This window comes from Pagrus pagrus (genome assembly GCF_965226575.1).
Source record: "Pagrus pagrus genome assembly, chromosome: 3".
NCBI classification, from domain to species: domain Eukaryota; kingdom Metazoa; phylum Chordata; class Actinopteri; order Spariformes; family Sparidae; genus Pagrus; species Pagrus pagrus.
This window is the reverse complement of record NC_140187.1, coordinates 36254027-36314974: the sequence shown is the minus strand read 5'-3', so window position 1 is coordinate 36314974 and position 60948 is coordinate 36254027. Positions and strand designations below refer to the sequence as shown.

The following is a 60948-nucleotide window of genomic DNA, read 5'->3' as shown; positions in this document are numbered from 1 at the left end:
GTGAAAAGACATCCTTGAGTACTTATGAGCACTTTACATTAACACATTTTTAGTGGTGTTAACTTTGGCTTGTTTTAATTAATGACTTGGCAAAAGCAGCTGCTAAATCTCTGTGAGGCGAGACCCTAAACTGAGTCAAGAGCTGAAAGCTCAGGCTGATTTGTTGTATAAAAAAAAAACTGAGCAAGATCAGTTTGTGATCAGTGTGAAACCAGACTTGATGCAACTATGAGGCATGACAATGTGAAGCAGAAAAAACATGTTTAGTCGTCACCACAGAATCCATCACATTGCAAAGTGGGAGAGGAACACATTACAAAGTAGGTTTTCCACAGTAACTGTATTGCAAAAGTAAACAAGGCTGACAATCATATCATTCAGCAATAATATGTTTGTTCCTCGGAATTTGCCGTCGTCTTTAAAAAAGTGAGCCATGATCTCAAACAGAATCATCTAAATACAGAAAAATATAGATTCAGGTCAAAAAGGATTGTAAATACTTACTAGTACTGTAAATAACAGTAAGGGAAGACAGCTACAACAGGTATCATTCACTGTCCTGGCACAGTGGATGCATTTAATTGGTCGGACATACAAAAATAAACCACAACAAAGCAACACATATATTGTACAAATAAAAACCTGAAAATATGTCCCACTGTCTTTGATCGGAGCGCATGTCATACTCTATCTGAGAAGTGGACACATGGTGACTAAAACATGGTCGCTGTGGAGTAAAGGACATTAAACTGTGTTCAAAACATCCTGACCAAAGTAAAACTATGTGATGGAGGCGTGAACGCAGCTGCGTACAGCTTTAATATTAACAATAATAATATTAATAATGATAATAATAATAATGGTGATAATAATTATAATAATAATAATAACGTGTCACATTGGAAATGTTGACCATGATGACATTGATATTGAGTGAAGACAGGATGGAGATAAAAAAAAATGCTAATGCATAAAATGTCTGTCATGCCCTCCAAACACACACACACATCCAGAAAAAAAAACAAGGTAGAAACAATTGTCTGCTAAGGGTAATTTCACAATTATTCAAAAACAAAAAAACTCTTTAAGAATTTTACAAGTATAAAAAAGCTACAAACATTAATAAATTACATCACTGACACATAAACACTTCACAAGGTGCTAGTAAAATAATTCCGAAACCCTTCAGGATACTAGAACTCGGACAAGAGGCTGGTCATAGAAACTTTAAGTCTTTTTTTTTTGTTCTTTTTATAGAATTTTTTCCTCAAAGCTTCGTCTCTTGTTCAAACAGAATCACAATACAACTAGCTTTGTGTATGTAAGGCCATATGACAATAAAATGTTTTATTTCTTCAGTTGTTTTCCAGGCAACACCTTTAAATCGACCACAACAAAGAAAGTTAAAAATGAATCTCTGCTATTAAAAAACAAAACAAAATAAAAGTTCAAAAATTAGGACTATATTGTATATCCATATATATATTTTTATTCATTTATTCATAATTAGCAAAACCAGTAAAAATTTAGAATTAAGCCTTAAGGGGAAAGGATACAAAAAGTAGGAATTTAAAAGGCTATGTACAAGCTACATTCTATATACTGTGTGAAGCTGTAAAAATGCAGAGATGAGTTGTCGGTGCTGCCTGTGAAAGCAAGAGAAGAGAGAAAGTATCCCCATGTAACTGCAGACCTGACATGGATGAGGCTTATCATTGGCGACAGGTCCCACGTAGTGTCAGAAATCCTATGCACACCAAATCCTGTTCAGCAGGCCTCCGTTAGTCCTATGTTTGCCTTAAAACATCCTGACACTGCTGCTGTTTTATACACTTTGTGCTTTAAAATTGTTCCATGACGTTTCCGATCTATGACTCCACACAATTAAATAAATATCATGGCTGATAGTGCTCTGCAAAAATAAGTGTTAACAGAAAGGGATAAATGCTCGAGTTGACCTAAATCAAAACAAGCAGAATCTCGGCCGGGAAAGAGAAAAAGGATTCCATTTCAACCCATCGATCATCAGTGTGGCAATGATAAGCTGCATCCATATAGTAGGAATTAATGTGTAAAATCCCCAAACCCTGACCCAAGCGCACATGCAACTGAATACATGCAAGGGATACTTTCAAAAATCTTGGAATGACTGCAATGTACTTCTACTTCATGTTTTAGCAACCCCTGATAAACTGACAGCTGTAGTAAAATGAGACATGTTCTCTTAAAAAATATTTATAGTAGGTTCTGTACACTTTAATATCTGAAAGTTATAAAGTATGAGTAGAGGCAAAAACCTATTTGAGTGATGTTCTTAGAAATTGAAAAATGCATGATTTTCTTTTTTTTCATTGTTGGCTTTAATTAGTGAACAGGGGGTGAGGTTGGGATGGGACCCAGCTCATGAATTCCCAGTCCGACAGCAATCTGCTGCATGCTACAGGAGGAGCTTTCCATTTCGATGGATCTTTAAAATCTTTCCAAGTCTCTGTTTGGCTGTTGCCATGCCTTTCTTTAGCCGCTTTGCTGTGAAAAGAACAAGAAAAGACAGAACATAGAGAGTGTTAGTGCTCCGACTGCAGTTATAACTTATATCTGAATTTTTTTCATAGATAAAATCTGTACTCCCTTATGAAACAAAAAAATGATACAAATGCCTGTGTGTCATAAACTTGTGCTTTTAAAGGAACTTATTTTTTGCAATAATCCAAAATCCATTGCCAATGGAAAAATCCATCCACAAAGGGTGATGCTCACTTCCAGTTAAGCCAACAAAATTACCACATCAGTGCAGCATTCTATTTGCTAGCTAGAAGTCTCCTTTTCCCTGCCTTCATGTAGGAGCATTGGTCCATTATTGCCACCAACTGTTGATAAGTGGGATAACGTCAAACTATAGTGTGCTGCAGGGATATTTTTGTTGGCTATTGCTCTGGTTCCCTTGCCTTAGTTTTTATTGCAGAAAATAACTTGGTGGCAAACACAAGTTTATGATATTCACATGTTTTGTTCAGCTAGATCATCGTCACTTTTATGATTTTGAAGCATAAATTGAAATTGCCAGAAGTAAAAAGCTAAAGTTAGGCTGTAAACAAACTTCACTGAAGTCACATGACTTCAACGTCATCAAAGCCTCCTACGACACTATACTATACACACTTAAGTATACATTGATTTATCTTCAAGTTAGAGTTAGAATAGTTTGAAATGAAAGTCTGCCTATAAAGATGCATAGTGAGTAAATGAGGTGTGATTGTCCCAGACAACCTCTGTAGTCTCATTTAGCAACTTGTTAGCGACTGCCTATTTTAACACACAAACATATTTTATAATTCAATCATGACACAAATTACTGATATTTTTTTGTCGTAGAACAAAACCTGAAAATCTCTTATCTTAAAGCCAAAAAATTATAATAGCAATTTGTATTGTAGTTTGTCTCAGTTGCCAATAGAGGTTGATCATTCTCACAGATATGTTAATGTTCCTTTTAATAGAATTGTCAGTCATTTTAGGTCATGTCATTTTTGATGAGAGAAACTGATCTTGATCATCACTGTTTTATGAAAATGCCTATATTAAAACAAAAAAGTCATTAACTACAGTAGGCACACAACCTGGTCGTCCCATGCACACTTAGTTCAGGTTCAAAAACCTTATCAGAGGCTTTCTCAGACTACCTTGAAAACAAGGTGAGGGAGTTCCACTGCATTTATCTGAAGAGTTGCCTTGACTGCATCCATCTGCATCACCAATCATTTACACATGACACACAAATCTACAATTCATGAAACTGTCTGACAAGATTGATACACTTAGTTCACATCAGCTGCCACACCAAACTGTTTATTGCTAATAATTACTAATTAATCATGACATATTCCAGGAGCACTTTATGATCTATGCTTTGTAATTGTGATTCCTCTAGAACTGTGTCATAAAAGAACTGTGTCATATTGTACCAATTATAGGAAAATATGACTTTCCTTGAAAAAACTGCTCCAATTAAACCCAAATAAATATTAATTCAAAATTGAACTGTGATCTGAAACTTTATCCTCCGTGTATATATACTGTATATATTTAAATGTATGCTTGCCTGTACACAAGTTTCCACGGACCTGCTCTGCACTGACTTAAAGACTATACTGCTTGAGGATGTGCAAGCAGTTATTTAGAATCAATTAATAGTAAGCGTACCAATTCAACACAATTCTTTCCAAGAAACTTACTGAGAAATTAGCTCTACTACTTTTTAAAATGTTCAATTATATTTTAAAGATGCTTTATCAGATAACAAAACTAATGCTTCCAGCCATGCTATTGTCTGTGAGGCTGTACTTAGGCACAGTGGTGCTTTGAGCTAAAAGCTAATGTCAGCATGCTAATATTTGCTAATTAGTACTAAACACAAAGTGCAACTGAGGCTAATGGGGATGCCATTATTTTGCAGGTATTTGGTGATAAACAAAGTAAGAAATTTCAACGAGATGACAATTCAGGGGATCACCAAAGTGATAACAATTCAGCAGCATGGCTAGAACTTCTATACATCAGGGCTTTAAAATTCATGCTGTTTAGCATAGAGCTAACAGGTCTCCAGCTAAATTGATGTTGCTTTTCTGATATTTCTTACACCTAAAAAAGAAGCAGTCCAACCGGCCTAACATTGCTCACCTTTGGCATCTGCTGACCCCCCGCGATCCCCTTTCGCCATGCTGCTGCTGTTGGTGCTCGTGGAGTTGGTGCTGTTATTTGGGGAGGACATGGATGGTCGCCTCTGGCTGAGAAAAACTCCCGGTGCCATGGGTTGGGGCCCTGCCGGCGACTTCACTGTTCCAGTGTTGAACTCGTGGTCTGTCAGGCTGCCATCTTGGGGGTCCAGATTGTGTTCCGGCGAGCTGCTGTCCTGAGAGATTTTCAGGGGCTCCTCCATTACTATTGGCTTCTTTTTGGTGCTTTTCTTCTTCTTCTTGGTTTTCTGCTGCTCCTCCTATTGGCACATTATTTTTTGTTAAGCAATACTTACAGGAATAGCTACATGTATTAGTTACTATTACTGTATAAAAATATCCACATACCTGATGAGAAAGCTTTGCTGCGGCTGCTGCCAGTCCCGTTTCTATGGAGGCCACTCGGGCTCCGTCTCTCGCCGGCCGCTCCTGTCGAGGAACTGACGGTCCTACACGAGCTGTAATGACATCAATATAACGTTTTACAACAATTTAACTTCATAAAACTGTAAAGTGCTGAACTTCCATTAGTAATTACCTGTCGGGCTGTAAGGAGTGTCGTCACTGCTTTTCCGTTTTTTCGATCTGGATTTGAAAACAGGATTATCCTCTTCTGACTCCAACGAGGGGTAAACTAAAATCAAAAGATGTAACAGATTAAAATTACTAACATGGCATGCATGTAGGAAAATTAAACCGTACCAGCCATTATTATCACATATTGAAGCTACAATGTGACTTGAGTGCACTTTTTTTTACTTCCCGTGCATCTAAAATGGTCGAAATTTCCAGAGACAGCATGCCAGACAGCTGTGAGACAGCTGTTTTGTCCCGCCTTCTCTCTGCCTGCTCACAGCACAACCATTCCAATCTAGACATTTTAATATCTGATAATTGGATGATCAAGATCAAAAATGCCCTGTTTACAGAAAAGGAAGAGTGCCAATGTGTGAGAAAAGCTTCAGGCAAGCCTGAAGATTTCCAAATGAGAATGTTCGTGCTACAAACAACTAAGTAGACATTAATTAGAAGTACAAAAAGCATGTCAAATAACAATTCGGAACTAGTGTTAATGGCTTATTAACAAGCTGGGAGGGGCCAGACAGCTGTGTTTGGATGGGGGTCACAAGGAAAACATTTCAGTGGAAAAAGATCACAAAATGGAGGAACACGAAAGGGCAGCTTTGGAGAGGAAGCATGAAAAATAAACATAAACCCTATCATCTACTCCTAATGAAATGTCCCAGGCCACTTTTAGAATTAGGGACCCCTATGTCGATCCATTAGGGGTCAATCTTTTTTTAACCGCACCTGTTAGCAGTAGGGAGAATCAGGAATGGCAGATAATTATTCTCCCATTTGTTTGCTCAAAAATAACCCTGAAACATTGGGCTGTTCCCAATGAGTCCCAGTCATCTTTTTTAAAATTAAAATAAAGCAGGAACAAGAAGAATGTGTAGGCTTACCATAATCTGAGTCCTTGAAACATGCGTCCATGTGATCCTGTTCGTCATCATAGTCCAGACTCTCAATACTGCTGCTTTTCCTGGGTTTCTTCGGGAGCCGCTTGGTTGGCCGCTTGCTGTTGTTGTTGCCGCTGCCGCCGGCTCCTCCACTGGCCTTCTTGCCTGCCTGCGTGCTGTGCGAGTTGCTCTTCGACTGGCTATTGTTTTTGGACTGGCTGTTGCTCCACGGCTGCTGCAAGCTGTCTGAAGACGACAGGTTGGCCATGGACAGCATGCCCTGAATGGCCTCCTGTGTGCTGGGAGATGCAGGTGGCTGACTGTAAGTACGTCAATAAAAAATACACAACAACACAGCCATTACACAGCAGTCGACATGCTGGCAGGAGTGAAGAGAGACTGAGAGAAATAATTGAAAAAGACTTTAAAGTCTATGTAAATATCACTAGTTGTGCTATTAAGCCTCATTATCATTTGACATTTGACTACAAAATATTAAACACTGAATCTGGAGGATCAAAGTAAAACTATCCAAACTAAATATGCTCCTAGGATCTGTGATTACTTTAGAAGCAGGTAAGAAAATACATATACTCCTTTTAATTTTTTAACTGCTGAGCTGCAACAAAGTGACTATCAAACACTGCTACGAGCGAACAAATCGTTCTTCAAAGCACCAGAACAATTAGAGAAATTAAGATATTCCAGCCAATGTTTCCTTCTTTCTTTCACTGCTTGTTTGTAGCTTTCAGTGAGGTGGAAACAGACCATCAAGAGTTGAACTAAACAGTAAACAGTACGAGGCAAAAGGAAGAGCCTGGAGCCACGCAGCATTTGATCGATTAAGGTGGAATGAAACAAACATTGACTTAACACAAACTGCTGACAGAATCTGCATAAATTGTTGCTCCAGTCACTAGTTGATTTTTCAGCTCGAAGCAAAGTTATAGAATTCAACTTTTTCATCCAATTATCTCATCGTTGAGCAGACCATTTGTTTGTCAGTGGCTTGCCTCATTAAGGAAACCTCAAATGAATTTACAGAAAGGACAAAAGGTCCCGTGGGAGCCATTAAGAGAGTAATGCTGATCATGTAGTCTAACCTGAGTGTGTTTAGATGTAAAGGTTCCACTGGTGTTGAAGAAAATAGAGTGAAGAAACAGAACGTAATGACATCGGGAGGGTGAGTCTACCTGTTGGTGCTGTAGTCGATCCCACCCACTTGCTTGCTGGCCTGCAGCAGGTCAAGAATCCCTGCAGCGGTGCCGCTCTTTTTCTTCACCTTGGAGTTGCGGCTTTTGACCTCAGGCTTGGCCTCTGTGTCTATGTGCAGAGTCTCGTCATCTGATGAGTCAACACTCTGATTTAAGTAGAGAAAGAGAAAGAGACATGAGAGGCACAGTGACGAAGGAATACGGTGCTGCCTCAATGTTGAGACATTTGCAGTCAATTTTCTTGTTCTGAATGCGACAACATTTTCATTAATTTCTCAGGTAATGCATGGATGTTGATGAAAAGAATCAGGCATATTTAGGCTGGTATCTGTGATGCATATGCATACATATGGGTGGTTTAACATTTAGAGTGATACAGGGCTATTGAGTCTGATATTGGATTAGGCTTGATTGTATCAAAAGGGACTGTTGGGCTCCTTGAATACAATCAGTAATGCTCTACTGAGTGCTATTCTGATGTCTAATGACTCTTTTCCTCCAGGTTCATTGTCTATTGTGTGCCTTTGGTCAGAATGACCCAATAGGGGCTATATTTCCTGAAGTCAACAACTTGTACTCATGCATCAATACCATAAACCACTTTGTAGCCATTTTCCTGTTGCCATTTTTTTCATGTCTGTAGCTAGCTAGCAATGTACAGTAGGAAGATGATATCTCAGTTCTTAATCCAAATATTTAATTGGTCACTTGGTTTTCCAACCATGGAAATTGGTTGTCAATGAGCACAACAGCAGACCTAATTAAAACCCTGAATAAATCAGAGATGTGCTTCATGGGTCAGCAACAAGGCTGGTTTTACAATTGCAGCCACCTCGATTTTCCCCTGTCAACAAAAGGCCTTTTGGCTGCCAGCCGACTTCCAGCCGGTTCCCAATCGATTCCCCGCCACAGATTTTTGGTGTATATTTTTTTAGCCATGCCAAGTTTAGACAGTTTGATCTGGGTGTGGCAAGATGCCCCTTGTGCGACTCAAGAGAGAGCACGCGCAACGGTTCTACCTCTTGAGATCTGTCTATGCTCTTTGTGTCTATGGATGCATGCTTACAGTAGGAATTGCTGGACAAAAATATCCGTAGTTGATACAAAAGCCCTGTAGGCCACCAGGTGACATGCTCTGGTGGACTTTTACCGACATAAAAGTAGGGGTCTATGGGTGCAGGCAACATGGAGAGAACATTGTTTATTTGCATATGCTAACACAATTGTAGTGATACCTATGGAATTAGATATATGCCAGAAAGAATGAAATAAAATGTATTCAATATCAGATAAAAATAAGAATTTGAGAGAAAATAAATCTCAAAGCAAAAAAAAGTCATCTCAAAAGAAAAAGCTTGGAAACAAATAATTTGCATAATTTTAAAACTATTGCTCTTTGATAGCATGTCCTTTTGTTGACTCTGCATCTTTCTCGATTATCAGACCTATGTTCTCATTTGCAGCTTTGTGGTTGCGCAGCTTTCTGCTTTGCACTCCCTGACTCTTTGCTTGCCATTCTGGCACAAACCTCTCATGTGGGTGTGGTTTTTCAGGCGTGTGTCCCAATTGGCTAATGGTTGTTTAAGTGACAGCTTTACTAATTTAACAGCATAAAATAAGGTACTTTTTAAGATAATAGGATCCAAAATACTATGGCCAGTCAGGCAAGTAATTGTATCATGTGGTTGCTGATCAACGACCGGCGTTGTTACATAGAAAAAATTACAGAAATGGGGGTTGATGTGTGTCCTTTCAGTCTACCATCAAAGTGGACGAACAACCCCACCAAGTGGCCGGAGGTATCATATCCTGACATATACAACTATGTAACTGAATCGCCAGGTATATATATTTCTGACATGTCACCTTTTCTGTCTTGTGACACATTATGGTTGTTGTTTTTGTAGTCTGTCCATTGTGATGTTACTGATAAAGAAATTACATCATTAACATTAACACGCTTACAGTAACAGGGGTTAAGCATGCTTGCATCCTGCTGGTCGGCACTCATAGACGGTAATAATTCCATCCTCATCCGAGTCTATTCTGTATTGTATCGATTCTGCTTCAGTCGATATTTGTTGGCATTTAGCCTTTCAAAAACAACATTTTCACTGAGGCAAAAAAAGTTGCACCTGGTGGGGTGGTCTAACAGTAATCTAACAGCATCAGAAATTACATCTATATAACTACAATAACAAACAAAAAAAACCCAACTTTTTCAGCTCTTGTTGTTTTGTCTGCAGATGAAGTCAGCCGCTCAGACGAGTGTCAATAATAGTATAATTAATTTCCCAGCCATGTTACTTTCACTTTCATGCAGAATTGTTAACAATGCATAACATTTATGACCTCATGATATGGTATCCTAATAATCATTAATATGCTCTGTGTGGGAATCACACTCTCTCACACACGTCAAATACTGCCTATGCCTATGATACATTAAGAACAGCTGATTTCATGCTGAAGTAATGCTTCAGCTTCCATCAACACTGCTCCTCCTGGTGGATAGATAAAACATTGCAACTGGTTTCCACACATGGCCAAGGGGCATTACGATTCGCCCCCGCATTCACTACGTCATCATTGGGTATCTCATCCCCATTCACACTGCCCTTTCAGTGCGGGAATCATGCACTGATTCTCCTCATCGCTGTCTTTAGCCCTTTTCACACAGAGACTCTGCATTATCTCCGCATTTGTATGTTCACACAGAACCAAGCAGCTCCGGCGTAAAGCCGCACCAGTGTGTCAATTGATACAGCACACCGGCGCTGCGGATCCAAAAGAGGCGTGACGGTACACATCATGATGTTGACATCTGTGTGGTTTTTTCAACGTTTTTCCCCCGGTCTCCACCTGTTAATCTACCTGCCAACTGTTTATAATCATATGGCTGCAGTTATAATGTGTTGTGATTGAGATCCTGATCCACCATGCATCCTGGAAAGTGACAAAGTTACATTTTTCGCTCTAAATTACATAATTACATAATCACCATCAGTAAACAGCAGACAAAGTAACTACAACAACACAATAGTGGAAGGAGACAAACACATGGTGAGTTTAAGTTTTTTGCCGGAGACAGACGCTGTTTTTCGGACAGAAATGTGATGAAGAGTCGGTAGGACAGACAGGTACCACGTTTCCACGTATTGATGCAGTATTTTTTTCCTCATATAAGTTGCAGAGTCTCCGTGTGAAAAGGGCTAAGGACCTCAGGTTCCCGCAGGGACCCTTCACAGATCAGTTAGGGCCCCCTCACGGAGGAATGGGAAGTTTTAGGGGGCTGCATCTGTAGCCCCTTGTTGTGTACCCAAATATGCCAAACTGCTTAATGCATCAGTATTATAAATGAACTTTACCTAAATAAAATATACACTGAAGTTAAAATAAGTTCCCTGGTTTAGTCCAGGAAATATTGGATAAAAAAAGAGAGTAAAAACGAAAATACTCCAATCAAACATCTAATGGCAATATTCTATTACATAACTTAAAGAATAACCCACTAAGGGGGCTTCAGGAAAAATTAGCTGTGGACCCCTGATGATCCTTTCTTTGCTGTTATGTAGTTGTTTAGAGATATGAAACGTGAATTTTAACACATGTAACTCCTGTGTATAATACAGACCTGCTTTATAGCCTTGGATGTTTCACTTGTTATTTTTAAACTCTCTTGCATTTAATAAAATTACCACCAAACTAGAGACACACGATAAATCCCAGAGGACCTGAATCCACGGAGCAGTTGCCTGACTGTTAACTACAAGACTATGTGATAAAATGGTTTCCAGTGACTTCTCATCAGTTAATACAACAGCATCTGGTATAAGTTTCCTTCATTGTCTGCCTTTGTCTGCCTTTTTTCAGTGACAGGATTTTTTATGATGTCAGTATTTTTACAGTGTCACTGATTTTTTCATGTCAACTTTTGTGACTGTATTGGAGTGGAGAGGAGTGGTCTGATAGGAGGGGCAAGGAGAGTATGATTTGCATATCTGCATACTAATGAGGAAATGTCACTCATGTGGACTAGGGGTCCGCCCTGACCTATGAAACTCCCAACAGCAAGTATCTGCTGTTGTTTTATCACTTAAAACAAACTTGTTATTCCTGTCTGCCAGAGCTCTGCTGGAACAAAGTTTGACGTCAGCTAATGTCAGCCATCTATGAGCTATCACAGCTGACGTTAGCTATTGTCAACTACAATAGCTAATGTCAGCATCATTCTGGATCCTACTCATGTTCTCTCAGCCTCTCCCGGCCTTCTGCTGCCCCTGTCGGGAACACTCATCCTCTGGAGCTTCTCTTCAGAGTGTCTCTGTGCTTGGGCTACCCTGCGGTAGCTCCACCACTCGGCCTGTTCGCTCTACCCAACGAGCCCAGGGACACTGCAGCTGCAACAGCCATGTTTACTGGGGTAACTTCACAGTCCGCTACATCAGCTGGCTGCTTGTTTTAAACAACCATGAGAAAGCACAAGCACAACCAACTAACACCAGACAGCCACTGAACATAGAGTTAGGAAATGATAACATGTCGGATACACTGCCAGAGATTTTCGTGGCCATGGTAGTCCATTGGACGAGAGGGAGGGAGATCAGTGGGACCCACATCCCCGACTGAGTGCCTGTTCTTGGCTGTTCTCCTGTGTCCACACCCCCTGGGGGACCTGGTAGTCCATTGTACAGTACAACCAGAGACAGTGAGCCGCAATGAATTGACTGTTTAGTCAGACTACAAAAAGAGACAAGAATTGGCTATCTATTTCCTAACTGTATGTTCAGAGGCGCACCAGGCATCTGGTGTTAATGGGTTGTGCTTGTGTTTTTCTCACGGTTGTTTAGATGGTTGTTTAAAACAAACAACCAGCAGTGGAGCCGATGCAGCGCACTGTGAGCCTAAACATGCCCCTCCAATGTGGCTATCGCAGCTGCAGTGTCTCTGGGCTCGTTAGGTAGATAGGTGGACTGCTGTCTAGCTGCCCTGTCGCTGGTCCACCATCCCGGCCAGTGGGCTCTACCTAACGAGCCCAGAGATACTCTGATGGTGAAGAGTATCTCTGTGTGTTTACCCGCAAAACTAAAGCTCAAAAAATGCCGAAAACTGACATTACCAGAGATAACAGTTGACAGTTTTAGTCTCATGTCAGGGCCTAGCTTTGAGATAAAAACTGTGGGTGCTAGTTAGTTTCAGATGTATTCATGAAAGCCATCGGTGTGCAATCAGTGTGATTGTGGTACCACAGACTCACTGCATTTTCTTTAATGTCCTGAAGATAACAGTCAAAGTCGTCATCAGTATGTATACATTAAGTCTGTTTCTTTCTGCCGTTGTTTATCACATATATCCTGAAGTTAGCTATGCTATGTTAGCAGTCATTAGCAAAAGTTAGCTGTGATAGCTGACACTAGAACAGAACTTGGACCAGCAGGACCGCCTGACTAGAATAACGTCAATTAAAAATTAACTTTTGTGAAAAAATAACAGCAGAGAGAAATAGACTTAACATACCTGTGGTTTGGAAATTTAAGGTAAACTCGTGGAAACTGTGTGCTAGGTGTGTGCTCATGTCAGAACTGTGTCGGCTCCGTAACTGTAAAACTCAGTCGGAGGAGTTGGCCTCATTAGTGTGCAGGTATGCAAAGCACACTGTTCTTGCCCCTCTCATCAGAACCCTCCTCTCTACACCAAAACAGCAACAGAAAGTTGACACTGAAAATCAGTGACACTGAAAAAAGACAGACATGAAGGAAAGATTGGAAGATTGTCATTGAAAAACACATCAATATCCAAATATCCAAATAAAATGAGAATAATAGTTTCACTTTTTACTGTAATTTTTTTCAGTGCCAAAAATTTGCTTCACTGCTAATACAACTTTTTCAGATACAAATGTTTCAAATGCCAGTGTTTCTTTGGTAGTTCATGTTTTGTTTTAATTGTAACTTATTTTTTTATGCCTAAATTCACTGTCACTGTTCTGGGTCCGTGTATCATCTGATCATTCAATTATTCCATTTAATGTGGCAAACGAAAAATGAAAAAACGAGTCAATATTTCGTTTTTCTGTATGCACCAAACATTGAAAACTGGTGTTTGTTTTGCTATTTTCAGCTGTTGGGACCCACAGATGAAGTCATTCATTGTGGATTTCAAAATGGACTCTGAACTGAACTCAGTGTCTCAGAATTCCCCTTTCTTCACACCTAGGTGCAAAATTCAGCTTTGAGCTACTATTGGTCAGGGTGACAGACCCCCCTCTGATCAGAGAGTCAAAACTCCAGCGCCTTCCTTTGTTCTCTCTCTTCTCCTCAAGCCTCTCTTATCCTCAAGGGCTCCTCTACATCTCCCCCCAACGGGGCTGCCTGCCCTCAAGATTTTTTCTTCTGGGCCTAACAGCTGTGGAGAGCTGCAAGCTGCATTTGCAGCAGGGCAAAAGAACTTCTCCTCACTGCAGCGACACGAGGTCCTGCCAGTATTTCTGATCAGTTAGCACCAGCAGCTGCAACGCAAAGCTTACCAGCTAACTTCACAATCTGAGGAACACCAAGCAAGTTAGCACTGAGCTGCTATCCTTGCAAAGGAAAGGAGCGAACCGTTTCCTCCTCTGCCGACTTTCATCAGTCCTTGCACAGCAAGAACAGCATTCAACACTGGAATCCCAACGTTCTCCTGCAACCACCAGCACCTTTTCTTCAAAGACTGGTAACTTTGAACTGGGCTTAGATAGCATAGCATAGCACGGCTAAGCACAGGACTTTAAACTCTGGTTGATGTAATGCATATGTGTTCAAGTTATGTGTGTCCACTGTTTGAGTGTTATTGTGATCTCAGGTCAGGTAATTGGTAGTTTGCTTTCCTAGATGGCTAATTCGCTGTTAGTCGAATGATGCTTCACACAGACTCAGGGTCTTTGCATGCAACTAACCATCTTCTATAGCCTGGCATCCCATCACACACACACACACACACACACACACACACACACACACACACACACAAACACACACACACACACATTTCTTGAGCCTGGAGCATATCACACCCACATGTGATATCAGTGACCACCATTGTTTCTTTGTTCTGCCAGACACACACTCACACACACACACATACACATACACACACACACACACCTGTATATAGTACATGTTAGTTAGTGTGTTTTCGTCTTTGTGTTGAATAAAAGACTTTTTAACCCACATGTTGTCTATTTAATATTGTACAAGAGTGAATGTTGCCAACCTCTACTCTGTCAAGAGCTCCAAAATCCTTCGACCATTACTAGCTGTTATGGTAATATTGGTAGTAGTTATCAAGTTAATTATTAATCAGAGTTACAAACAGTTTAGTACCTTTTCTGAGACTGATTTGGTGAATTGGCTATATTTTCCCTTCTTCAAGGGTGGTGCCCCAAGGTGATCTAATGTAAATTGGATCTTATTAGTAATCAGAATTAATAATTATCCCTGATAATCATTAATTATTATTGATAGCCAAATTTAACCCAAAACTCCCTATTACTGTTGCATGAAGCACTACATTATGGTGCCTCCTGTGATTTAATATTGTACAAGAGTGAATGTTGCCAACCTCTACTCTGTCAAGAGCTCCAAAATCCTTTGACCATTACTAGCTGTTATGGTAATATTGGTTGTAGTTATCACGGTAAATTTTTGCTGTGTGGCCACGCTTTGCGCATGCACAATGTATAGTCGCTCGGTATCCATGGTGAGTAACAACACACCAGTCTGAGCGCCAAAAGTCCCACGGTCCAGTCCATTGACTATATACAGTCTATGGTCCAGTCCCAGTAGACCACTGGAGTCCCACGTTCTAATGGCCTCACTCGAGCCATACGTGTCTCTAATTAATGACATGTTTATGAATGGAGTGAAATATCATGAGATCTCAGAAAAGTTGCGAGAAATGGGTGTCCAGCGGGGAAGCTCTGAAATCATGCAGAGACGCTGCATTATCGTCGCAGCGGTGGTTCGCCAATTCTCTGCCGTTGGTTGTTCACACAGAACCGAGCAGCTTCGGCGTAATTGACGAACCAGAGTGTCATTCACACAGAAAGCCGTCACTGCGGCTTCAAAGGAGGCGTGACGGTACACGTCATGATGATGACGTATCTGTTTTTTTCAAGGTGTTTTCCTGGTGTCCTCCTAATAATCTAAACATGTACCTGCTGACTGTTTATAATCATATGGATGCCGTTATAATGTGTTGTGATTGGAGTCACGTGGGACCGCTGAGGGTGATGGTTGCCTAGAGCTTTCCTCCCGACAAAATCTCCTAATTTTCATGCTTATTCGATAGTTTTAGCCCACATTTTGTGTTAAAACGACGTGTAAAGTATAGCAAAGTTCGAGTGCTTAGGCGTGTCTATTTCGCGTTTATTTTATCCCCTCATGGCATCTTCTACGAAGAATAGAACAGTTAAGCAAGGGATAAACTATGCTAGCATGGCTAGTGGCGCTACACCCAAGACGGGATCCAACACGGCCGGCGTCCCCAGCCCTACAACAGATGCTCTAACAGGACTTCAGGCAACTTTGGAAAAAACAATGCTAGAGATGGCTCAGGTGAGCAGTATACTTAAGGGGCTACAAGAGGATGTTTCCAGCGTTAAGACAGCACAAGCTAAAACTAGCCAGGACATCTCAGCCATATATGAAAGACAGGATGAGGCAGATGGCCGAATTATGGACTTGGAAACTGAGAATGCCAGGCTGGTCTCTGAACTACAGAAAAGAGCAAAGCATTGTGAGGAGATGGAAAGAGTCATCCAAAATGCAGAGAACAGGGATAGACAACTGAACTTGCGGCTGGTTGGATTAAAAGAAAGTGAGGGTGAAAACTTGAGGGAGCTAACTAAGCAGCTCATAAATGACGCTCTGGGAGTGAAGCTAGCTGACAACGAGCTACAGCGGGTTTATCGACCAGGGCCACCATTGACGGAGAAGGATTCCCCTCCGCGACCGGCCGTTATCAGATTTCATTCTCTATTGGAGAGGGACCGAGTGATGACCGCTGTTAAGGGGAAATACAAGAGCAAGACATCGCTGGAATGGAAAGGCTCCAAGATCTCATTCTTTCCAGACGCGACAAAAGCTGTTGCCGAGAAGAGGAGGAAATTCACTGACGTTCGCAAGAAACTTCACGCGATGGACATCCGATTTACACTGGCCTACCCAGCAAAACTTTTCTTTACTTGGAAGGGAAAGAAAATGACTTTTGAAGACCACAAGATGGCGCTGCAGTTCCTTAACAAGGAGATGGAAGACTCTGAATGACTGTGGGTAGGCTGCTTGTCTTAATACAGATGCAGATGTTGGAGATGACAGGTATTTCAGTAGCCTACTAGGGCTAATACTTACTGCATCAGGGCTAGCTGTTCATTGTGGGAGACAATTTGGCTTGAGAACAAACCTCTTTCTGTTTCTTTCTTTTTTTTAAACTCAAGCTATGTTCAGAATAATTACCAAATATAGGCTGCAATTATCATTTGTAATTAATCACCTGAATAACAAGAATACAGCCAACTAATGATAGGGCCTGTGCTAGCCTATTAAGGAGATAATATCTGGTTTTGCTTTACATGTGTGGAACACCTATGTTAATATAGGGCTTAAAATGTTATATGGGGAGTAGGAGGATTGAATGGTGGCCATTGAAGAAGCGCCTCATGGACCGGATCAAGGGAGGGGTTTCCCCCATGAAGCTGTATGGACAGATTTTGTCGGGGAATGTGGGCAAAGATGGGGTGTTGGTTATGTCATTTCCCCTAGGTTCGAGGGGTTGTTCATGTTTAAGTGTGCAGGTGTTTGACCCTGACAGTGTGTGGGCGTTCTTTGCTATTTTTGAATATAGGTTATTATTATTATTTTCCTTTTTTTATCCTTTCCTTGTCCTTACTTGTGGGTGGGGGCAACATGCCATGATGGAGCATAATGTCTGTGAATATACAGGGGAACAGTAATGGTCATATTAGAGTTATTTCCTGGAATATAAATGGGACACAGAATCCCACTAAGTTGAAAAAGTGTCTGCTCTACCTGAAATCAAGACAGGCAGATGTAGTGCTTCTACAAGAGACTCATATGAAGAACTCAGAGGCAATGAAACTCAAGAAGGGCTGGGTGGGTCATGTCTACCATAGTTCATTTGATAGTAAGAAAAGAGGTGTTGCTATACTTGTGCATAAGAAATTGAAGTTTGTTTTACTAAAAGAACACAGGGATGAAGAAGGGAGGGTTGTCTGTATTGAATCACTAATTAATGGAAAGAAAATTAACCTATGCAATATCTATGCCCCTAATGAGGATGATCCTGATTTTTTTCACAAAATAAATAGGCTTCTGGGGACACTTGAAGATGGATATACAATACTTGGAGGTGATTTTAATCAGACTCCAGACCCTGTATTGGATAGATCTAAGTATTCTCTTGCACCATCTAAGGGTCGAGTAGCATTAGGCCATCTACAGGAAGACATTGGGTTGGTTGACATCTGGAGATTGATGAATCCTAGTAAGAGGGAATATACCTTTTACTCACATAATCATAAGTCACACAGTAGAATTGATTATTTCTTTATTTCTAAAGACCTGATTGAATCAGTAATGGATAGTACAATAGGTGTCATAGCATTAACTGACCATGCAGCTGTAGAACTGTGTCTCAATTTGCGTGGAAAAAATCAAGAGTAATAGGTGGAGACTTAATACATCTCTTCTACAAAATGCTGTGTTTAAACAGACAATCTCAGAAGATCTCACAAATTTCTTTCAGATTAATATTGGTTCTACCCCAAAAATGGGCACAGTATGGGAGGCTTCAAAGGCATATATCAGGGGCAAAATCATTGCTGAAGCATCAAAAAAGAAGAAACAAGATAGGGAGACAATCAGTAAGCTGGAGAATGAGATAAAACAAAAAGAGAGAGAAATGTCAGAAAATTTTAGTGAAGACTTGCTGAAACAGGTGTGTGAATTAAAGTATAGCCTAAATTGTATATACAGCAAGAAGGCTGAGTATGCTATGTTTAGGCTTAAGGCCAGCTTCTACGAAAGTGGAGAGAAGGCTGGCAAACTTTTGGCTAGACAACTGAAAAAGCAGGAGACTGCAAGCGGAATTCCTGGTATTAAAACTAGTAATGGAAAGATAGTTACTTCGGCCAAGGAAATTAACCAGGTGTTTATGGTGTTTTACAATAATCTGTATACATCTGATACAGTTTTTAGCCCTGAAAAATTTAAAACATGGTTTTCCAAGATCCAGTTTCCGAGTTTGTCGCCAGAGCAGGTACAGCAATTGGAAGCTCCAATCAGAGAGGAGGAGGTTAGGAAAGCCATTAAGTCAATGCAGTCGGGCAAGGCTCCAGGATTAGATGGTTTTCCTGTTGAGTATTACAAGCTGTACATTGATATCTTAGCGCCTGTCTTGACAAAAGTGTACTCAGAGTCATTATCACTTGGTCAGCTGCCGAACACTCTGAATGAATCAGTAATTTCTATTATTCTTAAGAAGGACAGGGACTCTCTGGATCCAGCTAGTTACCGGCCCATTAGTCTGGCTAATGTAGACTATAAAATTCTCACTAAAGTTCTGGCTATGCGGCTTGAAAATGTTGTTCCTTGTATTATAGACACTGACCAGGTGGGATTTGTAAAGGGCAGATCATCTTCTGACAATTTGAGACGCCTACTCCACCTCATGTGGCAAAACAGAGAGTCTGATGAACCTATTGCAGCCTTCTCTTTAGATGCAGAGAAGGCCTTCGATCGGGTCGAGTGGCGGTTTCTGATCCATGTTCTGGAGAGCTTCGGGTTTGGACAGGGATTCATTAAATGGATTCAGCTGATATATGCAGAACCAAAGGCAGCAGTGTTGACCAATGGGGTAGTTTCACCTTTTTTTCAATATATCTAGAGGCGCAAAACAAGGAGACCCCCTCTCTCCATTATTGTTTATTATGTTTCTTGAGCCACTTGCAATGGCAATTAGATCAGACACAAGCATACAGGGGGTAAGATCAGGAGGAAGGGAGCATAAACTGTTCCTCTATGCGGACGACATCCTTTGGCTGTCTGTGAATCCTGTGTCCTCAGCTCCCAGACTCTTGGAGATTATGGAATTTTTTTCTGAAATATCAGGCTACAAGATTAATTGGCATAAGTCTGAAGTAATGCCAGTGTCCAGAACCTGTCTCTCAACAATAAATGATACACTTCAGTTCAAATGGATAGATTCAGGGATGAAATATCTTGGGATTCGTCTTACTCCAGCTATTAATGACATGGTACAGGCAAATTTTTTTCCTTTGCTTCAGATTATAAAGGCTAATCTGGATAAGTGGAAACTGATCAACCTTAGCCTATGGGGAAAAGTAAACACTATTAAAATGATAGTTGCTCCACAGGTGAATTATATATCCATGATGGTGCCGTTAACTGTTCCAGACTCTTTCTTTAAACAGTACAATCAAATAATCAGGGAATTTCTGTGGAATGGCAAGAAGCCCCGTATAAAGCTTGAAAAGTTGTATACAACTAGAAGCAAGGGAGGGTTGGCTTTGCCTAATGTGGAGTTATACAGAACAGCCTTTGAGGTGTTCAAAATTGCCAAACATTGGAGTGGTGACAGTTCAAATCTGGGATGGTTGGATATAGAGAGGGAGCTGGTGTCTCCATTTGGACCAATTGAGGCTCTTTCACAAACACTTCAGAAGAAGAGACACCCAAACCCAATCCTGCAGTATTCTAGGGAGACCTGGGTAAAGGTGCATAAACAACTGCGTATATCCCAATATAAGCAAGAATATTCATCAATTTGGAATAACCCCTCAATTAAAGTAGGGAGGGAATCCTTTGTTTGGACAACATGGCTAAACAAAAATATCAGTAGGTTAAGTGACTTGTATGGTGATGGTATGTTCCAGTCATTTGAAGAACTCAAACAAAAATTTAACTTAAGAGATAAAGCTGACTTCTGGAAATACTTACAACTGAGGAGCTGTGTAACAAGTCTGAAGGTCTCATTTGATGATGACAGAAATAAGCTACTCGGCTATTTCAAATTGCCTGAGCTTGTGCGTAAGGCCTCTGCTTTCTATAAAATTATGGCAGACAGTATATATGGTCATTATAATCATTTAAGGCAAATCTGGGAGAAGGACCTGAACTCAAACATTCAGGAGGAGGCATGGGAAGAGGTGGTCTTCAATGCAGGGTGGCCGGTGAGGGATGCGCTTAGTAAATTTACACACTATAAGGTTATCCACAGATATTATTACACACCAGTCAAACTTCATAGAATGGGGTTGATGAAGGATAATCTGTGTTGGAAATGCATGAGTGACACAGGCTCCTACCTCCACCTTCTGTGGGAATGCCCTCTGGTTCTTCCTTTTTGGAAACAAATTATTAAAACTATTGGAGAATGGTTAGATACGCCATTACCAGAATCTCCCCAGCTGTGTCTATTAGGAGACAGGTCCCTTTTGCCTCCTGGGGTGTCTAAAGCAGAATCTGCCCTGGCACTAGCTGGGTTTATCTCAGCTGTAAGAATAATCTTAAAACACTGGAAAAGCCAAGTAAGGCCTGGTTTCGCAGACTGGCTAAAGCTGATGACAGACACAGCCTCCTTTGAAGATCTAATTGCAAGATTAAATGATGGTAGGGGTAAATTCTACCAGGTCTGGTCCCACTTCCTACATTTTATTCAATTTCAACTGACTAGTGCCCCATAATGAAAGTATTATCATGCGACATTCCCCCCACACTTCTTTTATTTTGTATATTGTATTTATTTATTTATTTTTTTACATATATATATACCTAAGATGTATTTATTTATTATTATTATAATTTTTATTTTATTTTATTTATTTTTCTTATTGTGATGCAATCGTATTACTGGTTTTCTGTTTTTATTGCCCAGATGGCTGTGAAGTGCGTATATAGCGCAAAGTGTTAGTTGTTAATATGATGGTATGTTATGTGTTTCTTGTGAAAAACAAAAATCAATAAAAAACTTTGATTATAATGTGTTGTGATTGAGATCCTGACCCACCATGCATCCTGGAAAGTGACAAAGTTAACACTTGGTGAGTTAAAGTTTTTGCTGGGGACAGACGCTGTTTTTCGGGCAGAAATGTGACGAAGAGTCGGTCGAACAGAGGCTTTTCCTCAAGGAAGTTACCAAAGACACGACCAGTTACTAGTTACTGTTGTATGTTTCATGTAACGTTGCTTTGTGGGACATTTCTCTATATTTTGTTGAGTGGAGGATCTGTACAGTTATCAGACAGTGAACATCATCAGACCGACACACCCTCGCTCCGCGCCACCAGCTTATCCGTTCATACTGGTTCGGTTCGCCAATACTGCGCCTCTGATACTACCTCTGGAGGCGCATCAGGCGCAGCGAAATTTCACCCCTCGCCGCATCTGAAACTTTCACACAGAGGCGGATGCGGAAAATTGTCGCAGGATCCCCGCATGCAAAAGGCAGTGTGAATGGGGATAATGCGGCATCTCTGTGTGATTTCAGAGCTTCCCCGCTGGACACCCATTTCTTGCAACTTTTCTGAGATCTCATGATGTCACTCCAGAAACATTCATAACCATGTCATTAATTAGAGACATGTATGGCTGGAGTGAGGCCATTAGAACGTGGGACTCCAGTGGTCTACTGGGACTGGACCATAGACTGTACACAGTCAATGGACTGTACCGTGGGACTTTTGGCGCTCAGACTGGTGTGTTGTTGCTCACCATGGATACCGAGCGACTATACATTGTGCATGCACAAAGCGTGGCCACACAGCAGAAATGTACCGTGGGAAATGGTATAACAATAATGGAAAATGTAAATTAGATTTATTATTTCGTTTTGGTTTTCCTTGTTTATTATATTTTCCGTTTTGGGCTGAAAATAGGAAAACAAACACCAGTTTTCAATGTTTGGTGCATACAGAAAAACAGAAAAACGAAATATTGACTAATTTTTTCGTTTTGCGTTTGCCACATTAAATGGAATAATTGAATGATCAGATGATACACGGACCCCACAGCTTAGGTAGCTTCTTACTGTGATTTGCCCAGAATACTTTAAAAAAACAAAAACAACAACAAACAAACATCTGAGCTTTAAAGGAGCACTGCAGCATATTTAAAAAATAATAATAATTTCAGTTGAGAGAGCTTATGTGAAGATGTAGCTGGCTGTGAGAGTCCAATGTTTGCATTGGCTATTTAGCATCACAACATTGATTATCTTCAAGGTGTACTCAAAGGTGATGTCATTTGATACATACCTTGGTCATCAAGGGTTGGAACTTTGTTTTCTTGGCTGGTTGAATGGGTTCTCTGATGTCTGACAAAACTGGGACAGAAAGGAATTTCTTCATTGACCAGCTAAAACTCATATGCACATGTTTTCATTACATAGCAGATAGTCAGGCTGGGTGTTTATATTTGGTATCAGTGCCCATACAATACCTACTTATAACAACAACAAAATAACTGAAAAGAAAGAGTTTTTATTTTGATGAATGTTCTAACCCAGCCTGATAATTAGACTGAATTCCCATTTCATTCTATCATTCCGCAGTTTATTTTACTTAGTTTTTGATTAACCCAATCTCTCTATACTGCCACTAGCAATTTCAAATGATACTGAAACTGTGGCAGATAAAGCTAGAAGCAGTTTTCCATGATGGTCAAAGAAATATGGCAATTTAAGTCTTTACTTCTGTAAGTCAAAAACCTGTAAGGCCATTTTTGTGGCCATTTTCCTGTTTCTTTTTTTCATGGCTGTAGCTATCAAGCTATTTGGAAGATGATGTCTCGATTTTTAATCCCGCCTACAAAGCTATGATTGGTGAATTGTTTTTCTAGCCAAACTCACAACATGTAATTTCTCTTGTCTCTTTATCAGAACAGAACAAAAGACATAAGCAGCGTGGGCTCATGGTAGTTACACCACGGCTGATGAAAATCAGACATGTTCATAAATGAGGTAATTGTTTAAAATGTAATTCATGTTATGTTAAGTCTATTTGCTGACTTCCTTTCTCACCCTCTGACTCTCTCCTGGAAGTTACAGTGACAGGCGACCAAATTAAATGCACCATTAGCTTGAGTAAACTTGTGAATTTCTCTGGGTTTGAACATTGTTCGAAACATTTGGGATAATGTAAGTACACAACTCAACAAAATATATAACAAAGATATAGTTGTTTTTAGAAATCTTACATATTATATCTCTTAATGATTAAACATCATAGATGTGATTCAGAGGATTCGTGGGTCTGGAACAAGACAAGTTTCACCCTTTTTGTATCCAATGTTTCCAAATATGCCAAACTACTTTATGCATCAGTATTAAACATTTAGAATGGTGGATCAAAAAATAATACTCAATAACCATACTCAATGCTACAGACACATTTAAGTTGACACTTAAAAAGTTGCTAGGGTTTGATACCCAACCCTAGTTGATAGTCGTAATAAACTGAAACACTACACAAAATAAATCCCAAATACTCACAGGAGTGATCTCTTTTAACTGTGTTTTTTTTCCGCCTGATTGGGAATTCATCAATCTTCAGCTCCCCCTCATCTGAGACATACTCATACTCATCTCTTACTGGCTTGGTTTTGTCCTCTTTTAGGTTTTGTAATGATCCAAAAACACTTGAGTTGGTCTGAGGTTTCAGCGTCTTGGAGCTGAAAAGGAAACAGCAGGACAATAAAGGAGTGAGGGCTCACCCAGGCACTCACAGTGAGAAGTCCTTGAATTAGCTTTAATGGATATGGTGCTGATATGGCACATAGCTCTGTAATCAATGCACCACGTTAACCAGAAGGTTAACATGCTCTTCTCTCCTCTTATGAAACATTTATATGGCAATCTTAGCCATTCCATACATACCCCAGCATTTTCTTGTGAGACATAGTAAAGCTGAACTTGTCTTTATTGCCTGACAGCAGGGTTCTGTCAAATCTGCACTCTTCCTCCATTTTCAGCAGAGAGTCTGGTTTACTATTCTGTAAAAGTTAAAGAGGAAATAATGTCAAAAAAGCACATGCGCAAATCACAATTAACTCAAAGCTGCACCTCCGCGCACCAGCCAAGGTGCTGTTCAGGAGCTGTGGCATTTAATAATGACCAGAACATTTTTTGCAGAATATTATGATGTCACAGTGCATTTAGCCTCTGACATTTGGATATCAGATGTCATAATTATATTATTTTATCTTATTAGACATGTGTTTGTCAAATTTGATCTAAATTATCATCTGAATTCTTGTATGTGTTCTTGAGATACCACGTTCACAAGAATAAGGCTTTATGAGGTCACAATGACTTTGACCTTTGGCCACAAAAATCTAATCAGTTCATCCTGGAGTGAACATCTGAACCAAATTTGAAGAAATTCCCTCATGGTGCTCACAAGAATGGGATTGATGGATGGCCGGACGGCTAGATGGCCAGATGACAACACAAAAACATAATGCCTCCAGCCACGACTGTTGCCGGTGCGTAGGCATAAAAATGACTTAAATGACGAACTGTAATGTGAAACAGGATTAACCAACTGTAGCTCTTTGCGCTCTTTAGTTTTCCAGGCTTCAAACTCTGCTGTCATCAGACTCTTTCCAGCAACAGAAAGAGAGAAGTGTGTTTTAAACAAGATTTTCAAATAAACCCATTCTGATCACTCAAAATATTTTAGATGATAATATGCTTTAATGTTCAGAATACAGGCTTGCCTTCACTACACATTCATTCATTGTATGTATCTGTTTTTTATTTTATTTTAAAGGATTGTGATTTTTATTTATTTTTGGCCTATAACCAACAGGCATTAGTTTAAATCATGACAAGACAAGTGTAAATATTCTTACCTTATACTTCCATTTTGCTTCAGTCTTGTTTTTGTTCTGCTCTCTGATTTCAAATTTCTCCATGTTGTTCTGCTTTGATATTTCTTTCTCTGTCATACTCAGGACATTCTTAACAGCCTGTAAAATAGACGTATTTGAACAAGGATACAATCATTAACAGACAAATTCATCCAACAGTAACTATTGGTTGCTTTAATTTAACTATGCATACCAATTTGAAAAGAAAGAAAAAAGCACTAAGGATACAAATAATCAGTCAACAAAAAATGAACAACTTTTAATTTACAGTAACATCAAGATCTGCTCACCTTTGTCTTTTTTGGCTGGTCCATCTTACTCAAGATGTCTTTTGCATGGGACTCAAGGGCTGCGAAGCTGGAGGGTTTAGGAGGTGGCGACGACTCTTTTGCTTTCTTCGCTTTCTTCTTTCCACCCTCCTTGGCCTTCGGGACCTTCGGAGGTTTGGGTGACTTGGGCATCTTTGGGGGTTTGGGAGGTTTGGAGGCTTTCTTTCTGGCCTTTTCTCTGCTAGGCGAGGGGACTTGGGCTGGGGAGACGGGCTCCTCAGGCTCGGAGTGGGTAGACGGTGGTTCCTCCACTGGTATCTTAATACTGGGCTCACTCTTGATGGCTTTGGTTGCATTCTGGAATAAAGGTGGGGAATTGTCAACTGAGCTATGATTTTCTAATCAGCAATAAAACCCCAACAAAACAAATAATTACTGAAATTATTAGTTTATTCATCATCTTTAAAAAAATCTAATGGCAATTTTGATTATTAAATAAAACAATATTCATTTATTAAGTAAAAAAAAAAGCAGTTTGTCGAGTTTTGACATTTTGTAGGTTCAATGCATTGAAATTTTTTTTTCCCAATTTTAAGCTATGGTGTTAAACTTCAGACTTCATGTCTGGGAACCTCTGGTCTTTCTTCATTCACCTGTAATTGACAACTGTTTTTCTACTCAGGATTTTAAGTTATGGTGGCCTAGAAGGGTCGAACCAAATGCAAAAGTCACAACACGAATGCTAGCCTACAGAGGGACCACAAATAAAAAGTTACAAAAAGAAAATTACGTTTTTGCACATATAAGTGAAACTAGACTTTATCTGTATTTGTCACCATTTACAGCAGTTTTTCTCTGTGTTTTCAGGAAGATGTGTGACCTAAGCAAAAATGTACAGTGCAGAACAGTACAGTCTTAAAACTAAGAGTCACATTTAAATTGCACATTAAATTAAGAGTTTAAGTGTAATTAACATCTTGGGTAACAATATATGTGAGAAGTGAAGACTAGGCTATTTGTCCATCTACCTCAAATCCAAAGATCCACCTCTGAGGTGGGATCCAAATGATCCATGATTTTGGCATCAAATTGATCCAGATCTCTGCCTTAAAGTTTGAAATACCCAAAAGCAGCATTTTATCCGGATGTCAGGTAGGATTGATTACCAAATCTGAATCTGAATCTTCAGGATCAGAAATCTTTGGATCTGCTTTGAAATACCTAATTTGTGGATCAGGTCAGAATTTAATCCAATCCGCCCAATATAATCCTGTGAGATCATTTTGTAATACTACATGCATCACCATTAACATCATCTCTTACTGCCAAAGTGAAAAAACTACCTGGAACTTTAAGTGAATGGTTGGTAATATCACATTAAACCAGAAATAAAATCAAATTACCTCTGACAGTCTGATCTCTTTTGCCAGATCCTTAATGAGCTGTGAAGGTTTCATGTTCTCTGGAAGCTCATCTTCATGTTCCAAGAGGGCCTGTTGAAAAAAAAAAAAACAGTCATTCCATTTCACAGCATCGAAGACAGACAACTGAAACACATACTGTATAATCATGTGTCAATACCTGTTTTTTAGTCCAAGCTCTAAAGGCTCCATTGATGATTTTGGCACCATGTATCAGATATGGTGCTGGTTGCTTATTTGCTTTATGTAAACCTGCAAAATAAAAAGTGCACGTTATCATTGAAAGAATCATGACTTTAAACGTGCATTAGTAGCAGAGATTTACAGGCTGTATTAAGCTTCTCACACACAAGAACTAATGAGCTGACACTTCAGTCTGTCAAATTACAAAGAGAAACCAAAGTTATTGCACTCATCAGTGGTGACTGTGTGTTTAAACAAACTGTCCTGTCCTGAGCCAGAGCTGAGCTCAAAAACAGCTGAGTGACACATTAAAGTTCTCAAGGTACACAATCAAAATCTCCCTACTCACTCACTCTCTATGACTTTGCATCAGCTATGTCACTAAAATGTCAGATGTAACTACTGTGTGTACAGTATGTGGCTATGAAAAAGATCAATTTCATGTGGCAGTTGTTCACAGTACAATGAAATAAAGCTTATTAAAATGACTGCACAGTATATACTTTCAACTGCTACTATATCACACAGTGTACAGTATAAACTATGTATATGAGAATATAGTGTACAAATAAATGGTTTTGAATATTTTATTGCAAATGTACAGTATCTTAATAGGTAAAGTGGCGCAGACATTTTAACTCAACCAACACTTATACTGCCTTATACAATAAGAGCTGCTTGATATGGTATAAAAAAATACTGCAATTATTTGACAGATAGATGACAGATTTGACAGTGTGAATGATCATTTTTGCTGAAAAAACTATTAATATCATGATGACATGACATAACTATTTTGTCACACATTTGACCTTTATCAAAAAAGTATTATTTGGAAATTGCACTTGGCCATATTGCAAAAGCTTAGAAATTCCCTTTTGGAAAAACATTTGCCCTGAACATTTATTTGAAAAGTCAGCAAAACTGTATGGAAAATATTATTTGTAGTTTAAAAAAGTTACAACTAGCAAACGATAACATATATTATGGTTGCAACATTATGAGAATTTCACGGTACGATAACCCACTCACAAAATGGTGTACAAGATTACACTTTACCAACAGTTACAAGGACCCTTAAAGGAATAAAAACATAAGGTTTTTTATTATAATGTTAAAAAATATTATCTCCTGACACTAGATATGTAACAGCATACCAAATTTTGTGATAAAAAATACCACGACACCATTGTGGAACTGTGGCGATATCTACTAACATATCACATGGTTATTTTGTTCCTAAAGTTCATGGATCGAACAAGGGAAATCAGTATGAATGCATTCTCCTGTGTCTCCTTGCCATTGTATTGTTCTGTTTGAACAGCAGAGGGCCTCAATCCCCCAGTAACCTGCCCAACTCCACCTCTGATTGGTTGGCTTGTTGGTTTCGTTCTCAATGCTTGACTGTGTAACTGTTATATAGACGCTTTGGCAATGTCTGTTTTCAGCCGTCTTCGAGCTGAAATAACACTCAGACATCTACCCACCTGGTATTCCCACTGTACAACCAGAAGGAGGGAGAGATTGCTACTGGCTGCTGTATTTTTCTGCAATTGTACATAGTCCAATGGCTACTTTTTACACATGCTTAGGTCATGGCCAGCTAGTTTTATTATACTATAGAAGAAAAGCAGAAGTATCTCAAGTAAAAAGTAAAAACAAATTGTATATAAAAAATAAATGCTGTACACATCGCATTTATTACATTATGAAGTAATTTTTCTTTTCAAATATATATACATTTTTCAAATATCGTGGTAAATATCATACCGTGGACTAGACTGTAATGATATCATACCCTGAGTTCTTGGTATTGTTACATCCCTACCTGACATACATTACACTTGATACATAATTGAAATAAATATATTTTTACTAACCCTTATATGGTAGAATTAGACAAGCAAATGGACACGGTATGATGATAGTACCACAATATACCTTGAAACCGGTATACCACTGCAACCCTAATATACACATATATAACAATATATTGGCCGATACTTATTTTTCAAACAGAAATACATAACATAAATAATATTTGATAAGGATCTTTTGGGGAACATTTTTTTTTTTAAGATTTGTGATTGAAATATCTACTGAGCAGGATATTTTACAGTTGGAAAATAAACTGTCAATTCTTTCTGTTGGATAAACTATATAATGGTGTTACTACATCATATCATATCATATCATATTTGCAGACATGATATATCTGCAATAATATCAGCCAGGCTCTATTCCTATCTCACTGACGTGCTCCCGTAAACAAACCAAAATAAAGGGAATTATAGATAGAAGATCACAATGTTTATGTACAATGACTTCTGGGTAGAAAACCCCTGCATCACGCATTAGCTTACATACAATTGAATTGTCTTTTTTAATAATGCTATTTCAAAGTGTATACATCTAATTCATCCAAAATGATTTGATGATTTCATATCTCATTAATAACAGCACTTTCACTGATGTTAGATTGGAGACCAATAGGTTGGACCACCTAGTTTTACTATATATCTTTAAATGTTATAGTTGCAGCAGAAAATGACAATACAAGTGAACAAGTGTGCGGATTTCACATATCTCCACAATGCAATTCAACGGCCAGTTTACTTCCCGGAAGTAACTGTTGTTACCACAACGTCATGGTGATTCAGTCTATACTGCCAGTGACACCCCTGTAGATCGTACCTATTCAGTGTATGCCTATGGTTTGTGGGAGACGTGCATGAGTTTGGCAGGTGGGTTTGGGGGTCCTCCCAGAAGAAAAAGTTACTTATTTTAAGAACAAAAAAACCCCAATAATAATATTTTTTTTAAAAAGAAGGAATTCCACACGATTTTGGACCATTGACCCAAATCTACTGGGGACCTAACTATGGTCTACAACCATTAGATCTGTGAAAATTGATTTAGTTAGTTTGGATGCTCTCCACATTGATTTTACATTCATTCGGCTTAGGTGGTGCCAAAAATGACTTGGGTGCCTTATAAAGCCTAGAGGTAGGAAAAGCCCTGTTATTGATTGCATGAAGCTAACGTGACTTTTTCAGCTCTAATTTTTGGCAAAGACTCACCAGTCTAGATTAAACTGTGACAACTACAGCCATAACTCATGTGAAATTATGCAAATTCAGCTTCACCCTTTGATTTCAGTTAAATGGCAGAAATGTACCCACCGAATATCTAAGTAGTTCTATCAAATTAAGTGGATTTACAACCAAAACAGGAAATTATTTATAAAATCAAGGCTGAGTAACAGCAGGAGTGAAGTGAATCTTTCTCTTGTGCTGAAAGAGCTGACCTTGAAGTTAAAAAGAATAATGGTATATTAATGGCAAGGCCTTGTGGGTTTGAAGCAGTGTGCGCCACACACCATACACACATCCACACAGAAAATGTTGAAACATAAACACTTGGCCCAAGCCAGCTGAACAGAGTTTAAACACAGGCTTGTAATGGAGCAAGTGATTCTAGCTGGGCCAAACCTTTTGAAGCTAATCATCTGTGAACTCGACAATTCACCGATTTAATGACTGAAATAATATTAGAGCATCCAGCTCCTCATCTGTGCAACAGACACGCAGCCACACAGTGAATGTTCTGCTCGGAAAAAGGCCTTTCTGACATTGTTTGTGTTTTCTCTGCTTTCATGCATTCTTCTGGAGAAATGGCGTGTCAAATGAAGATGTAAATTTACATTGTAATACCACATATTGGAGCAAAAATTAAACCTATAAATACATAAAAACTGATTTAGGGTTTACCTTTGAATCGCTCAAGGAGATGTCGTCCCACATACCAGCACGCCGTCTCAAAGTTGGGGAAGGGGGTGAGAGTTTTGACCTTTAGTCGCTTCTCGATTTCATATGCTCTGAGGAGAATAAATCAAGATAATTCATCATGAATTACCAACAGGTTTATTTAAAAAAACTTAGCAATTCCCACAGTATTTCCAAATGTGGAGAATTCAGACACATTGGTGGAATTTGGAGCTAAAACAAGCATGGATCCACTAGAAACACCTGTGTAAAATCAGCCAAGGTCAAATATCCACTGTAACACTAAATCGCCCCAAATTAGGACATGACAGTCTGAAAGAGGCATGGTGGCTCACACCAGTTAATACAAGGAAAAGGCCAGTTATCAAACACAACAACAACACAAAATAAAGTCTGAATGTGTGTGTTTAATAAGACAGGTGTCCAAACCTCATCTGCATCTCCACACTCAGGTTGTGGACAAAGTGTCCAGAGAATGCCAGGCAGTCGACTGGAGTCAGTATTGCATTGATCCAACCTAAGCAAATAAAAACATCCAGTGGTTGTAAATAATACAACTATTTATTCATGCATTCATTGTTTCTAATGAAAGAGTAAAAAATGTAATTATTATGACTTGTTGCAATTCACTGTTTAGTTGTAATCCACCTCCTTCATCCACTACATCATTTTATACCATTATTTGACATTTAACTTTTTAAAAATGTATTACCACTTTTTAAAAACCTTTTCAGAAGTGTGCCTCACCACAGGGGACCGAGGCTTACAAAACACTCGACAGCAACAAAAATCAATATGATTGTGTGACAAATCCTGATGCACAGTAGGAGATGTGAGATGATGTCATTCTATCTATCCTCAGAGATTCCACACTGTGATAGCTCGCCCTTTCATTCACCTGGATGTATTGGACCATTGTGTACAATGACGCAAATCAATGAACAGCATGTTGATGAAGGTTCTCAGTCATCCAGGTCATGGTAATTCTAAGTGCTGTATCGTAGGCAACTGGACTCTCATCCAAGAGGCTTCCTCAGTTCTAACTATCTGGATGGGAGTTTGCAGGCTTGTAAACTCTGTGTGGGAGTGTCCTAACAGAGTCGTTAAGGACACGTGTGAGCTCTGAGTTTCAGAGTCGTTAGGGCCACTTGTGGGTCGTTGACCCAACCGGCCTTCATGTGGGTTGCTAGGGCTAGGTGAGCCCAGGTGTGAATGGTTGTTAAGCTGTCTGGGGAGGGAACTCAGTACTGCATTGTAGGTGGGTGATAAGTGTGTCTTAGGCCACCTCCTCTGTCATAGATGGATTCCTTTACTCCTCTTTCAAACCATGTGTCTTCTCTGGCCAAGATGTTTACATTGTTGTCCTCAAAGGAATGATTCTTCTCCTTCAGATGTAAGTGGAATGAACAGCACTTATTTATATAGTAATACTGTTGTTTTAACGTGATTTTTGCATCACCATAATGTGGTATTTAATTTGCTAGATTATCAGACATTACTGTCTTGTTATTTTATCCATAAAAATGTCTCAATTTATTTTCCGGACAAATAAATTACAACATAAAATATAACATCACGTATAATGTAAAGAGGATTATATCCATATCTCCAACATTAAAGTTGAAAAAAAAAACTAAACCATGCATTTTATTTGCATGTTGTTAAATGACTATTTAATCAATAGGAAAAATCTAAATAAAGCATCTACAACATTATAAAAGTATTCTAATTTCTTGGATTTCTCTTAAATTTAGTAGATTTAGGTTTTAAAAAATAAGTATTTTTATTCTTATTATTTTAATTAACTGATTACTCTCTAAAAAATCTGAATATATGAAAAGTTCCCATGGTTCAAAGTGGCGTAAATTAATTGTCTTGCCCAAACAGTCTAAAAAAATGACACAAAAAAGGAAGAAACCAGAGTGTGTTTAGAGTTTTTTCTTTTAAAACTTACTTCAATGATTATTCACTTATTAGCTAATTATTTCAGGACTAAACATTATCATCATTTATCATTTTATACATGTTATGCACATGTGGTGTCTCCGATTAATCTCCGATCTGATAGAATGTAAAATAAAGGCTTTCATGAATTTTTCAAGAAAATGCTGTAATTTGAAGGGTTTCCCTTACAAATTAAACAGTATTATTTGTATGATTAAATGTTCCTCTATATCCTGTCCAGCTATATTCATGACCTGAGTGCAGCTCTAACCTGATGGGATGAATAGAGTCTGCCCTTGCTTCAGAGTACATTTATAACACTTGTCCACCTGGTCGGCAAAGAACATTTCACTGTGATTGGACGATGATCTCCACCGCTCATACAGAGACAGGTTGGCGGAGGTGGGCTTGATGAGGAAGAAGATCTTCTCTCCCTGAAAACACAAACACCATCACATTTTCTGGCCACACAATCATGGACAATAATGTATTCCACATTTCCTCTTAAAAATCACTTCAGAATAGAAGATAATCAGCGCTGTACACTCATCAGAGACAGATGACACTGACTGTTACGCACCCATTTTTGTTATAAGGCCAGTTCTGACTAACACATTGGTCTAACCATGAGTGTGACAGACCTTTAGGACATGGTACCAGACGGAGGCACCACCGCACTCAATGTGGAAATCTGTGTAGCTGTCTTTGACGCAGATGAGACAGTATTTGGTGACTTTTGGTTTCCCAAGCAGAGCGTCATCAGGCCAGTAGTTTTCTACCCATGACAACCGCCGCACAATCTGTGGACTCTCCACTATACTGTTCATCCTGTCCAAGAAAAACACACACCGATTACAAACAAGATTTTCACAGTGGCATCTTTATGAAACAAATCTCACTTGATTCAAACTTCACTATAAGTAAAAGTGTACCTCGTGTCAGTGAACTCCAGGTTGATGACGTTTAACACTTTCTTTCTGTTTGTGCTGTAGTAATAATCTACAAACTCTTTGAGTTTCATCTTGCTGTCAGTCTGTTTGGTGACGTCAACCACGTCCACGCCAACATCAGGACCTGAGACAATAACAGAGGACACAGAAGACACGATAAAGCAAGCTGAAGGAAAACTAACCACCTACAAGCTAAACATTTTCTTTAAACAGGAAACTGGTTTACAAAATATGTCTGGAGCGGTGTTCTGTTGAGATGTATCAAATGATCTCATCACCGAGCACCAGTGCACAGGAAAATATGGAACAGATGCACCCCCTGTTGACAAGCAAATAGTATAGTACATTTTTATCTTGTGAGGTCCCCAACTTAAACACAAATATTAGTTAATGTATTAATTAATGGGATGGCCATTACTCTTGATAAAGACACTCAGAATGTGCATACAAACTGCATTCGTCTGTAGTTGTAATTCTCTCTTCTTTTGCACTGCCCAAAATAGTTTTGATCTGCTTTCTAAATGAAGATACCCTTCGATAGTTATAGTAATAGTAGAACAGTAGTACTGCAAGTATTAATTGTATATTTATAGCAGGAATCGCTGCACTGGAGTAAAAGTAAAGAAGTAAAAGTTATTGTAGGAATACATATAACAGTAACAGCATTAGCAGTCATCAAAGTAGTAGTAGAGGTACTGCTGATTGTAGATATTACTGTCCAAGTAATTACATATACATACTTAAAATGACATAATTTTAATCTATTAGCAGCAGTAGAAGTAGTAAATATACAACCCTGATTCAAAAATGTTGTGACGCTGTGTGAATCGTAAATAAAAACAGAATAAAGTAATTTGTAAACAAACTGTTTACCGACAACGATAAGCATATATTTACAAAAATCATAGAAGTTGATGAGGTAAAACATTAAGATAATGTCTTTGTACTTTTTGCAAAGGTTTATATGCCCAAAAGGATTAGCAAATTAACACATTTTGTTTTCATTTCACGTGTTACACGGTGTCCAAACTTTTTTAGTGAGTAGAGGTAGAATTAAAAAAATATAGTAGTTGCAACAGTAGTAGTAGTATTGTTAGTACTGGCAAAAATAATATTAGTAGTAACACTTGTAGTAGTAGTGATAGCATTAGTTAAAGCAGTAGTACATTTATAGTACATTTATCATGGTAACAGTGGTAGTGTCAGAATCAGTCCTAATGTCAAAGCCTTAATGCAGTATAGTTGCCAGGTTGTAGTAATCAGTGGTGTGAAAAAGTATGCAAAAGTTATACTTGAGTAAAAGTAAAAATATCGTGTTAAAATATTACTTTGGTAAAAATTAAAACCACCTGTACAAATTGTACTTCAGTAAAAACCTCAAAGAATCTGATATTAAATTTACTTAAGTTTCAAAAGCACAAGTAAACATACAACTTATACATATATTTACATGTATGTACTGCATATACTATATACATTTTAAGTTATTAATTGTAGTGGAAAGTGCAATATTTGCCTCCATAAATATTGCAGAGGTAGTATAAAGAAACAGAAAGTGGAAATACTAGAAGTACCCAAAAATTTTATTTAAGTACAGTAAAATCCATTACTGGTAGTAATAGAACTCAGTTCCTCACCGACATAGTTCTCCACATCACTGATATAGAAGGTGGGGGCAGGCATGGACATGCCCAGGCTGTCTTTCTTCTGAGCCAGGATTGGCTCGTTGAAGCCGTTCTCCTCCAGGTACTCCATGGTCAACTGACTGCCGCTCAGCTTCACCACTATGTCATCAGAACTGGAGACCACAGGACAAATGTGTGTTCAAAGGTTTTTGTAAAATGAAGAAATTAAATAAGATCTGATAACTACAGCATATCTTGAAAAGTAATAAGACAGTGCCCTCTAGTGGAATTATTAATAAAGTGCAGAATAATATTGACAGGAGGTTATTTTAAGGAGTCCCTACTAACATTTCAAGAGCTCTAATGAATATGAGGAATCATTTAATTTCATTATAATTGAATTTATTAAACGTGATCCCAATTAGAGTGTTGAGTTTGACTATTTCAATTGTTTAGAAGGTTAAAATTTGTCAGAACTTTATCTCACATTACTGACCCATTTGTGGTGTTGCCTGCTGTATAGTTCGGTAACAAGGATAAATGATTTACCTGGGAAACGTCCTACTGCGAAGCTCCTTAATGAAAACCTGACTGCCATTCTGAACAGCTTTGATATCTGTGCTTTGCCCAGTGTCATGTTTGCTCCAGTTCTTTTTCTTTTTCACTGAAGAGCAGAAAAAAAACACACAAAACAAGAATGAAGTAACACACTGCAGCTAATGACTTGACCAAATAATTTAATTCCATATTCAGACATACAATCTTGTTCCTCAAAAAACTTGTTGTTTTTTTTCAGCACAGTTTGAGAATTGAGAATTTTACATGGCATAACAGAAATGTGAGAAGAACTGGAAAGATCACATCACTAAGGCAGTTTCACTTTTTCTTTTTTAAAGGTGTAATTAAGAAATGTATTAAATGGCTGGTGTTCTCTTTGCTGTAGCAATCTCTGGCTGTCAAGACTAGCAGCCATTACTTGTGACTAGCCACCTGCAAGTAGCTCAGTTGTCTGTGGAGTTAAGTGGCCCTATTAGCTGACAGGAGTCTGCTTGAACCGCAAGTTCAGATGACCTGGAGAGACACTTCTCTCAACACGCCTCAGGTCAACTGGGCTCAGCAGTCTCCCAATGATAAACAGCTGGACATCAGACTAGGACTAAACACAACCTCTGAGACCAACAGATGACAGCTTGAACACAGGGCATACTGTGCAGAGGTGATTTACAGAAGCTCTGACCAGGACTATGACTCCAGGGATGAGAGGACATGGCAGACAGGGACAGGAGAGGCATGGAGTGGTAGATGTTTGGGTGTATTTTTCTTTTGAGTAAGGAAAATAGCTGTACAAATATTTTCTTTCTTGACATTTAGTGGGCCCTATGTAAACAGTCTATGGAGGCAAGTACATTTAGGTTGTGTCCAAGTCCATCTTTGCTAGTTAAGTGGCAGATAGTCTGGGCGCAAAGTAAGGCATACAATGCAAAGGGGTTGTATTTAGTCATGGGTGTGTTTTGGGCGTAACATAAATCAAACCAATCCAAGTATTGTCACTCATTCCCTGTAGGAGGACCTGGAGCATTGATATTTAACAGCGGCACTCATCTTCCCTGAGGGACAGGTGTTTAGTCCTTGGCTACGAGACCCTTTGCCCCACCGTTTCACAACTTGGTGTCACATTAAAAACTCTGTATTATTGCATATGAAAAATATTTAGAAGATAATTAACTGAGTAGTAGGAGGGGCACTGCTGCACGTCCTTCTGTGTGTAATATATGATGTGCAGATCCTAGGCCGTGGATCATGCAGGAAGGGTCATAAAAATGATTATTCTGATTAATAGCAAGTGGGATTCAGATGGGTGAAATATGTCTTTAATAAGGAAATGATTAATGACATTACCTGCAGCAATGATATAGCAGCAGAAACAATGTATGTATCTCTCCCTTAACATGAGCGTTTGTGCATGAGGAACATAAACATCCTTGATTATTTAAAACTCAAAACTCGCTAACAGGATTGGTTAGTATTTCATGTTAATTAATGTTCTGTGTTCTTCTACACATCAAAAGGTTACATACACAGTTCTGATTCATACATTAAAATAGTTTGTCGTGGAGCAGCAATTCTGTTTCCTATGTCGAGTTTCTATCAACAGCTTTTAGTTTTGTTGCTTATATTTTGCCTGTGTTGCATCTTACTATCTGAAGAATATAGCAGGAAAAATACTGCGCCTTTGACTTTAAACCAGCTTTTTGTTGGTTTATGGCGCAATTGCTGTCTGCTCCCTCAAGATAGCAGTGCGCCATCAGTGCGCATGACCACACCTAACTTTAAGACCAACACACCCAGGGGCAAGTACATTTGTTATTTACAGATGGTGGGCGCTGGGCGTGAAGATGACAACTATATCGGTCTGAAACTAGCAATGGCACTTGCGCTGCACTATGCGCCGCTTGGTGCCAGCTGCAAGATAGAGCCCTGTGAGTTTATTTTGGGTACTTATTAAACTAAGTAGCAAAGTCGCTGCTTTTACACATCCCTGTTGAAACTTGCCTCAACCTGAGGACAAAGTAATATTTCCCGATAGGACAGGTTGGGGATAGCTGTTTATGCTAACTTCTAACTGCTTACTGCATGCTAACTTCAGTAGACATCTCTACAACACAGTATACAGACACCTTTTACATAATGTCAACACTGTTTTTTTCACACTGTTGATAATGTTTAAATATATTTTTTGATTGTTTTAAACTAAAGTTTTGGTCATATCTAACAAATTTTTATCTTACAGCACCAGTCACCACTCTCCCTGAGAGGTGCTACTTACATGTAGATTTTCCGTGGGTCTTCTCGCAATTTGGACAGTGATATATGTCAATATCTGGAGCGTCATCTTCATCAACCCCAACACAGCTGAAACAACACAAGAAACACTTTTTAATGTTTCAGTATGTGACCTGTCTCCAAAGCATGTAGTGGTTTGTAAGGGTTCTGAATGGCTTCTTTGATTTCTCTCTATTTCCCTGCAGTATGACAACTGGCTTGTCTTACAGACACTTGAAACTTGGTTTCATTATCAGTCACAGTGACTAGATGTATACTTTCATTTTGGTCAAAATAATTTTATTATTTATTATTTTCATGATCAACTATTTTGACATTTCCCTGATTAATGATTTTGAAAATTAAATGTCAGAACTGAGACGGTTCAAAACTCAAAGACTTTCAGTTTACAGTAGTAGAAAACAGAAAAACAGCAAATCCTAGAGTTGTTTGTCATTGGTAGTAAAATGAATCATGAACAATGAAAAAACACTGGACCAGTCCTTTAAAATGATTCATGGTCCACAGCAGAAGGACTCTAATATACAGTAGAGTACAGGACAAAGGCACAGGACAGTGGCGGACAGCACAATATCTATATCAGACTATAAATTCCCTCTACACACTGTATATGCATAAGTGTTGCACATTTTATCTCCGTGGTTTACAGCGTGACAGCTGTGAGAGGAAGTGTTGGTTGATTTAACACGAGACAGTTTGCCTCATTTGTCTTTCATGTAATAATCCTTTCTGCGTTTGGCACTTTTATAGTGACATCAGAAATATTTTTAAAAGTATTTTTCTCATAAAACTTTTGTGACTCAAATGTAATCGTCAATGCGCTATACTGTTATGTAAAAAGGACAATTGCATGAAAGATATAAGCTAGAGTAAAGACAAAGTATTCATTTATGAGCACAATGTAACACAAATGTTGTGTGCCAGGTGGTTAAGTTTTATAACATGCAAGGACTTGAGCAGTGATGCATAAAATGACAGCACCATTGTAGCTCATCCCACTGTGTCAAACAGCAGCTGTCACGCTCTTTTGCACAAGCAAATTCCTCCCATTTGGAGTCACTGCTCCAAAACTCAAATGAACTGGGAGTTCCCCAGGATGTTTTCTTTTTTCCCCCCTGTGAACTCTACAGATTTACTACACCGCCTACTCGTTTTCACTGAATGCAAATACAAGAGTGGGTGAGTGTGTGGATGCAATAGAAATGCCTGTTCATGACATCCTTAACTTGGTGGCTTACAGAAAATCTCAAACAGATGTTGGATGCTTTCACTGACAGCTTTCTGTTGTGAAAAAATTCATTAAGAGTTCAGTGAGTATGACAGTGTGGTCAAAACTTAAATACTGTATATGCTTATTCTGAATCGGATGGGCAGAAACATGTTTCCAACAACTTGGGACAAGTGTAACAAAAGACTGGGAAAGTTGTGAAATGCTCCAAAATCACCTGTTTGGTACATTCCACAGGTAAACAGGTTAATTGGTATTCTGATAGTGTCATGAATGTGTATGAAAGGTGCATCTTCAAAAGGCTCAGTCATTCACAAAACAAGGATGGGGCGAGGTTCACCACTTTGTCAAACACATGATTGTATAAAGGAGATTACTACATGTGCTCAGGAACACTTTGTTAAGCTGTTTATCAGTAAAAACAGTTGTGTTTTACACAGCGTCCCAACTTTTTGGGATTTGGGGTTGTATATTTACTTGGATAAGACATATTTTTACAAAACTTTAGAATAAATTCAGGGACAGTTTTGTCTTTCAGTAACACTGAGAATTACACAAACATATGACCTTGACTACGGTACAGTTGTGGCACAGATCCAAAGTAATTCTGCCTACAAGTTTCTGTCTGAGACAAAACGCATGTCATAGAATCAGGTTACCTTGGCTTTAACTTCTCTACATGGTTGCTGTGTTGGTATCAGAATGGATTTTATGAGTACATGATTTTAGGATTTGTTTTTAAACCTAGAGCAGCTCTAAACCACATCTTAGTCCTTTTATCACTTTATGAGCTGTAGTGCAGTAGGGTTGTCACAAGAACCGAAACTTCGGTACCAATTCGATGCCGACACGAAAAAAATAATATGATACTTGCTTTTTTCTGGTAACGTCAGAACTGAATATACAACTTTTCACTCGGCGAGCCGTGTCGATTCTTGGCGGAACTGACGGGGGCAGTATACGCGTGTGAGCAGCACAGAGCAGTCGGCGGCGCTGAAGAAGGAAACCTGCCGTCTTAGAAAAAATTGCTTCAGCAAGTGAGAGTGAAAGCACAACACGTCGGCTCGTCGACAAGACAGGTACTAAGAGTCGCGTGTGGAAATATTTTGCATTCGAGGCGGATGAATACGGAGCAATTCTAGACTCAAACAAGCCGACATGCAAACAGTGCCTCAGAAGTTTTCAAACGAAAGGAGGAAGCACGTCAAACATGGCCAAACACCTCAAAGACAGGCACCCCGACTTGTTTAGAGAATTCAAGTGAGTTTCGAGTGAGTTTCCGTTTACTATCACTGTTGTGTCACGTCATACGTTAACCCCAATATGCCTACGTTCCGTCATTTGGGCATGAGAGTCAGCTGGGGCGCAGGCTTCTACTCTCGCTCAGTCGCTCCCTCATGTAGATGTTTAATGTAATGTAACGATACGGTCTGCGTCATTGTACGAAAGGTGACATGATGAGATACTGTCTGACAGTCTCTTACCTTACGTTATTTAAACTAAAAGTACCTTTTGGCAGGTGGCAGCTGGTACTGCAATTTAAATTCTGTGCAAAAAGATGTTGAAGCACAGTGGTGTTAAATACTTGACAGTTTGAAGCAGTTTTCAATAAATTAGTGAATTTAAAAGTACATGGGTTCTGTTGTTTTTTTTAAAATTGTGGTATCGAATTAGTATCGAGAATCGTGGAAATTCACAGGTACTGGTATCGACTACTGAAATTCTGGTATCGTGACAACCCTACAGTGCAGCATCGTCCTTGAACACTTCTGAAACGGCCTTCGACTTTTCACCTTCCTGTGTGGGGTGCAAGAGAGATGCCAACTGCTCTACAGAGAGATAGAATATTATAAAATAGATTTCTGTACGTTTCCATCTTATGTGATATTTACAATGTTATTTCTAAAAAAGTTGGGATGCTGAGTGAAACAGACTGTATAGGCAAATAGTGAGGAATTTAGGGATTTCACCATTGACAATCCATAATATCATCAAAAGATTCAGGGAATGTGGAGAAATCTCTGCACTTACAGGACAAGGATGAAAACCAACACTGAATGCCTGTGACCTTCAGTCCCTCAGGCGGCACTGCACGAAAATCTGACATGATTGTATACAGGACATCAATACATGGGTTCGGAACACTCCAGAAAACCATTGTGATAAACACAGTTCATTGCCATAGCCAATTCCATAAATCGACAACATACCAAATATTGCCAACTTCTCTGAGATTGACTGATGCAAAGTGGAAACGGGTGCTGTGGTCTGATGAGTCCACATTTCAAATTGTTCTTGAAAATCATGGACACAGTGTCCCCAAGGCTTAAAAGGAAAAGGACCATACAGATTTCTACCCGCTCACAGTTAAAAAAGCCTGCATCTGTGATGGTAAGACAAGCAAGACAATGCTGAGCCACATATTCTGCACGTAATACAACGGCGAGGCTTCGTAATAAAAGAGTGTGAGTACTTGACTGGCCTGCCTACAGTGCAGACCGGTCTCCCTTTGAAAATGTGTGACTTTAGATAACAGCATTGAGTAAATATTGCTACATTTGATACAGTCTGAATTATTTGCCACCAAACTTAGCAAGGTGCCCATGTGATATCAACTACCAACGGGGAAACCAAGTTTTGACAAATTAGGAGTGAAGACAGATAACTGATTAAATTTAAGTGCATCATCATAATGTTCTAGGCTATATTTTGTTTGTTTTCTGATTCACCACTGAGTTACAATGTGTCAGTCTGATTGTAGGAGAACAAAAGGACCACAAACAACTTTCTTCATTTATTGGAAACATTTTTCTTTGCACGATCTGTTTTGAAACGCATGAGGCTGATCATTCCAAACCCTCAATCTAACCCTAAAAATAGCTTCCAGTGTTCAAAGACACCATAATCACGTTCTGGGTTATTAAATGATGATTTCACAATCAGAATGTCAATGAACACAGAGGCAAATAATGAATAAATATATAAATGCATTCTGCGAGTTGAAATGATTCCTGTGCCTCTGAGCAAGCTTCATTGCACAAATATTAATAAGAATATCAGCAGGTGCATCACATCCCAACATGTCCAATGAGGGATTAAAATTGCAATAATTAAATAGGAACTGAACTTGCAAATAACACAAAACCAGACAGCAAAGCAGATGCAGATCCAGCTTTTAGAGTTTCTCCAGAGATCAGCCTTTGAAAAAATAAAGTGATCATCCAGCAAAACTGTTTGCCGTCCGCTTCAAAGATATTCAAACAGATATAAAGGACAGGATTGGTTATAATGTAGGGCACAGACAGCAGCTGAAATAATGCAGAGTATTACCTGCAAAAGAAATAATATCTCTAATAATATCTCAAACCATTACATTACCTGCACTATAAGAAACGACATAAGTGTGTCTCTCCGTTAACAGAACTGTGTGCAGTTACGCAAGTGGCACATCAGTTTAATTTAATAGATTATTTAAATCTCTCGACAATTTTTAGTTCTGTGTTATAATTTAAAAATAAATAGATAATGGAATTTTTGTCAAGGGGCTGTGTAGACACACAATCATCTGACATCTCTACAGCTGTTAAAGCAGACTGACAGCTGTGATCAGCTGCAGCCGTCATCTGAAACGAACGCCGCTTCATGTGATGCTGCAGGGGAAAGGATGTCTCATTTCTCTTGAAACATATTTTCTCTTTCCTCTCTCCACCTATGGTTGGAAAAGATGCAAGAGGGAAAAGTGAATGCAATATAGGTGAAATGGGACGTTTAAAAGACATGTTTCATGGGTGTGGATCCATAGGAACATGTTCTACTGTCTTTCAAAGTGAAGGATCTCATGAAGGAGATGCTGTTTCAAAATTATTCATTTCTTTAGTCTCTTAAGAGAGGAGTCAGCTACTACCACTAACTAATAACCAGCTAATTCATCAGCAAGCAAATGACCCCTGCTCTACCTTATTTCAGAAAAAATATGTATAGTACTTAATGGTGAGAGACAAATATTTTTTTTTAAATCCAGTTTAAGTTGTGCCATGAATTACATGTTTGTCAATCACAAAGATAATTTTCAACTGAATAAAGTTTCAGTTTGTCATAAAATTAATGAAGTATAAGACTGTGAAAATACATAATTAGACTACACACCCAACAGTCATGTAAGTGATGTAATCTCATTCAACACACACCAAAATCCATAACTGAAATCCAGAGTCGGTCCTGTATATTAGCTAGCTCACGAAACTGACTAAAGCGCCTTTCATATAACTGCAGCTATCAATATGGTCTATCTAGTTGTAATTTTCACCTCTTTAAATACTGTGTCGAGGTGACGGTCTTGTTGCCGTTGGTGACATACTGTACACTGAGCGAGACAATTTAGTTCAGTGTCATTACGACAAGCTCTAACTTTCTTGACTTGCAAAATGATCTTGATAAACATATGTTTGATTCATGTCACAGTTCAAATGGGATCAAAAATGTGTCCCTCTCCATTGACGACAGTGCAAATTTTTTCCAAAATAAGGTCCAATGGGGCTCACTGGAAGGGGCAGGACTTCACCTCTTTATAACATGTCATTTTAGACACGTCAAGGTAATATCAGCTATTGTGCATGCAAACACACATGTACTATGGTTAACAAAGCAATACTGTATGAACATAAAATCTATTAGGAATGTCAGGTAACTATTTTCCATTAATCGAAACAACACATTAAACCACTCAATACAAGGACAGGATCAATAATATTAAAGAAGCCTGTATTGTATGTATAGTATTCAGCTGTTCCCACTTGTTGCTGCCACAACCTAAGATCTCCATGGCTAATAGAGCATGTTACATTTCTATCAAAGATTGTTATTTGAAGCTACATTGTCAAAGAATAACTGTTTTAAGGGTGAGGAGAGCTAGCTGTGGTATATGTACATTACTTCGTATAGAAATCTGTTAACCACTTCCCACTTTGTTTTCTGAACAGACATATTGCTTTTGAATTTTTAAATGTAAATTTTCAGTATCATCAGTACAACCAATGAAATTCCATTACCTGTATTGGTGTGGCAAGAGAAATCTCAAAATAAATATCTAAAAACCCCAGCAAATATAACTAATACTAAATGGCTATTTACTACAACACTTGGCTATGACCATTAACACTTTTTTTAAACAGTAGCTGAAAAACAGCCAGACCTAAAACACTGATGTCAGAGCAGTGAAAGCCTAGAGCTAATCCACTGACAGTCAGGCTTTGTGGACTTCAAGTCAAGTCAAGACAGATTCATAAGTGCTTTTGACAATCAGGCACAGCACATATGAAAGGTACATTGAGTAGTAGCATGTCATTATGTGTAAAGTGTCTATGCCAAATGTCCCCTTATATGTATGTATCTGTGTATCTCAAGTGAATATCTATCCGAAAGTCATTCTGACATGACTCTGCCTCTATAGGGGGCAATGTTTACGTCAACAGCTCTTCAGGATTTGTACTGTATGTTTGTCTAAGACTGATGCTGAGTAATAATAAAACTGATGATGATGTAATTATTACTACATCATTGCCTTAGCTTCAGCACCAAAAATTTTCTTTTCAATACAGATGGGGCTTGTTCACACACGTTCTGGCTCGGCTTGAGGCAGTTGGACTTGGCACCACGTGTGGCAGGGGTTTGCATTTCTATTACAACCGAGCCCCCATAAGAATCGCGCCAGGCAATTTCCCATAGCGGCCAAACTGTGTAATTACAATCTTACGTGATGCACTGGGGGCCCAAAAAAACTTTGCAATGTGAAAGAAGCTGCTGCAAAACAGTGGATACATTTCTTTTAACGTTACAACCCTCGCAAAATGACTCGTTTCACTATTCACTACATGTGTTGACTTCTGTTGACAAGTGTGACCGCACGGTCCGTGTTTCTGTTTTTTGTTGCACAATGCATGCATGTTAGATTTGTGTCTGACTTAATCCCGACTTGCTCTGACGTCATGCACACATGGGCAACGCTGATCTGACAGGATCAAGGCAACTGCAGTTTTTGGAGCCAGGCTCTGCAGTTGCTCCCCACCGACTGCAAATGCATAGCTGCTGTCTGATCTTACAGCTGATTGGTTTAGATGTTGAGTCAATTATATGATGTTTAATGGAAACTTTTTATTTTGCTGAAATGGAGAGATTTTGATCTTTTTTGTCTGATTTTGAAGGTTTAGGCTATTCTGTTAACAGAAGACATGCTGTGTGGTCGATGTGGTGACTAAATAGCCCACATTCATACTATAAACAGCACACAATAAATAATTGTTGTCTATAACGTTGGACTAATTCAAATCGACACACAAAAACTTGTGGTAAGTGGGGTGTGAGGATTCAGATATGAAGCCACGACTGTATGAATATCTGGCGGATCAATAATGTAAACTATTGTCTTGTATTTCTTTCCTTTGTGTTTGACTATTAATGTATTTCATTTATTTATGTAGTCTATAAATCATCTGAGCAGACATGTCCTTTTAAACAGCAGCAAGCTGATATGAAGCTGATTTACATGAGAATTTATGTTAAATGGAGGTTGATCCATGAACAGAAATAACAGATCGCCTGTGTAGTGAGCTTTAATAGGCTGTGGTGTCATAATTAACAACAATTGAAGACTGTGTACAAGCTGATAGATGTGTCTGATAACATTAAATCTATCGTAATCATATCTAACAGGATGTGAGTGTTTCTGTGACTTCCTGTACAGACGGAAGGCTGCTGGAAAACTGTCCGTCTTGACGACAGTTTTCTGCTCTGTCCCCTGCTGCTGCCCGCCTGATCTTGCCCACTTTCCAGCCAAGGCGCAGTTCATCTCGAACAAGCTCTGAAATGGTACTAAAGCACTCGTCTGGAAGGAGTTTTTTTTTGTCTAAAACCCTGTTTCCAAAAATACCAATGTGTGTGTGGCAGATTGTACACAGTCTTCAGATCTGTCCGCAAATAAGCATCCCCATTTTTACAACTCCTTATACTGAATTAACATCACTAGTAGATGATCACTACACTACCTGTGCTGTTACTGGTGTTAACACTTTTACAACTAGGTTGACAACATAATTGCCAATTATTACCTTCTCTTGCTCCATTAATGTGCGCTACATGTCAGGTGTACAATGAAGTACCACCCTTTTCCACCTCCAGAGCAAATACATTGTAGTGCCAGCTCATTACAAAAGAGTAGTTATATATCTGTGGATAGCTATGCTGAGATGCTTCATAGTCATCTCATTATTTTCTACCGCTTTATCCCCTTTTTTCAGGGGATTGCGGGGGTTACTGTAGCCAATCCAGTTACTCTATGGGTGAAGGTCAGGGTACACCCCTGGACGCATCGCCAGCTAATCGCAGGGCCCTTTCTGATTGCAGAGGCCGCCACACAGCGTGCCATCTGCACATCAGGAGCAATTTTGGCGTTCAGTAGCTCGACATGTAGCTCAGTCCTGCCCAGGGGAGCTGGGATTTGAACCAGCAAACTTCTGATCACTAGTCACCTGTTCTACCCACTGAGCTACAGCCTACTTTGAGGCTCTATACACGCTCTATACACTGCTTATCTTAACTATGCTGATGACACATTGGATAAATACCATAACATCCTTCACAGATCCAGTTCCTCCAAGAACATAATAAAATGTGGGTTCGTACATTTTTCACTTAATTTACACAGATATGAAAGTGCTGTTTTATCATCTATTTATTATTTAGCTCTATTGAGTGCTGCAAAGTAAGCATGGCCTTGGTTTCGTCAAGAAACAGTCACTTCCGGGTAGAAAACTGGCAGTTGATGTGCATTGCAGAGATATGTGAAATCATCAATCGTTTACTTGTTTATTTCTGTCGTAATTTTTCGGCTATGGTATGGTAAAACTGATGGTCCGGCCTATCTGATGTTTCTGATGTATCCCAACTGATAAATTAGGTTTCAAAACTAACATTAGTCAAAGTGTTGTCATTAATGAAAAATTAAGCTTCAAAACATGCACTTCAGAAAATTAAGGTGTATATACTTTGAAATAACATCATGAATAAATAAATATAACTAAACTGTATGAAAATGTGTGCATATTGCACTGGTTTTGAACCCGGAAGTTATTGTAAACATATACTCACACATTTTACAGAAATTAAGCTCTGTGGCAAACACAAGTTAATGATACTTACAAGTTTTGTTCAGTGACATAATCTTAAAAACACCACTTTTATGATTATTGAAGCCAAAATGCAATTGCCATAAGTAAAAAAGCTATCATTAAGCTATAAACAAACTGCATTGCAGTCGCATTACTTCAACATCAACACTAAAGTACTACATTATACTATGGAGTGCCGCAAGAATGAGCCCTAAAACTCAGAAATAAGTTAGCATTTTTGCACCCTATACTGTAGCATATTTTGATGGCAAATTTCATACTATGTCACATTTACAACGTGGTCCTGTAATTTGTTAAAGCTATGATTTTGAGATTTGTAATGTCATTTCAGTAACCTTACTCATCCCTTAGTAAAGGTCCGGCTCAATTCTGAAAGCTTGGATATTATTGTCAGAAGGGATGTATGGGGAATCCATTGTACAGAAACAGTTTATCCCTAGTTAAATGGGGACATAAACCTTTAAGGCTTGAATTCAGAATGCCCTACTGTATAGGCTGTGACAAGCTGATGTTAGCCATGTGAATATGGAAACATTTAGGGTATAAATACAATGCTTTTCGGGGGGGGGGCTCATCCCAGCATTTAATTCACCACCATAATGTGATAAGGCACCACACAACGCTGGCAGCCAGTGTGAGCATTTAAGGGTTAACGTTCAGGCGCGTAAATTCTGTTCATTGCTCTCTGAAGGGCTTGTTCACCAAACGAAACACGAATAACAAACGATTTCTTCCCGAAAAGACATCGAGAGTGCAGCCGAACAGCATGAAATCTGCCAAAACAAGCAGATAGACAAACTCGTGTAGCAACAACTACAACAACAAGAGAGAAATATAACATGATCATAATAGGGATTTGGCCGAGATCATTACAGCTTATGTACGGCGGGGAAAGTGATGAGCGGCGGTGCGATTAAGCGTCTCCGCTTAATCGCAGTAAAACAAAACAGCAGTTAGCATAAGGATGCTGACAAAGCAGCTCGGTGAATGTTGAAGATGTTATTCTATTACCCCGCTAAAGCTTAAGGACTTCTAATACGAGCTATTGTCAGCCATAGCTGCTGCCTGGCAGGAAGGCTGTTCAGGGCTGAGCTCAGACTCGGGTCGTGATTTTCAACCGAGCTCTGTTAAAGCAGTCGATGAAAACTAAAAGGATAGTTGTAATGTAAGGACATTTACAGACAGTATAGGAGAAATCGCAGCCTATCATATCAGCGGATATGAGGAGACGCAAAGGGAAAGAAATGAGCAGCGAGTCTGCCGAGACTCCCCCCGCCGCCCGCTCATTACAACGGAATGGTTTAGTTTGGGGCTATGCGGGGATGTTAAATACCCACTAAGTGCAAATAATGGACGAAGCCCATACCGAAATCACTCTATTAACCACCGTAAGTTTTTAAAAGGGGAATATGTTTAGTGTTATTCGCGAAAAAATGTCACAACCCCGGTCGGCTATATTTAACTCCGCCTTCTTCTTCTTCTCCAAGCGGCCTCTCTTCAGATGTAGACGGGCGACTGAGAGCCACAAAGCTGTCAAACGCACCGAGACCTCGCCATTTTTGTTTGTTTTCCACAAATGCAAACCGCCACAAAAACACCACGGTGAACAATCTGGCCTTACCTGCCGTGGAACCAGTCCTTGCAAGCATCGCACTCGATCATAAACTGGGTCACGTCGTAAGGTAATCTGCAGATGCAATATACTGGTACAGTCGCCATGTTCAATTCACAACTACGTCGGGATAGACTGGGGGGGCTGCAGGAGGAACAACGTCCTGCAAACAATATGATCCAATATGATCTTCCCCAGAAAAAAAGCCAGGGGCAGACCCGCCGGACACATGAACCTAAGCGCACATCTCCATCACACCACGGCCGACGTGTGGTTGAAACGGTGGAGGTTCGTCGTAGCAGGCTTTGCTGAAATGCATTATTATTATTACTACTATGTGCATGCCCCCTGGTGACTGTATGGCACCGAGGCGGTCATATTAGGAGCCAGAAGAAAACGTAGCCTCGATGTCGCTGCGAAATAAATAAATAAATAAATACATGTGAAAGTTACGTCAGGGAGCTGGTTTAAATCAGCGGGGCTCAAATCAGATGAATGAATTTCCGGATCAATGCAGCTATCAGGATTTGTTTTTATGCAGCAGCCGCCATACAACGCATACAGGCAAAATAAAAGCCCTTTACTATCTGAAGAGGGTTTTTGTTAGTTGGTTGTTACAAATGCAAAAAATATTAGTGAATTGCACACGTACTCTATAGCTATTACATAAATTAAATTAAATAAATAGAATATATATATATACATATATATAATAATGAAGGATAATGTATATTATAGTAAATTACAGCAGATTATAGGGTTAGCAAACATAATGTAATATTTATTTTCTAGTAATTTTTACCAAATATCATTTTTGACATTTCAAATACGTTAACAGACGTAATAAATGTATAACCAAATTAAATAACGACAATAATGGCATTGAAAGAGTGCAAAATACTATATAAAATATGTGATGAATATTAAAATGTATTCTATCAGATTATAAATCATAATATCATATTTATTTACCAGTCATTTTAGCCAAAGATATCATTTGACAAAATATGTTATTTGGTACATTGAAATATGATATAGTAAATTTAAGTTTTTTTATATACATATATTTGAGACATTTATGGGTTACCCTACAATTACATCTTATATTATACATGCTGGGGTTTTTTAAGGCTGATTCTGAGGCAGAATTTAGACTTTTTTTAAATGACTATAGGCCAAAAAACTAAATGAGCTTGAAATTGTAGGGTAAAACCTACAGAAAACATGACCATTTTATACAGTTAACTAACATCAGTGTTGTTTTAAACACTCATAAAATTTTATAGACATTGGTTGGTGGCTTGTCTGTTGGGGGAGCCACGGCCAGAAATAATGAGTTGGCAGACTTTTTTTTTCTGGCCGTGGCCCTGTATGATGTCAAATGACACATCTATAGCTTCACAATAATAAATCGCTGCTAAAAAACAGAAAAAAATAGATCCTTTTGCATGAAAGCATTCATTTGCAGAGGCACAACAATTTTAATGAAACAATTTGACAGATTAATTGATTAGTCAAAAGAATTCTAAGACTGTTCTCAGAATTCCTTTTTCGTGAGTTGTCCTGAAAGGAGTAAAGCTACATTTAGTGTATGAAAAGATTGTTTTCAGAAAACGTTTGTTTTATTACATATTATCAAACACAGGTTTGATGCTGTTATGAACATTTTAAAAACAAATGATCATAATCCATACAGCAGAAGCAGATATATCACCTTTTTTATTCCATGCATTCCTCTTCCTTTTTATATTATTTTTATATCTCTTCTGTCTTCACTGATCTTTAAGATCACTGGATCTTATGCTTTCCATATCCAGAGGGCAAAACCTTAAAGCCATACCTTTGTAATTTTACCTGTTTACATTAAGAGCAGATTTTCTCATTCCACTGCTTTTAAAAATTAATGCAAGTCCGTAAGTGAGCAGGAAAAAGGTGAAATATGAATGCCTACATGCTGTTACAGTATAAGGGATACATAAACAAACAAACAACAAGTTGTACTAAAAGAATACATTTTATTAAGCATTATAGCCAAGTTGCCTTCAGATACACCATGCCACAATCCATCAACATTCAGTCAAACCCAACAGCAGTTAATTATTTTCCAATGAGTTAGGAAGAAACAACTTACATAGTAGATAACCTATTTAGCTCTTGCAGGGAGGACTGGGGGAATACACCATTTCTCTGATCACTAATGAAAGATCAGAAGGAGAATCAGGTTGAAATGTTAAATAATGATTCTGATGTAGAAGTAGTACGACTGAAAAAACAACACTAAAGTAAATCTCAAAGTTGATTACTGGCTGATGGCTAATGTCTTAATTGGAAGGTTGAGCATGTTGCTTTAGCTACAAAAGGGGTGGTTTTGATCCAAGCTTTTTATGGGATTTTTTCAGATATTTGACTAATGCAGAAAATAGCAACAGAGAACAATATACCATATTGTGAATACACTATTGTGTATAGTTTGTAGTGGCTAGATAACTTTGTTACACTTAATTAAAGAAGAAAAAACACAGAGGTCAATATCACAAACAAATCAAGGTCAGAAGTCTTTAATCGGAAAATGGACACAGTATGTGTAATGATGGAAGAAAAAGGACAACATGCATAATAACTACACACCTTTCAAACTGTGAACCATGCAGGTTTTTCTTGAAGCCGTTAATACTAAAGCTCTACATTTGATTCAAGAAACCACGTTGACTATCAGAGTTTGGCAAGATGTTTTGCGTCTGATTTTTAGAGCTATTTCTTGAAACAGCTAAGTGACTGAAATTACACAGAGCTCATCCAAACTAATGGACACAGTTACTTAAATATGAACCAAAACCAAAGTAGTGACCAAGGCGGATGTGTTGAATTTTGCTTTCACATTACACGTTTGGTTTTCATTAAACATTTACCGCGACAACACAAAATCAATAACCATACTATGGCAAAGACATGGCATGGAGTACTGGAAGAATATCAACCTATAGGAACTAAAATATTTCAGAATTAAAGTTCGTTAAAGCTTAAATATCCTAATGTAAAGGAGAAAATTCATTCTCAAACATTTAGAAATCTTGGTAAACTTGCAGTATGTCATATATCTCTTGTGTTTACTGAGAGGGGTCTGAATTTCAGTCTTTTCTTTGTCTGAAAAGAAAAGTGTACACTGACTGAAGGCTTTCCAAATTTCCAGATATCCTAATCATGTTCCATCTTTCATCCTTCACCCTCTCTAGAAAAATAAGCTTACTCTTCTTTTTGTAAGACGGTGGCCTCCAGACCTTCACCTCTATGGCAGCTGCTGTCTACGTTTAAGTGAGGATTAGAATTACATGTCTTGGAGTCACTGCTAAAGGCACTTTCAGGTTGGAAGAGAGCCCTGCATTCCTCCTTATCTCCATTCAGCTGGTCTGACTCTTTGTCCTCCACACCGTTCTCTGTGGTTGAGCCATCACACGGTGCAGGGAAGGATTTCCTCTCTTCTGGCTTGGGCTTCTTTCTCTCCTTCCCTGCATCATGTCCACTTGTATGAACAGACTTATGAGCAGGCTTACTCTGGTACAAAGGATGAAGGAAAAAGGATTTTAAACTGATGCCAAAGACGGGTACATTTCCACACTGACTAAGGGTTCAGCATGGAGAAAATACAGATGTGGGCTGAAAGTCCTGGTTACAAACAAAAAGGCTAGAGAGCACTTTTAAAGCTAATTAGCAGTGACATAGCAGGGTTTTAAACAGCACAAAGACCTGCCTAGGCGCTGTCTAGTTCCCACTCATCACATGCTGAAAGCTCAAAAAATGACTGTATTCAGTTGTTTCACTGCAATCAAAAAGTGAAAAGAGTAAGTCAACTGTATTTTGATCATTGTAAAGTACGTGCAGTCTATGGTGAATCACAACAAAAACTGATATGATAATCCCTGTTCTTTCAAAAGGTGTACAAGAGGTTTTTCCACTTTTGAGATATTTATACTTCTCCCATAGTGGCCCGATCCATATGTCTTTTAGTTTTACAACAATGTAGGCTTAAGGTAATTTGTTGTTGTCAGCACACTATGCATCCCTCGAGGTTCTTAACAGGCCGTGAAATTTGAAATGAACATTTATGGAAGCCTAAAGGGGACTATATTCAAATTAAAACGTAAACTTGAAAATGCAATTCCACAATTGAATTATAATTTTCCACATATGTAGAAATTAAAATAAGAAATGCAATAATCAAAATGCATTTTCATTTTTACATTTTCGTATGGGCAGTCCATGACCATATTAAGATGAAAATGGAAATTCTGTCAAGAGTAATTTTCAAAGTCAGACCCCCCTGTACATTGGAAAACAATGGAATGTTAATTCAAATTAGAAAATTAAAATACACAACAAACAATGTAACCTCATTTTCCATTCTCGGTCTGCTAACAGTCAACACTCTTTCCCTAGAATCGCACGCCCCGACATGCTTAGTAGTGTATATATACTGTATGTGTGTGTATATATGTTTTATACAGCGGGGAAAATAAGTATTGAATGCGTCAACATTTTTCTCAGTAAATATATTTCTGATGGGGCTATTGACATGAAATTGTCACCAGATGTCGGTAACAACCCAAGTAATCCAAACATACAAAGAAATCAAAACATATATTTCGTTAACATATATTTAATTATAAATTAAGTTATGTGTAATAAAGTGGAATGACAACAAAAAGTGTTGAACACGCTTACTGAAATGTCTTTAATACTTAGTAGAAAAGCCTTTGTTGGTAATGACAGCTTCAAGACGCCTCCTGTATGGAGAAACTAGTCGCATGCATTGCTCAGGTGTGATTTTGGCCCATTCTTCCACACAAGCTGTCTTCAAATCTTGAAGGTTCCGGGAGCCTCTTCTATGAACTCTGATCTTCAGTTCTTTCCATAGATTTTCAATTGGATGTAGTCGGGTGATTGACTGGGCCATTCTAGCAGCTTTATTTTCTTTCTCTCAAACCAATTGAGAGTTTCCTTGGCTGTGTGTTTGGGATCATTGTCTTGCTGAAATGTCCACCCTCATTTCATCTTCAGCATCCTGGTAGATGGCAGCAGATTCTTATCAAGAATGTCTCGGTACATTTCTCCATTCATCCTTCCTTCAATTATATGAAGTCTGCCAGTACCATATGCTGAAAAACAGCCCCACACCATGATGTTCCCATCTCCAAACTTCACTATTGGTATAGTGTTTTTGGGGTGATGTGCAGTGCCATTTGTCCTCCAAACATGGTGTGTGCTATGACATCCAAAGAGTTCAATTTTGGTCTTATCTGACCAGACTATTTTCTCCCAGTATTTCATAGGCTTGTCCAAATGTTGTGCAGCAAACTTCAACATGAACGAGCTTCAGCATTCTTTTTCTTCAACAATGGAGTCTTGCACAGTGAGCATGCATAGAGGCCATGGCGGTTTGAAAAATGTGTCTTTGAAACAACTGTAACTGCTAATTCCAGGTCTTCCTGAAGCTCTCCGCGAGTGGTCCTTGGCTCTTGGACAACTCTTCTGATTATTCTTTTGACTCCTCTGTCAGAAATCTTGTGAGGAGCACCTGGTCGTGGCCGGTTTATAGTGAAATGATGTTCTTTCCACTTCCGGATAATGGCCCCAACGGTGCTCACTGGAACAATCAAAAGTTTAGAAACATGTCTGTAACCACTGCCATTAGTATGTTTTGCAACAATAAGGTTGTGAAGGTCTTGAGAGCTCTTTGCTTTTACCCATCATGAGATGCACATTGTGTGACACCTTGGTAATGAGAAACCTTTTTATAGGCCATCAATTAGGACTAAACCAGCTGATATTAATTTGCACTGATAGAGGGCAGGATTGCTTTCTAAAAACTGACAGATTTCAGCTTGCTTCTTGGCTTTCAATGCCCTTTTGCACCTCCTTTTCTTCATGTGTTCAATACTTTTTCCCTGTGTCATTTCACTTTATTACACATAACTTAATTTATGGAAATACATGTATTGATTTCTTTGTATGTGTGGATTACTTGGGTTGTTACCGACATCTGGTGACAATTTCATGTCAATAGCCCAATCAGAAATATATTTACTGAGAAAAATGTTGACACGTTCAATACTTATTTTCCCTGCTGTATGTGTATATGTGTGTATATACATATATACACATACATACAAATACACATATACACATATACACATACAGTACAGACCAAAAGTTTGGACACACCTTCTCATTCAAAGAGTTTTCTTTATTTTCATGACCATGAAAATTGTAGATTCACACTGAAGGCATCAAAACTATGAATTAACACATGTGGAATTATATACTTAACAAAAAAGTGTGAAACAACTGAAAATATGTCTTATATTCTAGGTTCTTCAAAGTAGCCACCTTTTGCTTTGATTACTGCTTCGCACACTCTTGGCATTCTCTTGATGAGCTTCAAGAGGTAGTTACCTGAAATGGTCTTCCAACAGTCTTGAAGGAGTTCCCAGAGATGCTTAGCACTTGTTGGCCATTTTGCCTTCACTCTGTCATCTGGCGCAGCACCCCATCACTCTCCTTCTTGGTCAAATAGCCCTTACACAGCCTGGAGGTGTGTTTGGGGTCATTGTCCTGTTGAAAAATAAATGATGGTACAACTAAACGCAAACCGGATGGAATAGCATGCCGCTGCAAGATGCTGTGGTAGCCATGCAGGTTCAGTATGCCTTCAATTTGGAATAAATCCCCAACAGTGTCACCAGCAAAGCACCCCCACACCATCACACCTCCTCCTCCATGCTTCACGGTGGGAACCAGGCATGTAGAGTCCATCCGTTCACCTTTTCTGCGTCGCACAAAGACACGGTGGTTGGAACCAAAGATCTCAAATTTGGACTCATCAGACCAAAGCACAGATTTCCACTGGTCTAATGTCCATTCCTTGTGTTCTTTAGCCCAAACAAGTCTCTTCTGCTTGTTGCCTGTCCTTAGCAGTGGTTTCCTAGCAGCTATTCTACCATGAAGGCCTGATTCACACAGTCTCCTCTTAACAGTTGTTTTAGAGATGTGTCTGCTGCTAGAACTCTGTGTGGCATTGACCTGGTCTCTAATCTGAGCTGCTGTTAACCTGCGATTTCTGAGGCTGGTGACTCGGATGAACTTATCCTCCGCAGCAGAGGTGACTCTTGGTCTTCCTTTCCTGGGGCGGTCCTCATGTGAGCCAGTTTCTTTGTAGCGCTTGATGGTTTTTGCGACTGCACCAAGGTTATTATCGTTAACGAAAACGAACGAAATGACGAAAACTAGAATTGAAAAAACATTTTCGTTAACTGAAATAAATAAAAACGACAATTTAAAGAAAAAACGATAACTAACTGAAACTGTCTTGTGTGTTTACAAAACTAACTAAAACGTATTAAAATTATAGATAAAAATCGCTTCGTTTTCGTCAATTTAGGATGGATATGAAACTACAGTCTATGATATCAAATCGATTTTTTCGCCTCGAGCAATTTTACGCCAATTTTACGTAGCCTCGCGCAATTTTACGTCAATTTTACGTCACGTCGTTATGGTGGCACCATACGGCACCTCACCTTTACCTCACCTCACCACGGCTTCTCTGCACCACCTTACCACTCTATCTGGCTGGCAAAATGGAGACCAAAGTCGGGAGAAAGCGGCAGAGTCCGATATGGGATTTTTTTGAGTATGACGGCGAGAGAGACAGAAGCAAGTGCCTTGTAACGGAAACAGGTGACAAAATATGTGGAATACTGCTCAAAGGAAAAAACCCCACGAATCTGAAAGTCCATTTGAGAAGCTCGCACAAGAACGCTAATCGCGAGTACCTCGACAAAGTAGCCTCTGTGAGTAGCTCCACTGAAGCCGAAGCAACATGTCGGCCGGGAGGTAGCACCGGCGGGAAGGGGGAGACAACAATTATGGACTGCTTTCACCGTAACCGACGACCAAATAGCTGCTGGTTAGTGAACACGCAAGAACACCACAAGCGGGAAGATGCGCTCGTAAATATGTTTATTGAGACTGGTATGTCTACAAGATTGTGTGACTCGACTGCCTTCAAAAAGTTTAGCTTTTCACTCGAGCCAAAATTCAAATCACCCGGTGCTGCACGAGTGAATAACCTTATTGGAGCGAAAATGGAGAAGGCAAAGCACAAATTAAAAGACATCATAAAGGACGCGAGGAAGCTGACCCTCTGTGTGGATGGCTGGAGCAAGAGAGGATTAACAGCATCCTTCATGGGTGTGTCAGCATGTTTTTATCATCCACCTGGAGGCCAGGTTCACCATGCTCTGCTCAACCTACATCGAATGGAGCACCCACACACTGGGGAGACTATTGCTCGGTGCATTGATAAGACATTAGAAGAATGGGGTATAGGAGAAGACAAAGTGCTGCTCATTGTGACTGATAACGGCTCCAACATTGTTAAAGCTGTGCGGCTGCTTAGAGATAGAAGCCATGTACAAAGTGAGGAGTCCACAGATGGTTCACGGGCTCAGCCAGGAGATGGTCAGGATGAACTGTGGATCGAATCAGAGTCGGAGGAGACAGAGGAGGAGGATGAGGAGATTGGAGAGACTGGAGACCTAGGTGAGTGTGGTTATAGTGCCAAATACATCTAGTCTTATTGATTTTTTGTATTTGTTTATAAAATGTTACAATGATAACCAGTGTTGTAAGCTTTAATTGATATTAACCCCATAGAGTTAAAAAACAGAGAGGAAAATAATTTACTTGCCATTTACTCACTCAAAATCACTCGTTCAAAATCTAAAATGTCAATCCAAGTGGTATACATCTGTTAAAACTTAAAATGTGTAATTGTCACATTGACATCATTGTTATTGTCATTTCATGATTTCATATCTAATATTTGGATTCATTATAAACATACAATATTAAATGTGTTAGCCTGTAGAAACAAATTTAGGGTGCTAACAGTGTAAGAAATTAAATATCATAAAACAAGTAATGTTATCATTCCTGCTGTAAAACCAAGCATTACTACAGACAAAGTCCTAATTCATAAATAATTCTTAATTAAACTGTACTATTCTTTTGTGTGTGCTACATTTGATGAAAATAAATGATCTATTTGTTTGTCTGTTCTCTCTTTGATAAGAACTTGACCTGCCAGATGATGGAGAGAACAACAAGTTGTCAGTGGCAAATGAAGCAATGATCAAAAAGTGTGGCAAGACTCTGGTCCGAGATTGTAGCACACGTTGGAACAGCTGCTTTGATATGCTGAGAAGGATGCTGGAGATCAGAACTGAACTGAACCAAGTACTTGAGGAGCTGGGCATGGACACACTTCTCACAAGCGATTGGGCTAAGCTGGAGAACCTGGTCAAGCTGCTTGAGCCCTTTGCCATTCACACAGACCAGCTTCAGAGTGACAGTCAGTCACTCTCACAAGTAGTGCCATGCCTGCTCAACCTTGAGGCACACCTGCTGACGACCACTGCTGCTGGGAAGCAGTTAGCTCAAGTGCTGCTGAAGTCCTTGCGAGAACGTTTTGCTGCCATTCTTAGCCCTGATTCCCCACAGTTTGATGCTACACCAGCAGCAGCCTGCCTACTGGATCCAAGTTTTTCACTGATTCTTCAAACACCAGACATGGTGCCACTGAGGAGGGCAGCAGAGTCTTTAGTGCAGAACCTGGCAGCTCAGTATAACCCAGCAACTCCTTCTGAGGATAATGTCATTACCACTAAAAACCACAGCAAACTCCGCTCCTACTGTCCTTCAGAAATACCGCTTCCTTGCCTCCCGTATGGAGGTCAATGTGTCGTCAAGAAATGAGCCTGATGGAGCCGACAGTCTGTTTACCGAAATGAAGAAGTATGGCGACGACGTCAAACAGGATGTGTTTAATGAGACACCGTTGCAGTTCTGGAGATCAAGAGAGGCTGTCTATCCAAAACTAGCCCCTGTGGCACTAGATCTTGTTAGTGCCCCTGCCTCACAAGCCTTTGTGGAGCGCATCTTTTCAGTATGTGGACTGTTGTCATCTGGCCTGAGGAACAGAACAACCACATCTCTGGAGCAGCGGGTTTTCCTCAAGATCAACAAGAAATTGTTGATTGACTGAAGTACACCCATCACTCTCTTTCTCACACACACACCTACACACATCTACACACACACACACACACCTACACACACACACACACACACACCTTCATCTAGTGCTGAGAAGCCTATTTCTTAATTTATTTTTGAGTTGGTATTTTTAGTCAAAAAATGACTCCAACCTGTTGAGTGTTGGGTTTTTGAGTTTATTCATGTTATTCTCAGATTAAGCTCCCTGAGACTCCTGGCTGTCAAGAAATGTGATGTGTGTCTCATGAATGGGTCTATATTCTTTTGTTCATGTGTGTCTTTGGTCTGTTGGGTATTCTGATTTGTACCAGGCAGGCACACTAACTGTATTTGACCCCAGAAGCAGTATTACACACATTTTGCACTTACAGTAAGGCTGCTATCCTGTGGCATGTTATGGTTGTTGTGGACGGTTGGTTGTTCAACAGTGACTGAATACATCTTTTAAAATGGTATCTTGTGTTGAGTTTTATTACACAGTACGTACTCTGATCTTTTTGAATTCTGCACCTGACAAATAACCCAGAGTATGAAAAAACTAAAACTAACACGAAAACTAATAAAAACTAAACTAAAACTAACCATTGAGGAAAAAACGAAAACTAACAAAAACTAGCACACCCACTCTAAAAACGAATTAAAACTAACTGAATTAGAGAATTAAAAAGTCAAAACAAAATAAAACTAAACTATAACGAAAAATCCAAAACTATTATAACCTTGGACTGCACTTGGGGACACTTTCAAAGTTTTCCCAATTTTTCGGACTGACTGACCTTCATTTCTTAAAGTAATGATGGCCACTCGTTTTTCTTTACTTAGCTGCTTTTTTCTTGCCATAATACAAATTCTAACAGTCTATTCAGTAGGACTATCAGCTGTGTATCCACCTGACTTCTGCACAACACAACTGATGGTCCCAACCCCATTTATAAGGCAAGAAATCCCACTTATTAAACCTGACAGGGCACACCTGTGAAGTGAAAACCATTTCAGGTGACTACCTCTTGAAGCTCATCAAGAGAATGCAGAGTGTGTGCAAAGCAGTAATCAGAGCAAAAGGTGGCTACTTTGAAGAAACTAGAATATAAGGCGTATTTTCAGTTGTTTTACACTTTTTTGTTAAGTACATATTTCCACATGTGTTAATTCATAGTTTTGATGCCTTCAGTGTGAATCTACAATGTCAATAGTCATGAAAAGAAAGGAAACTCATTGAATGAGAAGGCGTGTCCAAACTTTTGGTCTGTACTGTATATATACATATACACATATATACATATATATACATATATACATATATATACATATATATGTATATATATATATATATATATATATATATATATATATATACACACACACACATATATATACACACACATATATATATATGTATATATATATATGCGTGCGTGTGTGTGCATATGGGGCGG

General features: G+C 39.0%; 1 protein-coding gene across 2 annotated transcripts; it reads right to left on the bottom strand.

Moving 5' to 3' along the window:
• Window positions 1-244: 244 nt before the first annotated feature.
• Window positions 245-49764, bottom strand: phf2 (PHD finger protein 2). 2 transcript variants are annotated; one of them, XM_084349372.1, is made up of 22 exons: window positions 49409-49764; window positions 38360-38445; window positions 36082-36196; window positions 35545-35705; window positions 33890-34031; window positions 33599-33785; window positions 33229-33391; window positions 31443-31530; window positions 30999-31105; window positions 27206-27297; window positions 27028-27117; window positions 25646-25981; window positions 25338-25454; window positions 24361-24476; window positions 23977-24155; window positions 22742-22809; window positions 7390-7556; window positions 6200-6516; window positions 5272-5367; window positions 5082-5191; window positions 4678-4993; window positions 245-2526 (listed from the first exon to the last, which is right to left on the bottom strand). In XM_084349372.1, exons 1-22 carry the CDS (start codon window positions 49504-49506, stop codon window positions 2438-2440), a joined length of 3240 nt encoding a protein of 1079 aa, XP_084205498.1. In that variant the 5' UTR covers window positions 49507-49764; the 3' UTR covers window positions 245-2437. The 2 variants fall into 2 exon arrangements, with proteins under 2 accessions (XP_084205498.1, XP_084205497.1); XM_084349371.1 differs by having other exon boundaries at window positions 6200-6495; window positions 49409-49610.
• Between the last annotated feature and the right edge of the window lie 11184 nt (window positions 49765-60948).

Bases quoted from the DNA above. Each gene is read 5' to 3' on its own strand.
- phf2 (XM_084349372.1), bottom strand. From the start codon at position 49,506: ATGGCGACTGTACCAGTATATTGCATCTGCAGATTACCTTACGACGTG. The intron at 38,446-49,408 runs GTAAGGCCAGAT...GTGTTGTTTCAG, and splicing joins AAGGACTGGTTCCACGGCAG to CTGTGTTGGGGTTGATGAAG. The intron at 36,197-38,359 runs GTAAGTAGCACC...TCTGCTCTTCAG, and splicing joins GACCCACGGAAAATCTACAT to TGAAAAAGAAAAAGAACTGG.